The sequence below is a fragment of the Castanea sativa genome, chromosome 5 (assembly GCF_040712315.1).
Source record: "Castanea sativa cultivar Marrone di Chiusa Pesio chromosome 5, ASM4071231v1".
NCBI lineage: Eukaryota > Viridiplantae > Streptophyta > Magnoliopsida > Fagales > Fagaceae > Castanea > Castanea sativa.
The window spans coordinates 31338898-31410986 of NC_134017.1; the positions used below are offsets into that span (position 1 = coordinate 31338898).

The window sequence follows — 72089 nt, forward strand, 5'->3', positions numbered from 1 at the left end:
AAATGAATTCTAGTACCTTATACCAACCTACAGTTGAACCCTTACCCCAATACCCAATTGGACTTGTTCTGTAGTGACAATCTCTCCTTTGAATGCACAGCTCCCAGTACGTGACTAACCAATTGCGCAGATCCCAATACGCGACTTCAATCACTAACTAGAAAAGGAGGTTGACTGCAAAGTTCTTCTGTTCTTTAACACATGAAGATCACGAAGTTGCTTGGTCACAAAACCCTATGGTGTACAAACACAGCAGCTTCTCAAGAACTAGGGCAAACTTGGTTTCTGGTCACACTTGATGAATTATGCTCTTGTGCAATTGTGCTCTCTACTGTGTAACCTGTTACAGCTCTTAAAATAATCCTTTTATATATCTTTAGGGTTGTGAGGAAAGAAAACTCAAACACATACTCACGGATTGGATTAAAAACAGTCCAGAAAAACTGAGTTTCATAAACCTTAACAGATATCCTATCTGTCGAGTTGCTGTCGAGCCACGGGCTAGAACAGCTCTTCAAGGCTCAATAGATGCTAGCTGTTGAGCTAGCTATCGAGCTTTAATGAACAACACTTTTCACACTTGAATCTTGGACAGACTTGCATGGCTTTAACACTTGGTCTTGAAACAAAGTTTCTTGAAGTATTAAACACATCCTAGATTTACCCAAATACAAGTAAAGTTCGTTTTGTCAAAGGATTAGTCAATTACATAAAATAGTGACATATTTTCCTAACATGTGAAACACATATGTCCTAACAATCTCCCCCTTTGGCAATCCATGACAAAACCACAACAAACAAATGAACATATGAGAGAAGTCATAAAACACTTAACTCTTATTCACTTGTTGAATACAATAAAATCTAGCCTAACACAAACTCTTGAAAAACTTTGCAAGAAAAGAGTTCATGGCAAGTAAACTTTAATAACCTGTATTTCTAAAACACTTTAAACAAAACTCATCAAAGCATCTTAGTGTGAGATAGAAATAATAGATTGCATACAAAATATAAGAAGCATGTGCATAGAGAGAGAAAAGAAACAACATTTGTAAGGGTAGGTGAAAAACATACATCAACATATAAAAATGTAAGTACAATGTATGTCAAAAATGGTCACAAGATCCATGTACAAAAGATAATGTATCTAAAGTAGAAAGAAAAGAAGAAACTACAAGTATCCTCACTACATCTCTCAATATCAACACTCCCCCTAACAAAAATCTCATGTACTAACTCTCCCCTTAACTATGACTACTTTCATAACCAAAACTACTCCCCCTTTTTGCCACGAGTGACAAAGGGTAAGAGTGTCAAGTAGACATCTCGTCAGCACTAGAAGAGTTAGCATCATCCTTATCATCAGCAAAGGCACCAGTATCACCATCATCGTCCTTATCCTTAGAAGCCTCTGGAGAAGGTGGAGAAAAAGTAACGAAGCCACCCATGACCGCCTAGCGTTGTGCAATACGACCAACACGGGTGTTCACCTGACACAACTCATCACTAAGAGTGTCGAGGCGAGCATCCACACACTGAAACTGCGTCATGATGTCCTCGAGAGTCACACCACTCGTAGAAGAAGAGGGAGCGGATGTGGATGGAGCTGAGGGAGTGGGAGGAGCTGCAGACCCGGACCGCCTCGACTGAAACTATGCCTTGCTCCGTTTAACAGTAGCAGCATCTATAGCACCCTTATAAGAGAAGTGGCCAAACACGGGAAAGGGAACAGAAAAGTGGTGTAAGATCCTCGTGATAGCTGAAGGGTAGATGAGCTTATCACAGGTCACTAAATCCCTATACACATCTATGATAGAAAGAATGAAATGAGAGGAAAAATCTATACTAAGATGCTCAAGAAGGGAAAGCAAAAATTGAGCACAAGGCTCTGTAATAGAGTTATAATGAAAAAGAGGATGTAAAACAAAATTCATAACCATGTTAATAAAACGCGGACCTTTAGCAAAGGTCGAACAATAAGTAAACTGATGCTTACCCCAATCAGAAGGGCGCTCACAGAAAGTAGACATAAGCTCGTCTTTAGACACAGTCTTAAGACACTCACAGCTAGGGTAGTCAAGATGCGCTACCCTAGGGACATAGAGCACGTCGGCTACAAGAACTGGAGTGACCACGATGCGCATACCTCAAACGCGAGTGGAAAACTGAGGTACTGAAGTATCGAAACCATGCATGTTGGAGTAGAACTCCTAGATCAACACGGATTGACATGTGACCAGGACGTCACATAGTGACTCCCAACCCTTACTGTGAATGACAGTGGGTAGGTCAGTGTCGGAAAAGTCCAACAAAATGACTTGGCGTTCCGAATGAATTACTCGTCGAGAAAAGTTCTCAAAGAAGTCCAATTTGGCCTTTTCATCACGGAACCGGATGTAAAAAGGAGTAGGGTGAAAAGAAGAAGATGCCCCAGAATGTAGAGGGTTCCGGGACGGAACAAATTTACGTTTAGGTGCCATAGAAGTAAACTAACGTAAACAAAAGAGAGAGAGAGAGAGAGAGAGAGAGAGAGAAATAAACACTCAGAAAAGTCTCAAGCAGTTCAAATATATCAAAATATATTGAATAGAAAGAATGTATGCATGGGAATGCGGGAACATGTGACATGCAAAGATAATTGCATCATAGGCTCAACCCAATCCAATCCTACGAGCACACAATCAGATAACATATATAACACACATCTAAATGCATGAAAATATAGTTATAATGCACATGGGATGCAATGCATGAGGTTTTTAAGATCAAAACTACAAAACCCATCCCAAAAATTTGGCAAAAACCTCTTTAATTTTGAAAAACTCCAAAATTTCAAAAATCCCAAAAACTTAGGTTAAAAAGCATGAAATGCATGAATATGAGGGATTTAGACACTTACCAAGTGAAGAAAACTTGATTAAGGTTGAAGGAACCTTGAGGAAGAGGTTTAAGGTAAATGAGAGAGGTTTTGGGAGGTGAAAAGGCTTGAGAGATCGAGAGATATCGAGTAGAATGAAACAGAGATCGCGAGCACTCCTTATATAGCATCTTAGTAAATCTCGACAGATTGAGAGGTGTCAAGGATCTGTCGAGCTTTAAGGGGTTCAATAGAAGAAGCTATCAAGTAGATGTCCAAGGTAAAAGAAGCTCGATAGATCGAGGTAGCTGTCGATGAGCTATCAAGGGAACAAAGAGATTCTCGATCGATCCACCTAGCTATTGAGAGGTGTCGAGATTGCGATAAAAAGCAACTGAAGAGCTCGATAGATAAGCTAGGTGTCGAGAGGTGTCAAGGATCTGTCGAGAATGCTTAAAACAGTTTTTCAAAGAAGAGAAAAACACATACATGAATGCAATCAAGCATGCAACTCAACCAAGGATCCAAACAACATTTTGATCTCTTAAAAACTTCTCTCAACAAACATTGTGAAGCACATAGATCCAAAAACACACACACATACTAAACAAGTCTAACCAATTTTATATTTCAAAAACAAGTTAAGACAGTTCAGTGAGCATTCATTAACACATGTAAACCTTGTGATGGCCAAATCACATTATTCCTACACATGTATCAAAAGTAGCAAAGAATATTGCGTGTTGTGTGTGAAAACATCGCAAGATTGCATAAGTGTCTCTATGTTATAACAATTTGAAATATGAGTAAATCAATTTAACTCACACACGATGGGGACTATCACCTTCGAGGTACATCCTCTAACTCCCACATCTCCTAGAATACACGCTTGCAATCATGTATAAAGCATTTTGATCTTTTTGCTTTTATTTTTCTTTGCTTATTTTTCTTTTATTAAGCATCTCATCTCCTAGAATACACGCTTGCAATCATGTATAAAGCATTTTGATCTTTTTGCTTTTATTTTTCTTTGCTTATTTTTCTTTTATTAAGCATCTCATGCATGAGCATATAAGAGAAACAAATATTCAATTATGTTAAAATTTTTGACATTGCACTTTTGTTATGCTGAAGTATACAAATGTCATTTCATGATTGGCGAGCAACAATGGTGAGATGGTTATTTATGCCTTTCTCTTAGAATTTTTTAGTCCTTCCCGTCAAAAAGAGTGATATGAGTGTTAAGTACAAGACATAACTTAATCTTATTCATCACAAACACGAGCCACAAAGCTCACTTGCTTAGTTGTGCATAGAGATGCTCATCTAAGTTACAAGAGATACAAAATTTAGAAAACTTTGTTTTATTGGTCATTCAAGGTACACAAATACTAATGTACACACACACTGTTTTTGTATTTTTCTGATTTTTCAATTTTTTTTATTTTTTTTATGAATGAAAGACAAAATAAAAGCAGAATTGAAAAACAACCAAATAAAAATATGTCAAATAAAGCAATGCATAAAAAGTAGACTGACTCAAAATAAGAAAGCAAAAACACACAAGTAATGCAATAAAAAACAAAGAGAGAGAGAGAGAGAGAGAGAGAGAGAGAAAGAGAGAGAAAAGAAGTGATAAAATCACTTGGAGCCCTTTTCCTTCCACATCTTGGAAGAACCTTTCCTTTGAGCAAATCCTTGAGCCGACGGTGAGGGGGAAGATTTGAAACCGTTCAAGTTCGAAAGGAACATAAGGGCTTTGAGAAGATCTCCAAGAGGTGCAAAAGAGGATGGAAACTGATTTTAGTTTCCCAATGCAATCATGTCGTTGCTCTGTTGAGTGGTTAACCACTTATAGCAATTAGGTTGAGTATGACCAGCTGCTCCACAGTGATGACAGAGATGCTGCTTCTTTTGTTTAGGCTTTTGAGAGTTAGCCTTCTTAGCCCTAGGGTTTTTAGCTTTTTTCTTATTCTACTTAGGGAGTGCTTCTAAGATAGATTTACCCTTATCTATGTTCTCACTAGCTAAATCAGTTTTGACATTAGTGTTCTCAATTTCAACATTATTACTAGAAGGAACAAAAACAATAGTACTAGTGGAAGCAATGTTAGAAAAAAAGAGATCATACCCTAAACCGGTTCGATCTAAAGCAGATTTCTAAAGACTGAGCATCTCATCGAGCTTAGTGCTTGAAGTCCTTTCCAGCTGAGCTCTAACTTGGAATAGTTTTGCCTCAAGCTTCTTAGTCTTCTCAACCAGGAAGTTGTTCTCAAACCTCAGTACTTCTATAGTCTGATTGAATTCATCAAACTTTGTGGAGAGTTCTTCACATTCAAGCTCTTCACATTCAAGCTCCACATCATTGAGCTTTTTGGTGGCCAACCTATACAATTTCTCATGCTTTTCTGAGACCTTGTATAACTTTGCATAGGCAGTGTGGATGTCATCTTACTCATCCATCTTCTCAAACTTGGACTCCACCAATTCCTCTTCTTCATCCACATCTTCAACAATCCCTTCAGTAGGATTTACAGTAGCAGTGAAGGCATTTAGAATTTCGTTCCCAATAGACTTGAGATAAGTGGGGCACTCTTGTTTCATATAACTGAATCCTTGACAACCGAAACACTTAGGCCCTAAAGGAATAGTGTACTGACCACCATCTCTGGCATCCTTCTTCCCTTGATCTTGGCTCTTAGACTATGAAGAACTTGATTGCCTACAATCCTTGTCAAAGCCCTTTGTATTGGCATTCTTTATGAACTTCTTGAACTTTCGGGTGATGTAGGACTTCATTTTGGAATCTTCATCATCGGAAGACTCATGAGTCTCACTGCTTTTGGCCTTCAGTGTCATACTCTTACTTTTACTTGACTTCCTGAGCCTTGTCAAACCCAACTCATAGGTCTGCAGATTTTCCACGAGCTCTGTTAGAGGAATCTTGTCAATATCCTTGGATTCCTTAATGACAGTAATCTTGGCATGAAATCTCTCGGGCAGGGATCTGAGCACTTTTCTTACAATTTTGGGTTCGGGGATGGATTCCCCAAGATTGAATGCTAAGTTCACTATGTCCTTGAGTCTGGCATAGAACTCATCAAATGACTCATCTTCCTCCATCTTGATTTCTTCGAAACTAGAAATGAGCCTTTAAAGCTTCGAATCCTTGACATCCTTGGTTTCTTCATAGGTTGTCTAGAGAATGGTCAACGCCTCCTTTGTAGTTTCAGTAGAGGAAATCTTCTTGAACTCCTCATTTGTGACCGCACTAAATAAAACATTCAATGCTTTGCTGTTGAAGTTAGCCGCCTTGATCTTCGCATCAATCTGCTGGCGCTTCCTTCGGCTTGGTCCAGCCTATCTCCATAGCTTGCCACACCTTCTCTTCTAAGGACTGCAAGAAAGCTCTCATGCGTACTTTCCAGTATGCATAGTTACTTCCATCAAATAAAGGAGGTACAATAAGTGATTGTCCTCTATCCATAACAAACAGGGGTCAATGGATCTCACAATAATGATTAAACCCTAATCAGAGTGTGCCTGCTCTGATACCACTTGATAGGCCAAAAATGTATTGACCTCTTGTGATAAATTAATTGATTAATTAGGCAAGTTTATTAATTAATCAAATTAACATACAAGAATGCGTGGTAGCACAAACAAAACACCAATAAATTGAAGTGCATCTAAAAATAAATTGACACAGTGATTTATTTACGAATGGTGAAAACCAGTACGACAAAAACTCCACCGGGTGATTTTAAGGTCACCACTCCCAAGAATCTACTATTATCAAAACAAGCAGTTACAAGTAAAGAAATTTCAATACCTTATACCAACCTACAATTAAACCCTTATCCCAATACCCAATTGGACTTGTTCTGGAGTGACATTCTCTCCTTTGAATGCACGGCTCCCAGTACGTTACTAAGCAATTGCGCGGATCCTAGTACGCGACTTCAATCACCAACTAGAGAAGGAAGTTAGCTGCAAAGTTCTTCTGTTCTTCAACACATGAAGGTCACGAAATTGCTTGGTCACAAAACCCTATGGTGTACAAACACAGCAGCTTCTCAAGAACTAGGGCAAACTTGGTTTCCGATCACACTTGATAAATTATGCTCTTGTGCAATTGTGCTCTCTACTGTGTAACCTGTTACGGCTCTTAAAATAATCCTTTTATACATGTTTAGAGTTGTAAGAAAAGAAAGCCCAAACATATACTCACAGATTGGATGAAAAACAGTTCAAAAAAATTGAGTTTCATAAAGCTCGATAGATACCCTATTTATCGAGCTGCTGTCGAGCCACAGGCTAGAGCAGCTCTTCAAGGCTCGATAGATGTTAGCTGTCAAGCTAGCATTCGAGCTTTAATGAACAGCACTTTTCACACTTGAATCTTGGACAGACTTGCATGGTTTTAACACTTGGTTTTGAAACAAGGTTTCTTGAAGCATTAAACACATCCTAGATCTACCAAAATACTGTTGGGGTTTATGCCCTAAAATCCAATTGATTGACATGTCATAAATAATAAAATTGTTTAATTATATAAGACTATCTATAAATGAACTAATGAGACATTATCATAGTCCATGAGATGCATTATATGTGATTTATGTGATTTAGTCACAGAAGATGTAAATCACAAGTTCCTTGTAAACTCAAAATGTAGTTCGTAATCGGTGATGAAAATGAGCGTTTCATCTGCGAAGACTATAACATATCAACTAAGATGATTTGTCTTGATCATGAAAGTGGAGACTTCTAGTTGGTATGTTGATATGTTTTAAGAGTTAAAACATATTGAACTAGACCGCTGTGAGATTTACCATTCTCCTAACGACTGTCAAATGAATAATAAATCTCACGACTTCTATTTACATCAACTCTAAATCCTGAGAGAATAATGGACCTGATCATGGGATGTAGGTTACTTTGATATATCAGGACTGAGATCTATTAGTCACTGTCAAAATTTCAGTATGTTGGGCAACCGCATTTAGTGTTGATGGAGCATATATTTTTAAGATGAAATTCATAATCTCTTAACGGAAATATAAAATATTCCATTGAGATAAGTTTAATGGGTTTAGTTATTCAGAGTGTTGGGCCCAACCACTTTAGTAAGTAGTTACTAAAGTATATATTTATGAAATTGAATTTCATAAATATATGATAAATAACATAAAGGATTAAACTGGGTACTCAAGGATTAAGATAGTAATCTTCAAAGTGGCAGTCTATATTCATGACTTTGTATTACAACGAATATTTTAATGAAGGGGTTGCATGTATAATAAAGTCTTGGGATATAATTTATTAATAAGGCCTATAGTACAATTATATTTATATAGTGATATTAAATATAATTAATGGTAACTTTGGACTTGTCAAGAGTTGACGGAAAATCATAAGGCCCATTGGAGCTAGTGTCTTATTGGTCCCTTTTGGTCCAAATCCAAGCCACACACTAAAGCCCAATTGGAAATGCCCAATAGGCCAGCCCAATTAGATAATCAGTTAGTTATAAAGGGAGAAACATACAGAATTTTTATGAGTGAAAATAAGAAACATGTGTATATGTGAGAGTGAGACACACTTTCATTCTCCCTTTGAAAATTGATTGAGAAACCACACATCTTGGGCGTAAAGTGGAATTGGAGTGAAGATTAAAAGTGTTCCCAAGTGTTTCTAATCTTTGTTTTGAATTTCTCCACACCAAGGTACGTTATCTTGTTCTTAAATTCTAAAATTTACATAGTGCACGTTTTCAATCATGAATGAAATATATCATTGTTTGTTGCTTCCGTTATGTGTTTTGTATGAGATACAAAACTAGTTTTTTCCTATAAATACAAGTAAAGTGCGTTTTGTCAAAAGATTAGCCAATTACATAAAATAGTGACATATGTTCCTAACATGTGAAACACATATGTCCTAACAAAGATGAAGATCCTTTATGGATGAATGGCGACAAAAAACTACAAATTTAGCCACCAAAAACCATTTGAAGGTAATGAATATAGTCATACATTTATTTCATAATAATTTTAATTTTCATATGAAGTTAATCACGTGTTTTTTATTTAATATTATTTATCTTTGCAAAATTTATTTTCATTTTAAGAAAATTTGTCATAATTCTATATAGACTCCAACTCAAATGCGTAAAAAGACTGCTAATCCACAAAAAATGCCATCAAATGACAAAGGTTACTCAACTTAAATTTCATCATATATTTTTTTTAATCTCCCCTTCTTTATTTATTTATTAACTCATTTTATACTAATATTTTTTGTACACTTTTTTAGTAGGTCAACAATGTGTTAATGAAGATCCACAAATTTCTAGAAACCGTGACACTAATGACATCAATAGTTCAACAAGAAGTAAGAATCAAATACTAAAGTATATATTTTTTGTAATTAAATTTTTTCTATATTTACAAAGAACATTTCATTTTTAATAATCTAAAAAATTATAAACAAGAATGTCTCTTCAAGCATGGAACTTTAGAAAACCAACATATGAATGCCTATATTGCAGTTCACTTCTATGGTATGAAGAACAAGTCAAAAAATCTCAAAGACAAAGTTTTCCAACTTTTTCTATATGCTGTGAAGAAGGAAAGGTTAGATTGCCACCAATACAACCACCACCAGAGTTTTTGAGAGAATTACTTAGCGATGAAGGGGGGCCTAGATCATCAAAATTTCAAAAAAAACATTAGAGCTTGTAACTCCATTTTTGCATTTACATCAATGGGGGCAAATGTAGATGATAGTGTCAATGACAAGCCTGGGCCATATATCTTTCAAATAAATGGGCAAAACCGTCATAAGATTGGATCTTTAATGCCAACACCTGGACAAACTCCTAAAATTTGCTCAGCTATACATTTATGATAAAGAGAATGAAATTTCAAATAGGATGAAAGCAATTTCAAAAAAAGGAACACCTGGTAATAATCATGATCCAAAAATTATTGAAGGACTAATGAAAATGTTTGATGAGCACAACAAGCTTGCAGGGGTTTTTCGCATAGCCAAAGACAGATTTCAGGATTCAGATTTAGTTCCTATTTGTTTAAGACTAATTGGCAGGAGAGAAATGCATGCAAGGCAGTACAATGCCCTAACTTCTTTAGAAGTAGCTACACTAATTGTAGGTGACCTTACAGACACAAACGGAGAAAGAGATATTGTAGTAGAAACTCAAAGTGATGGACTACAAAGAATTACTGATCTACATTCGTCATTTATGGCTATGCAGTATCCAATACTATTTCCTTTTGGAGAAGATGGTTTCTACATTGGCATTCCTTATTTCAATAATGAAGGAAGAAGAAAAACAAAGAGAGAAACTGTAACAATGAGGGAGTATTACGCATATAGGATTCAACACCGAAGAAATGAAGGACAAACAATTCTCTGTAGTCGTTGACTCTTCCAACAATTCATAGTTGATGCATATACAGCTATTGAAGAAGAAAGACTAAGGTTTATACGCAAAAAACAGCCACAATTAAGAGCAGATTTGTACAAGAACGTGCGTGATGTTGTTGTTAGAGGTGACACAAGTCATAAATCACTTGGTAAAAGAATAGTTCTCCCTCCAACATTTATAGTTGGACCAAGATATATCATACAAAACTATCAAGATGCCATGGCAATATGTAGATGGGCATGTAATCAGGATCTATTCATCACATTCACTGCAAATCCAAAATGGCTAGAGATTCAAAGCTTCCTAGATGAAATATCCAACCAAAATCCTTAAGACAAACCTGATATTGAGACAAGAGTCTTCAAAATAAAATTGGATTAGTTGATGAAAGGCATTGTACAAGGTCAACAGTTTGGGAGAGTCATTGCACGTATGATGAAAATTAAACTATTATCAAATAAAAATCATTCAAAAAAATTGTCACAATTAATATTCTTATTTTTTTTTTAAAATGCTTTCTTTTCTATATGTAGTTTTGTCCACTATTGAATTCCAAAAAAGAGGATTGCCTCGTGCACATATTAATTTGGCTTCAATATGACAACAAATACCCTTCACCAGCTAACATTGATAGAGTCATATCAAAAGAAATTCCAGACAAAGACTCAAACCTAAATGCATATGAAGTAGTGGCTCAATTCAAGATGCACGGACCATGAGACGGAGCAAATAAAAACTCATCCTGTATGGAAAATGGCTCTTGCACTAAAACATTTCCAAACAATTTTTACAACGAGACAACAATTGATGATAATGGATATCCAATTTATAGAAGAAGAGATGATGGAAGATTTATACAAAAATGAGATGTCAAGCTAGACAATAGTTATGTTGTTCCTCACAATATCAATCTATTGGTAAAATACCAAGCTCATATAAATGTAGAGTGATGCAATCAATCTAAAGCAATTAAATATCTCTTCAAGTATATTAACAAAGGCCTTGATAGGGCTACAATGTTGGTACAAGAAAATGTAAGAAAAAATGAAATATAAGAAAGAAACAAATTAGTGATGCTGAAACCAAGAGTTACTTAGATTGTCGATATATTTCTGTGAAGCATGTTGGAGAATTTACCAATTTGACATACATTATCGAACTCCAATAGTTGAACGATTATCATTTCATCTCCTAGATGAACATACCATCACTTTGACAAACAATCAATGAGCTAGAAACGTTATAAATAGGTATGACATTGGAAGAGCTATGATTGCTTAACTTTTATATTATATATAATTTAATATAAAACAAAGCTATAAATTTTTGAGATATTTATAAAACAAAAAACTTTAGTAAAATCTATATTCATTACATTTTTGAGATCATACAAATTTATGATTCCATTTAATAATATCTTTCTTTTACACAGGGAAGGCATAGACAGAACAATGTTTACTAAGTGGATGCAAATGAATTCAGTAAATGAAGAAGCACGATCACTAACTTATGCTGAATTCCCAACAAAATTTGTATGGAGCAAGCATCAAAAACAATGGAGGCTAAGAAAATCGGGTGAAACTATAGGGCGAATTACTTATGCACCTCCAACTTCTGGAGAAAAATATTACTTGAGAATGCTGCCGAACATTGTTAGAGGACCTCAAAATTTCGAACAGATACGGACAATTGCTAACGTAATGCACCCTACATTCAAATCGGCATGCTATGCTCTTGGTCTATTAGATGGAGATAAAGAGTAAATGATGCAATAAAAGAGGCAAAAAAATGGGCAACAACAGCTCAACTTAGACAATTATTCATCACTCTTTTGCTATTTTGTGAAGTCTTAAATCCATTGCAGCTATGGACAAACAACTGCCAAGCTTTGTTAGATGATATCCTTCATCGACAAAAGCGTTTATTTCAACATCCAAATCTACAACTAACACAAGAACATATTCAAAATTATGCATTACTTGAAATTGAAAAGCTCCTAATACAAAATGGAAAATCTTTGAGAGATTTCGACACTCTACCTTTGCCAAACATGGAACTGTTAAATCAGTTAACCAATAGCTTAATTAGAGAAGAAACTAGATATAACGAAGAAGAGTTATGCAAAGAGCATGAAAAATTATTTGCAGGACTTAACTTAGATCAACAAGCTGATTACAATGTTGTGATGGATTCAGTATTAAAAAAAAAGGGGGGACTATTTTTTGTTTATGGACATGGAGGAACTAGAAAGACCAATCTCTACAAAATAATTATTGTCAGTCTACATTCAAAGAAACATATAGTTTTGGTCGTTGCATCTTCAGGAATATCCACACTTTTACTACCCGGAGGACGTACAGCTCACTCAAGATTTCGAATACCCATAAACCCTCTAGAGAATGCAACACGTGACATCAAACATGGTACACAACTTGCAGAGCTAATATCTTTGACAAGTTTAATAATATGGGACGAAGCACCTATGGATCATAGATACGCATTTGAAACGCTCGATAGATCCTTAAAAGATATTTTATTGATCAACGATTTGAGCTTAACTAATACTCCATTTGGTGGAAAGACTATACTTCTTGGAGGAGATTTCAGACAAATATTGTCTATTGTTCCAAAGGGAAAAAGACAAGATATTTTATTGGGATCCATCAATAGATCACATTTATGGGATAATTGTCAAGTTTTTCTCCTTACAAAAAACATGAGAGTAAATGAAGATTTGACTACCACTGCATCAAGTAATAAAATCTTAGAATTTAAAAAATGGGTGCTTGATATTGGAGATGGGACTGTACTAGCAATTGCCAAAGATGGAGAAATTGAGGAGACATGGATCAAAATTCCAAATGAGTTTCTAATTGAACCTAAACAAGATCCTATAGAAAAAATAGTTACTAGCACTTACCCATTATTTGAAGAAATGCAAGGAAATATTGAATATTTGAAGGAAAGGGCAATTCTGACCCCAAAAAATGAAACTATCAATGAAATAAATCAATACATGCTGCAATTTGTGCCAGGTGAGAAGAATCATTATCTCAGCTCAAACTCTATTTGCAAAGTATCACCAAATATCCCTGATCAAGATAATCTCTATCCAGTTGAATTCTTGAATACACTTGAGTTTCTAGGAATACCAAATCATAAGATAGAACTAAAAGAGGGAGTACCTATAATGCTTTTAAGAAATGTAAATCAAAAGCTTGGCATGTGCAATGGAACAAGGCTGATTGTGACACATTTAGGATCTTGGATAATAGAAGCAAAAATTATTATAGGTTAAAACATCAGAACAAAGGTTCTTATTCCTCGAATAGTTCTATCTCCTATAGAATCAAAATGGCCATTCATCCTAAAAAGAAGACAATTTCCTTTAAAGATTTGTCATGCTATGACAATCAACAAAAGTCAAGGACAAACTCTAAACAATGTTGGCCTCTACTTGCCAAGTCCAGTGTTCAGCCATGGCCAGCTGTATGTTGCTTTGTCTCAAGTAACGAGACCCAAAGGACTAAAGATTTTAATAAAGAATAATGACAAACAAGAACAAGGATACACTAAAAATATAGTGTACAAAGAGGTGTTCAACAATCTCCCAAAAATACAAAATACTCATTAGAACACAATTGGTATGTTACAAAATAATAATTTCTTTTAGTTGTTATCATTTTTTATTTGATAGTTACTATGCCAATACATTTTATTACTTTTTTATTATAATAGTTACTTATTTCGTTATTTCTTGCTATTACCAATTCTTCAAAATACCTGCTAAGAGTATCAAAATTTGTGCTTCATGGTTTGGTAAAATTCAGTTTCTAGAAAATTCTCAACCAAGCCAGATACATGTATTAATACCCAAACAAAGATAAATAAAAAAACCAACATTAAATTTTCTTTCTTTTTCCCCCTAATCATTCCAACAACATCAAACAAAGTAGTTTAGATAACATATATTTACCTCTTCAATGATTTTAACCACAACTCTATCTTTCACACTCCCTCCAGGATTCAAAAACTCACACTTCCCAAGAATCTGAACAACCCCACAAATAGAACAAAATAGAAACATCATCCAAGGAAAAAAGAAAAAACTAATCTTTGGCATGAAAGTTGAAACTTCTCTCAAAATGAAAATTAAAGAAAACCCAGATGATAAAATGAAAGAAAATTGAAAAAGTGGATTGCTTTTTGTTAACCTCGTAGCTAGTGGCATCAGAGAGGCCGTTGATGCGAATCAAGGGAGTGTTTCCAATGGCATCAATAAGCCCATTTCTGGGACTCTTCTTTTTCTTCTTTAAGAAGGCCAAGTTGGGTTCTTTGGAGCTGAACAAGTAGGAAAGCACCACCATGGATATAACAGTAGCACCAGCGACAATAACGCTTGTGGTTCTCACAAGCGCCATTGCAGCAGTTCAAACCCAAGGCCTTGGACCAAAAACCTTTAAGATTACTGCATCGATTGAAGTGTCCTAAAAAGACTAAAAATTTATTAAGATGGGTGATGTTAACACGTGCGTAGGTCAATCATCTTATAAAAGCTTTGACACTTGAAAATATAGTGTAGAGAGGTATTCAACAATCTCTGAAATGTAAAACAACTTCTAACATTTTTTTCTTATTAATATTATTGTAGCTAATAATATCATAGATTCACTACATACAAAATTCAGATAAAAACAATTTGATACATGTAACTACAAGTCTCATTAGAGCACAATTTATAAGTTATAAGCTAATAATTTATGTTAACATTTACCATTGGTTAACTTTTAATATATATATTTACTATTGGTTAACTTTGAATATATATAAATATTAATTGATATAAATGGTAAAATATATATTATTTATTTATATTTCTTTTGTTATTATAATAATTATTTATTTGGTTATTTTTTATCAAATAAAATATATACAGTATTATATAAGTTTATAATAAAACGATGCAACGCACTAACTAGTTGAACAGTAAATTTAAACTTTTGACTATGAAGGGGAGGTCATCATGGAGATTTTCCAAACATATGTAAAGGCTGCAAGTCAAAGTATAAATTTGGAAAAGTCGTCTGTTTACTTTAGCACAAACATAACAGGAGTTCAGAGATAACAGATGTTGCAGATTTTGGGTGTCAAGGAAGAGATGAAATTTGAATCTTACCTAGGCCTGCCAACCTTGATTGGTACGGCTAAGTACCACACATTCTTGTATTTAAAGGACAGAGTGTGGAAGAAGCTGCATGGATGGAAAGGAATGTTGTTATCTAAAGCTGGAAAAGAAATTCTTATCAAGGCCTTTGCTCAATCCATACCGACATATACCATGAGTGCTTTCCAACTTCCTATGAAATTATGTGATGATCTGGATAATTTATGTGCCAAATTTGTGGTGGGGTCAAGTAGGCAATGAAAGGAAAATTCATTGGCAGAATTGGGAAAAGCTTTCAACTTCAAAGTGGAAGGGTGGTATGGGTTTTCGAGACTTGAGGGACTTTAATTTAGCTATGTTGGCTAAACAAGGCTGGAGAATGATCCAAGGCCATGATTCCTTACTATCAAAGTGCTTCAAAGCAAGGTATTTTCTTTGATCCTCTTTTTTTTAGGCAAAAGAGTCTCCTGAATGTTCTTATGTGTGGAGAAGTTTGGTGGCGGTACTTCCTATTCTTAAATCAGGCTATTGTTGGAGGGTTGGTAATGGGGTTTTAATAAGTGTGTTGGGAGATAAATGGATCCCTAATTACCCTACCAACAAGGTTCTTCATCCTATTCATGAGATGGTTGATGAGATGGCTGTTTCAGAATTAATTGATCCGGAGTTGCATGTTTGGAGAGGTGATATGATCATGACTTTGTTCCATAGAGAAGATGCTGTTGCAATTACAAAGATTCCTCTTAGTAGAAGGGCTCTTTCGGACTCAATCATTTGGATGCATAATAAACATGGGAAGTTTTTGTCAAGTCTGCCTACAAGGTTGCACGAAGAATGTGAGGTGAAGGGCCTCGGGCTGAATCTTCAGGGGGTTGTGTTGGGAAGCTCATCTGGTCGGTTTTGTGGAAGCTTTATATTCCAAACAAAATTAAAATATTCGGGTAGGGGCATGTAATGACATTTTACCAACAAAGTGTAACTTGGTGAAGAGGAAAATTATCACTAACGACAAATGCCTCATCTGTACTAGGGAGGTGGAGTAAGCAATCTACGTTTTTATAGGGTTGTGCAGTGGTGCAAGATGTGTGGTCAGGGAGCATTTTGAAACTGCAAAAGGGTGTCTTTGGCTTCAGTGATGTCATGCAGCTGATGGAGCACTTGGTGGACTGACTTTCAACTGAAGAGATGGAGCTATTTTGGGGTTCAATGTTGGCTGATATGGACTCAGCGTAACTGTGTTTTGTATGGAGGGCAGCTGAAGCATCTGACCAGACTTAACAAGAGGGCAGAGGAGTTTCTGGAGGAATTTAAACAAGCATAAGCGTCTGTGGATAGCAGTCCGAGGGAGCAACTAATTGGTGATGTCTGGCAGCTGCCTTCGTCTATGGAATACAAGTAAAACTTTGATGCAGCAATTTTTTCAGGGCTAGAGAAATCTGGTATAGGTGCTATAATCAAGAACGATAAGGGCGAGGTCATAGCTGGTATGTCTGCTATTGGGCCGAAGTTGGATACAAGTGAAGAAGCTGAACTTCTTGCATGTCGATGATCCACTGAATTCGCTGTGGATGCTGGTTTTACTTGACTAGTGATATAGGGAGATAATTCCAATGTTATGAAGGCAATTTCTTCATATGTGGCTAACTATTCTTTTTTTGGCAATGTGGTGGATAATATTTGCCATTTGATGTTCGGTTTACAGTGGGCTACAACTAGTAAGATTAGGAGAGGAGTTAATAAGGTAGCACATGCTTTAGCTCAACATGTTAGAAACTTATATTATGATTTGTATTGGTTGGAGGACTCCCTCCCATTAGTTTTGGAAGCGTGTATCAGGATTTGATTTTCTTAGGATTGAATGAATGACGATCCTTTTTCAAAAAAAAAAAAAAAAAACTTTTGACTGAGGAATAAATTGACTGTAATTATTAGCCTCAAATCTAAGGAACCACCCAACCACGTCATCCATGATCTACCCCTCTCTCTCTCTCTCTCTCTCTCTCTCTCTCAAACAGACTCTCATCAATTTCCCAACTCTCTAGAAAGGAAAAGATTAGAAAGAAAACCCAATAACCAAACCCTTTTTTTTTCTCTCTCTCTGTAAAAGGATTTGGGCATAATATCGAGCGACGAAGCTTTAATTCTTCGATCGCTCCCTCTCTCTCTCTCTCTCTCTCTCTCTCTCTCACTGGAATTCCTGAAGATGCGTCGCTCTGCATCGAGGAAAACGGGTCAACCAAATTCAACTCCCTCCCTCAATTCTTCCCCCGCCGATCTCTTCCGCTCTGGTATGTTTCTCTTTTTTCTTTTGGGTTTACTTTTCTTCTATTTTTTGAAAACTCCTTTTTCAGTTTATGAGCTATTGCCTATTGTGATGGGAATTTATTTGTTGTATAATTGTATGTGTGTTGGTGATCAATATTAATTTTCTCTGGGAAAAAAAAAAATTTCCAATTGATGAACTATTGTGATTGGAATTGGAAAATTAAGCTCTTATGGTTTTGCTCTGTTGTTGATTGACACGCACTATGCATATGTATTGTGGAAATTAAAAAAAAGAAAAAGAAAAAAGAAAAGCTTCTTCTAGCATCGTCATTTATTGGTTTTTCAATAATATTAATTACTTAGCTCACGATGCTTATTATAATGGCATGAATCTCAATTATTCAGCGTCGAGTAAAGCCACTACGAAAGAGCTGGAACGAATCGACGCCTTATACTATTCGTATGCAAATGGGTCTTCTGCTATGATTGAGTAAGTCTACTATGTCAAAATGCTTATGCTAATCTTTACGTTTTCTATTTGACTATTGTGCCTTAAATTGTGTGTGTGAAATATAAGTTAGCTTTGAAGTCAATTGTGTACTTCTTTGGTTGAGGATTGTAATCCTATTCTACATTAAATCATATATAACTACGTTGGGAAGGTAGGGCAGTCGTGGGCAACTCCGGTGTATGGGTTCTCTGGCTGAGGCTACCTCAGTTGCCACCAAGGGACACAATGACCACTATTGCCTTCGGTGAGGATGTGTTGTCTCAGCATAGTACAGACAAGCAGGGCAAGGCGATACAGGATTGGGGTGGCCAAACATCGTGAGATTGGTGTGACATGTCTGATATGGGTGAGGATCTAATGTTTTGACTTTGGAATCTTGGTCTGAGGTGGAGTTTATGGGAATAGGAGTGGAAATTATGTATGGAGGGGATGGCGATGACTCATTGTATGTGGAGCTTATGGCCATGTCAAACATGTTGGATGAAAAGGTGAGTTTAGGGGGAAAGGAACTGGGCAGTGCTCCAATGGGGAAGTCAAACACCTTGGAGTAGGTAAGGAGGAAACCAAAAAGGATTTGGGAAATTTTTGGGTACTTCTTAAGAGAGTTTTGAAAGAATGTTACAGAATTATGGTGATTGATTCGAAAAGGAAATAGAGGACATGTCAAGACAGTGAACATAAGAACATGATGAAGGCAGGAACGACGGTTAGCAGGCCGTTGAATAGTTTATTTAGCAATTAGCACCATTAATTATGAATCCAGACCTACAAAACATAACTACAGTGAGAGGGAGTTGATCTTGCTTCCATAAACCTCAAGATCACAGCCAGAAATTTGAGAGGATTGAACAATAGGTGCAGAGTTTGGGGCCATGTTTCCTGGTTGTATTTAGGCTCTTTTGGGGGCGTCAAGATAATTTTCTGTTATGGGATGAGAGGATAGTGGAGAAAGTGGACGAGGCGCTGGGGCGGTTTTCTATTTTGTACAAATTCAAAAATGTGAATGATCAATTTTTTTTTTTTTTTTGGGTTTTCACAGGTGTATATGGTCCAAATTTAGACTTGGAGAGACGATTTCTGTTGGAGGAGCAGTATGTTCAAGTCAGTTGGTAGGATAGACCCACCTATCCAAAAAAAAATTGGTACGATAGACCTTGGTGTGTGGGTAGTGATTTTGATGTGGTCGGTGGTTCCTTTTCCTACAGATTGAATGGGAGATGAGAATATTTCTCAAGCAATGCATGGATTTTTTGATTTCATCTCAACACATGGTCGAACAACCCTAGAATGATTGCTTTTTATTTTTGGCAAGTGGTGGGGGATCACTTCCCATCTATGACTTAGAGAGGAGGTTGTATAGGCTACTTAGAATTCATTGCTTCTTATTTTCAGCAAGCTTAGTTACTGATTTGCATTGTATGTGCAAAAGGAGTGGGGAGACTGTTGATCATCTACTGCTCCATTATCCTATAGCTAGAGAATTGTGAGAGGTGGTTTTTGGCTTGTTTGGAGTTCAATGGGTTATGCTGAAAAGTGTCCTAAATATGTTGATATGTTGATTTGCTGACAAGGTGGATTTGGTCGACATCAGAACATAGAAGTTTGGAAGACTGTCCCTCATTGCTTAATCTGGAATCTCTTGTAGTAACGGAATGCTCGAAGTTTATTATAGACTTGAAATTAGTGTACTTTTAATCTTTGTAAGTGGATACTAGCATTATGCTTTTTTTAATTTTTTATTTTTTCATTCCTTTTATATTTGATTGGTCATTGTATTTTGAGGCTTTGGTTTTGATGTACCCATATTATACTCCCCGAGTACTTGGTTATGCATTTTTCATCTTAATAAAATTTGTTATTTATAAAATTAAAAAAAAAAAAAAACTATTCAGTCAGCATTATTATTTTATATTTCAATGCATGATGTGCTCATGTATGCAATTATTTTAGTATGTAATGCAAGCTCTCCTTTTTGATCCCTCTTCAGATCAATTAGTTTTCTTTCAATCTTTGTATGAGTGGATGCACAGTAGGCTTTGTTTTTTTCTCCCCACCCCGTTTAGATTTGATTAATCCTTGTACTTTGAGGCTCTGGTTTTTATGTACCCATAGTATACTCCCTATTCTCTAGAAAGGATCAATTTAAACCCTCTAACGGTTTTTGATAGACCAACATACTTTCCTGGGACCCCGTAAATTCTTCTACTACGAAAAAAGTTTGTGCAGTGCACTTGGTTATGCATTTTTCTTCACAATAAAATTTGTTATTTATCACCCAAAAAAAAAAAAAAAAGCCTATTCAGTTAGTAGCATATTTTATACATAAAACCTAGTGGGGTTGGCCGAGTGGTTGGGCACTCGGTCTCAAAGTGGTTGTCTTGGGTTTGACTAGGAGCTCCCCAATTCAAGTTCGGACACTAGCACTTTGAAAAAACTTCTTGGACCAGCGATTTACCCCACTATAGGCCCATCTGTCGTGAACAATGATTAGTCTTTGGTTGAAAGTTTTGAGGAAACACTGTGGGAAACCAAAAAAAAAAAAAATTTATACATCAATGCATGATACTCTCATGTGGCAGCGGAGCTAGAGGGGGCCATTGCCCCCCTAGCTTTTTAAATTTTCCCCTAGAGTAGGTAAAAATATTTATAACTTAGATAAAAATTTGCCTCCGGCCCCCCCCCCCCCCCCCCCTGAAATTTTCTAATTTTGCCTCTCAAAATGTAAAATTTATATCATAAGAGGCAGCAGCTCAAATTTTTAAGCAGTCCAGCAAACCAAAAGAACTAAATTGTTCACAAAAAAAAAAAAAAATGCTAAAGTCCACAACATTTTCTCAGCATTTTCCCAACAAATCATAAGTGGTAAGGTGTTAATGGTTCTAATTTAAACCTATCATCTAATGGTCCATTCACTCTGGCCATCCAAATACTAACAAAACCTAAATTCCCCTTTAATATATCCCAAATCACCATAGTTCAAAAAAAAAAAACCCAAAACAAAATCTGTGCACCTGCTACTTTGCACTGTCAGTCAACTGACTGCGGTGAGTCTGTGGTCTTCCAGGCTCTGGCAACCATCATAACTGGTACAGATCTCTCACTCTCTCTATCTCTTGCTCTGTCACACTTGCCCTGTTTAGCGTTTACTGCTACAGACTATCACTAAACTAGTTACGACTCTCTCTTTTTCTTTTGTGATAGTATGTGTTGTACAATTGTATTGCACTAACCTTAACTTTTTGTGTGGCTGTTAATTTCTATCTATTTTTTTATTATTTTTATTTGGATGGAGTATGTTTGGCTGTCAAATTTTAGTTTATTACTTTGTAATATACATACTATTACCGTGTGAGTGAATAATTGTTGGATGCTAACATTGATATTGAATTAAAGGTACAGACATTTCTAGGAATTAGTGTAGTTTAAAATGAATGTTATATTATATACTCTCAAAAACAAATAATGTTATATAATATATAGCAGCTACATTTCATGTTCATACAATTTTTTTTATTAACTAAGCTATATAGCCGTAACTATTTTATAAAATTTAATGATTAGATTTTAAAGTGTAAGTAATTTATAGACAAACCATCCATATTTGATGATTGTTTTTTGAGAAAGAAATGTCATAATCTAGAAGTTATTGGTTCAACTTTATAGGTTAAATCCCCTAGAAACACTTGAAGATGATATCCTAGACAAATAGATATTGCTTCTTTAGAATGTGTTCTAGATTGCAAAGATCAATATTGGAATTTGCTTAATCCATGGTATGAAATCCATCAAACGTCTCTCAAAATGAAGTTTTGTAATAAGATGAGTTTTTGAGTGATTCTTTAATTGTATATTAAGAAAAAATGATTGTTAAACAAATTAGTTTGGAATCAATTAAAAATGACTTTAGTATGCACTACTTTGTTGACTTAAATTAATTTATGAAATAATTTATTTTTTTTAGTTATGATAGTTTGGCCCTCCCTTAGAAAAAATTCCTGGCTCCGCCACTGCACTCATGTATGCCATTCTTTTAGTATGTAATGTAAGCTCTCTTTTTTGATCCCTCTTTAAATCAATTTCTTTGTTACATCTAACTTGTATTGTAATGTAGGAGCATAACCAAAATTTATTTCAATATTTCATTTTAGATTTTCAGTGGATAATTTCAGATTGTAACGTGGTTATTTGTTTAGTTTGGATTGGTATTTGAGTTTGGTTAGGATTAGTTGTTATCATCATCATTTGTTTAGGATTATCGGATTAGTATTTGAGATTTTTTAGGATTCTCAGATTAGTATTTGAAATCGTTTAGGATTTGTTTAGGAGAGTTTATCCTTATCATAGTGATTCCTAGAAGTTGCATATAAAGCTCTAGATGATTTCTTTTGTATTTATAGACTATGATTATTATTATTCAGATTATTTGCAAAAGTTGCATTGTGTTTGTTTGGTGGTGAATCCAAACACCTTAGTTGGGAAGCCTAAGGTCTATGGTAGGAGTAATCTAGGTGGGAAGCCTAGGTTGTCCTACATCAACTTGGTATTAGAGCTCAATTCGATCTATCAAAATTTCAGCAACCCAAAATTTGTCATTCTTTCACACACTGTCAATCCAGCATCACTATGAACCCAGCCTTTCAAGCCAAATAGGAAAAACATCTAGCCACTTTGATCAACTCCACAGCCCAACCACCGGTACAACCCACTATGGGCAACACTCCAAGTATGCCTCACGAGATCTTTGCAATTACCACCAATCAAGTTGTTTCTGCTCGAAAATAGAGAGCATAAATTCCACCCCAAAAAAAAAAAAAAAAAAAAAATCAAATCCACAACTTCAACCCACCAGATTGGGAACAAGAGAGTTGAAAGGCAACACCAAGCCCCCGATCCCACCAACAGAATGACACCATCGCACAACTTGCCGCCAAAATCATCACCAACAACTGTTGTTGACATCGCCATGCCACTTCACGAAACGCTGAGATCTAACTGACCAGCTCCGATCTCCACCTTCGAGTGCTGCTGACAGTCATCATCGGCGAGCCCATGCCGCCTCTTCACTGTCAACTCTAGTGAAGCCATCATGACTGCTCCTTGAAATTCCTTCTCTTTAGGTTACTCTGAACCTTTTAGTTTCTTTAGTTTCGGTCTTTATTGTTGTAAGTGTTTATTTTTTTTTAACTTTTTTGTGTTTAGAAGTTTAACGTGTAGTCATTTCAATTATTCTTTTAAAGAAAAAAAAAGTCACGTAAAGTCCAAAAGTAGGCAGAAGTCCCAAGAATTTTCCAATTCTGTGTTTTGTGCCCCTAAGTTTGAGCTAAAATATGACTTCCTTTGATAGAAAACTTGAGAAGTAGCTTAAGGAGGCTGTGAATAGACTCCTTAACCCTCCTTCCTCCATTGATGACCTCTTCACTCTTCTTGATGAAGTTGGAAATTTGTTAGCATATGTGGAGCAAACACCATCCAAATCAATGCGAGATGCACTTTTACCCTCAGTGAGGGCACTGATTAATAATAAGCGTTTGAGACATGCTAAAATGGATGTGAAGGTTTTAGTTATATCTTGCATTATTGAGATTACAAAGATAACAGCACCAGATGCCCCATATAAGGATGAGCAAATGAAGGAAATATTTCAGTTGATTGTGGCAGCATTTGAAAATATGTCTCATGAGTCTACTCGCTCTTATAAGAAAGTGGTTTCAATTCGTGACCATTGCAAAGGTCAAGTTATGCTTGGTGATGCTAGATCTTGAGTGTGATGCATTGGTTGTTGAGATGTTTTAAAGTTTCTTGAAGATAATTAGGTCCAACCATCCGCTTGCTGTACTCTCAGCCATGGAAACAATTATGAATTTGGTTATAGATGAAAGTGAAGACATTTCCTTGGATCTTCTCAATTCACCTTTTGCTAGTGTAAGAAAGGAAAGTCAGAATGTTTCACCTACTTTGTGGAAATTTGGGGAGCAAATAATTATTAGGATTAATGCCCAGTTAGAAAAGATAATGGCACCCACTCAAAAAATACTCAGCAAGCTTGAGGACGCACATGATGTGAAAGTTGAAGTTGTTGAATGTGCTTCTGATCAACCCTCTATAGTGCTTGAAGATCTACATCTCAGTGAAGTCGAAGAAGATAAAATTGTGCCTATCCAACACATTGATTTTGTTTTTCCAGAGGAGTTCTATGGTGTTGTGAAATTGAAGGTTATTCTACTCTCAGTGCTTCCTAGGGTGACTTCTGATCTGAAGAAAGTATTAAGCACCAAAGTCTTAATTCTTCATCATTACTAAACTCGAGGTCGAGTTTTCTTAAACCAAGGGAGTATAATGCAGGAGCATAACCAAAAGTTATTTCAATATTTCATTTTAGATTTTCAGTGGATAATTTTAGATTGTAACGTAGTTATTTGTTTAGTTTGGATTAGTATTTGAGTTTGGTTAGGATTAGTTGTTATCATTATTATTTGTTTAGGACTATCGGATTAGTATTTGAGATTGTTTAGGATTATCAGATTAGTATTTGAAATCGTTTAGGATTAGTTTAGGAGAGTTTATACTTATCATTGTGATTCCTGGAAGCTGTATATAAAGCTCCAGATGATTTCTTTTGTATTTACAGACTATGATTATTATTATTCAGATTATTTGCAAAAGTTGCATTGTGTTTGTTTGGGGGTGAATCCAAACACCTTAGGTGGGAAGCCTAAGGTCTACGATAGGACTAATCTAGGTGGGAAGCCCAGGTTGTCCTACATCATATTGCCTCTGCTTATATATCAATTATGGATATAGAAATCTTCTTTGGATGGCTAAGTGTATGAGGTTGTGTGATATACAAGGCATGATAGCTCAATTTTGACATCTATAATGAAAAATTTTATAACTCTGGGTACACGTGTTCTCTTTACTTATCCTGAAAAATGGTGAGGTGTCAATACTTTTATACTATAAATTCTTGGGAGTGATTTGGACCATAAAAGAGTGTAGGAAAGTATTGTGTGGAAATAATGAACTGAATCCTAATCACTTAAGCTAGTTATTGCTTTATTTGAGGCTTTTAAATGGTCTTTAATGATTGAATTTCCATGGAAGAATATTTTGTTTGCAAAGGTACCATGGAAAAAATAGTAGCAGCTTTGGGCAAGGTTTTTACAATTGACAACTTGAGAAAACAAGGGGAAAAATGGTTGTGGACAGATGTGGAATGTGTATGGATTGCTGTGAGATGAAAGATCATCTCTTGTTATATTGTGCTGTGCTGTGTTGTGGCAGGAGAATTGTGGTCGTTAGCCTGTTCCTTATTTAGGATGCATTAGGTAATGTTTCATACTGTGATGAAAGTATTTGCTAGCTGGAGAAGGAGTTTTAGTTGTCATGAGAATGATGTTATTTGGGGTTTAATTCCTTTTACTATCATGTGACATCTTGCTGGGAGAGGAATACCATACTTCCTTTGTTGTGTAGTTCATGTGTTCATTATTTGACTAGCCACACACTATGGGAAGTACACATAATTAGTCTTTCTTGGATTCATTGCTCTTCGCATTTTTGGTAATATTCTTGAGAGGATGGAGTATATTCATCCTATTTACTTAATCTTTTGTCTTCTAATATATTTACATTTTTACTAAATTTTTTCCTCTTCTTTTAGATCCTTTAGATCCAACCAGATTCTTATGACAAGAAATGGTAAATATGTTTTTCCAAAGAGAAAGAAGTGATGCTCCTTGATATTCTTTTTATTATGATTAACACTGATTTGGTAATAAATTTGATTCATATCCTTTCTAGTTTAATGATAAGTTGATAACTAACTTTTGTATCAAACTCCACCTTGTTTATTTGCTTTATGTAAAAAGCTATCTTTCATGTATGAAAATGCAAGTACAGCTTCAGTATACTAATTGTTTTTTCAACAGCCCAGAGGGAATTGAAGCTCTTTGTTCAGACATGGAAGTAGATCATACTGATGTGAGGATCTTGATGCTTGCTTGGTAAGTTATATCTCCGTTTGTTTCAACGTAAATTTTTTTTTCTAGAAATGTGTTTTGAATTTTCCTGCTCTTGGTGCAATCAAAATTGTCATCAAAGGAAAAACTTTTATGGCCAACAGAAAATTATAACCAAAGAAGTGGGAAACAGTTATGCTTTTTTTGCAAGTGTGAGCCATTTCTTGGACCAAGCCTATGCCTCCTCTCCTCCCACTGGCCCTGCTACCAATACCTCCTCCACCCCCTTCTCAGCTTTCCCCCTCTCCTCCCATTTGACCGCCTGGCCACCACAACCTTTTACCTAACCCTTCTTCATTCCACCACCACCTTCTCCCATATCAGTGCTTCCACCATCACCTTTCTCCCCAACTCCCCTGGTGCTGCTGCAACACCACCCTTCCAACTCCTGTGCCCCCTCTCCACTAGCCGCCCCCCCCCCCCCTCTTTTCCAGTTGACACCTCTCTCCACCTCAACTATTACTATCTACTGATATTTTTTGGGGGTTTCTGTTAGTTTTAACATAGAGACTTTCAGCGCAACTAAACACTCAATTTTCAGGATTTGAACTAAACAATCCATTTTCCCTAAAATTATTTTTTCATTAAAACACATTTTCTAAGAAATTTTTTTACGTTAAACAAGCGGAGCCTAGAATCATTGGACATCTTACTTTTTAGGTTTCACCCTTTTGTTAAAACTGATGACTACACGTACCAGGAAAATGAAAGCCGAAAAGCAAGGATATTTTAGCCTGGTAAGGAAATTTTATTCACAGCATTTCGTTCTGTTTCTGTTGTCTTTTTTTTTTTTTTTTTTAAATTTTTTTTTAGTGACTGTTTTAGCCAGTTCTTTTATCCTTTTATCACCCACTTGTGCTACCATATGATTTTTATATATTAAATTTCACAATCCATTGTAAAGTCTACTAGTATTTAACACCAGATTTTAAAGGTTGATTTTGTGATGAAGGATTCTTATTTTTTTGTTAAGAATTGTGTTCTTTGCATTATCATGTTTCATTTATTATCTTGTTTGCTTGAAGATACGATATATGCATGCTAGCATTTAGGCAACATTTGCAGATATTTGCTTGTCATTGTCGTCACCACAACTGTACAACAACAAAAAATTGTGGTCGGTGAGCCAATGGTGTATTTCAAGCATATATGTTAATAAAAAATTACTGACACTAACACTGACGCCCCCGTACAGGTAGGCATTCCACTGAAACCCTTATAGGTTTAAGACCCATTGGGCATATGTGTAACTTACCAATCAAAAAGGAATAAAAAATAGAAGGTAGGCATGCTTAGCAAAATCCAATGCTGGATTTGCAAGCTATTATGCTATTTAGAATAATGATTAAGTGATTAAATTCCTCATTTTTGATCAACCTAAGCTATTTTGATAAGTGGTAGTTATTACGGTATTAGAGCTAGTTGTTTTAAGTTTTTTTTCTTGATAAGTAAGAAAAATTTAATTAAAAAAAAGACTATTTCATGCGAAAAGATCACAAAGCAACCAAGAAGTACAAAGAAGAGGGAAACAACTAAAAAACCTATGTATAAGGAAGAAGCAAATCTATAACATCGGAAGGGAATCACCAAATGTGAGTCCCAAGCCTAAGACCAATCAAAAAAAGAGAAAATAAGGGCCTTACACATTTTTTGGTGAGTGAGTTCAAACTCACATTTTTTTACATTTTAAACAACTTTACACACATTTTCACGCACTTTTTCACCCACACAAATTTCAAAAAATTACAAAAATTTCATTTCAAACTACTCTACCAAACACCCCCTAAATGAGGCAAGAAGCTGATTCCCCGAACTCTCCTCATCCTCAAATGTGCAATTATAATGCTCCCTCCAAATGCTCCATATCAATCACAACGGTGCCAAATTCCAAATGCCAAACAAGTGCTCCCCAACCAGTTCCTCCACCCAAATAGTAGATCTATCACCCTCCTTGGTAAAACTTAAGAAACTCCAAATGATCTAAAGAAAAAACACCATAATTGATCCACTCTCCGCACAACATCAGCCCATACAACACCAATCCACATTGTAAAACCTCTTATCCTCAAACTATCACTAGTGAGTATCTTTCCCCACACTGTAGTCTAAACAAAGAAGGAAACTCTTCTAGATACCTTAACCCCCCAAATGTCTTACAAAGGGAAGATGACACGAGTAAACTCTTAGCATATTATAATAAGAATGGATATCGAAGTCTCCATTCTTTTTCCACTTCCACCTCACATGGTCCCCACTCCTAGTTGGAGGAGTTATAACCTTATCTCCGCTGTACATTCCATTTAAAATTTTGAAATTACACTTGTTTAGCCGCACTTATTAAGGGCGTGTCTAGGCCAATACATAAGATGAAGTGTTAGAATAATGGTTAAGTGATTAATTTCAACATTTTTACCTACTCAAATATTTTGGGATAAGTGATAGTTTATGTTGAAGACGAGAATAAAATAATATTGAGAAGCGGAAGCAAGAAAGGAGAAGAACACCAGAGATTATGTGGTTCAGCCAACGGCCTACATCCACATAATAAAGCCCTAGTGGCTATATCTTTATTGTATAGTCACAATTACAGTGAACCCTAACAGGGTATATATAGAGACTAGAAGTTAGGGTTAGCCTAATATGGGCTTACAACATAATTGGGCCTCTTGGGCCATTACATCAACATAAACCCAATACTTTAAACTCCCCCTCAAGCTGAAGCATATAGTCATGTAGATCTAGCTTGTAACACACAACTGCCAACTTGCTTGAAGAGGCTGAAAACAAAGTGAACTGGCCAAAATTGAAGCTGAATTGACCAAAAAACGAGATGAACCGGCTGAAGTTCTGCAATATCAAACAAAACCAAACAGAAGTTTTATAGGGGTTAGGTTATCCTTATCATGGATAAGGAACAGCTAAAACCTGTACCCAAACAACAAAAATCCACCAAACAGGCAAGGGATTTCCTTGTCTACTCTGACCAACAACCAACACCGGTGGCTCCTAAACAAGCTGAAAACAACCAAATAATAGAATGGCCACCAAGAAGTGCCGAGAACAACAACCAACAACAACTACAATTTCCAACAACCACCATAACCACACCAATAACAACCAACAAATTTATCTGAAGGTTGCACAAGCAAACAACCACCGACAACCATCGGTTCTAATACCATGTTAAAGATGAGAATAAAATAATAAGAAGCAGAAGCAAGAAAGAGAGAAGAACACAAGGGATTACGTGGTTCGGCCAATGGCCTACATTGACAGAATAAAGCCGTAGTGGCTACATCTTTATTGTATGCTCAAAGCCATCAATTACAGTAAACCCTAACATGGTATATATAGAGACTACAAGCTAGGGTTAGCCCAATTTGGGCTTACAACATAACTGGGCCTCCTGGGCCATTACATCAACACAATCCCAATACTTTAACAGTTTATAACATTTGTTAACATAATGGTGCAAACACAAAATACAGGCCTCCAATTACGAAGATCTATGGACTCAAAAAGATGGCTCAATTGATGGTTTATGCACTCATGGAAGATTGATTTGTGATTACTATACATATTTGCCTATTCAAGAGTAATTTTATGGACTAAAGTACACTTTTTGGCCCTTAAAGCTTGGGGCTGTGTTTATTTTGGCTCTTTTCTTTTCAAATTTTTATTTTTACCCGTTGTGTCTGATTTCATTTTCATATTGGTCCTATTGTCCATCTCCATTAGTGATTTGACCACTAAATGCCCTTCATATTTAACCATTTCAAGAAATACCGGGCCCATTTGGTACATGATTCTAAACACATGTTTTTAGTTTTTAAATAACATTATACGTATTTCCATACATTTTTTCATCCACACGTATTTCCAAAAAAACGAAAAACTGTTGTTTAAACACACGTACCAAATGAGCCCATCATCTCTAAAAATGCTATGGAATGTAGGAATTTCATTGTTGTAGTTATAAAAATAAATTGTTAAATTACCGATTGTCCCAAAAGTTTAAGTTATTGAGATATAATAAATTTAATAATTTAACCACACAATTCTAACACTCCTCACGTTTGGGCCCAAATTCCTCTTAATAGGTGAGGCCTAACATGTGGGAATTTAAATGGAAGGTAAAGTGGAGAAGACAAGGATGGAACTTAGAACATGTTGCTTATATACCATGTTAAATTACCGATTGTCTCAAAAGTTTAAACTATTGGGATATAGTAAATTTAATCATTTAACCACACAATTTTAGCACATTATATACGGTCAGATTACATACGAAAATGGATGTTAAGGCCAATATGAAAACAAAATCATATATAGAAGGCCAAAATGAAATTTTGAAATGTAAATGGAAAAATGAAAACCCCAAACTTTAAGGGCCAAAAATATACGTTAGTCTTTTTTATGGGTTCCACATGTGGATTCTAATTGACGTTAAAGTTGTGTAGTTTTCAATGTCTACATATAGTTTTATTATTTGGGTTTTTATTTTATATTATCGTCAATTTTTTGTAGTTAGGAAAATCTATAATTTCTACAACTTTTGCGAATTAAGGGTATTTTGGTACTTTAGTTGACTCTACAATTTTCTAAGACGTCCTAACTATCTTAGGTTTTATTTTCTTTCCAAGTTAGTCTTTTATTAAGTTTTTAATTTACTACTAGATAAATTAGGAGTCCTAATACTACTAGTGTGTGTGCATATATGTGTATATATATATATATATATACTTTCTTGATGTATTCAAAGGAGATAAAGGAGATGGAGTTGTTTAATAAAAATATTGAGTGTTTTGAGTATTAAGGCATGTTGACCTTATTCATTTTTCCTCCCTTTCCCTTTTCACTCTTCTTCCTTTTCTCCTCTCTGTTATACTTCCCTCTCTTGTGGTACTGTTCAATGATACTGTTTATGCCCGAAACACCACGATTTCCTCTCTTTTCCTCCCTCCATACAACCCCAAATCACATCCTTTAATATTCTATCAAATAGCCATAAAATAACTCATCAAACCATCTTTCAATTCCTAACACAACCCCATAATTTTTTTCAACAATTCTACTGTAGATAAAGGTCCAATCTATTAATGTTTAGTATATATTTTGTTTGTCATTATTTATTTTCTTTTCCTATTTAGGATCTGTTTGAGATCCGTTTATTTTGCTGAAATTGAAAACTTTTTGCTGAAAGTACTGTAGATAAAGGTAAAACTTAGATAAAATAGTACAGTTGGACCCATGAATAGTACCAAAAAATGCAGTGGGGTTTATGAATAGTTGCAAAAATAAGCTGAATAGTAAGTAAGCTGGCTTTTTAATTTTTGCCAAACAAACACTTGGGGTCTGTTTGGGATTTGCTTATTTTGCTGAAATTAAAAAAATTTTGTTGAAAGTATTGTAAGTAAAAGTAAAAATTAGCTGAAATAGTACAGTGAAACCCATAAATAGTAGCAAAAATAAGCTGAATAGTAAAACGAACTGGCTTTTTAATTTTTTCCAAACACACTTAGTATAGGAAATTAATTCTTTTTCTTACTAGGTTAGTAGAATTATTTTCTATTCCTACTAGGATAGTATCCAGGTGGAAGTTTTAAATTCCTTCAACACAATCCCTAAGTCTGGGAGAACATGTATGGGCAATTTCAAAATTATTGAAGGAGTTTGAAATATGAACTTGGATGACCAAATCCGTCCTTTGAATGTGTGGCTATCCAGATTCTAGAAATGTAGGGGTGTCCAAACCAACCCGGACCTGACCAAAATTGACCGGACCAACTCGACCCAATCAGATATGGGTCAGCTGAGAATAAGTTTCAGTCGGCAACAGATGTAAACATTTAAATCCGACAATTTTTTGGTTCTGATGTCGGTTGCTATAATGGCTAACCGTTATAACCGAACCGACCGATTATTGTGAGATAAATAACCTCTTTTTACCTGTGTAATGTGTCTCTACTTGATTGGCTTTTAAAATTCTTGCCTCTGCATGGCTGACACATATTAAGCCTTATCTCTCTTGTTCCCTTTTTCTATGCAAACTTATCTGTCCTATCCCTATCAAATATTACCTCTGAGACTCTGACTCTTGGGTGTTCTCTTTGAAATCAAAAGCTAAAAACCAAATTCATCTCGCATGTGAGTGTGAGTTCCTTTGGGTATGGTGAGGTGGCTATGGTGTGATTTGATGTTGTGTTGTACGGTGTTTGGGGTTTTTCATTTTTGTGTGTGGTTGTAGATTTAAAGCCAACTGCCAGTCCGACTGAACCTGTCCATAAACCTGAAGGCGTCGGCGACCCAAGGATTGTCAGTCAACTGCAGGTGACATACTCCAATGCCCGATGAGATCGGGTCGAGTCACGGGTTGACCCTCAACCCAAGTCCGACTGACCCGTTTACAGTCCTACAAAAATTTGTATTTTTGGAGTAATTCATAGGAACTGGAATGTCCAAATAAATCCTTTAAATTTGTGATTATCTAGAGTGTTGGACCACTTGCCACAACTGCCAGTAAGAGTGTGCATACAACCCAACCAATCCCAATCCAATAAGAAGGCAATGGATTGTTCTTTTTGGGGTTGGTGGGTTGGTCCATATATACACAACCTCACCTGATAATTTTCTCACCTACAACCAACATTCTCACCAAAACCTTTTCAATTGAAAAAAAAAAAAAAAAAAAAAATTTTCTTATGGCTTTTGTTGATTGCTTAGGAAGTTACTCTCGAAATATACATATTGAAATAAAAATGTGGGCCTTTGGTAGTTTTGAGACCCTTATTGGAGATAAATGCCCAATGGACCTGACAAAGTAAGCCCATATTGACCAACCCAAATCAATCTATACTGGTCAGTTGTGGGTTGGATTGGATCAGTTAATTTAGGAACTGTGGAGTGTGGATTGATTTGTTTTGGTAGTTTATCAACCCAATGAGGTTGGTTTGGGTTGAAAAATCATTCTAAACTAACCCAAACCGACCTGTACACACCCCCCTCTCTAGCAGTGTCTACAATGTCATCATTGCCATTGCCATTGGCACAGCTACCAGCCCACTACTGTGGTCACCACCATCATGACCACAACCACCGCTGTGGCACCCAACACTATCATCACCACCATTATGACGTTGTTGTTTCCTTCACCTAGTTGTTGGATTTTGCAATTCTGCTAGGTCCTATCTTGCTTCTGGCAGCAGCCCTATTTCTTGAAGCAAAGAAATTACAGGCACCCATAGGTCATCTGCTAGTTTGGTGGGGAAAAAAAAGATTTTCCCCTAAAAAGCTTTAAACCGTCAAAAGAAATTACACATTAGAAGTTTCCATGTTACGAGTAATCAAATCTTAAGTTCTTTAGCCTGTCTTGTTAATTCTGATCCTCATAAGGAATTGTATTTCACTATTCCTCTTACTCCTCTTCCTTACATTCTTCATGTTTGTTGTACTTTTAAAGTCTAGATACCATATTGCATAATTAGAACAACAACCAAGCCTTAGTCCCAACATTTTGGGTTCGGTTACTAGCATGGCATACTTGATATTTTTGTTTTAATGTTATTTTAGGTCTTTCTCTATTTTTTTTTTTTCCTATTCCCTTGACTTGAATCAACTCACTATTCCTCCCTAGTGTTTTAATTGCTCTTCTCTGCACATGAGAAATCTTCTCAAGCAACTCATCTTTACATTAATGAGGGTAAACTTTATCTTTCAGCAATTTTTTTTCATTTCAAATTTGAATCCTTTTTTAAAATTTTTTTTTTAATAGGTAATCAAAGATTTATTTCATAAAAAGGACATCATGTTCACGATGGTGAACACTTTGTACTTAAAAGGAATGCAAGTGCCTCAAGAAGAGACACGAAATGAACAAAAGGAAGAAATTTAGAAATGGAAATACGATGTGTAAAACCCCAAATTCTATCCCACTTCAATCCCAACTAGTATAGGCTTCAAAAGATCTACTAATCTCACGATATCTTTAAAAGTACGATTATTACTCTCCCGCCAAATTAACCACTTCAAACAAGCTGGAACCATATTCCAAATATTAGAGGAATGCTTCCCCGGCCAATTCCACCAGTCAAAAAGAAGGGAAGCTACTATCTTCTGCATCACCCACTGGATCCCAAATATATATAAAAAATTAAATTAAATTAAAAAAAAAAAAAAAACTTCACTCCACAAGACATAAGCAAACTTACAATGTAGTAGAAGATGGTCTAGCCAAAAAGAAGGGAGGCTATTGTCTTCAGCACCACCCACTGGATCCCAACCAGTGGTAAACGTCTAAGAACCAGATTATCAGTGGTAAGAATTCTACTCCTAGCTGCTGTCCATAAAAAGAAAGCACCCTTTTAGGTACCTTTATACTCCAAATACCCTTCCGGGGGAAAGAGATAGAAGGAGAGCCATCTGGAACAACTAACAAATTATAATAAGAGCGAATATCAAAGACACCAAAATGATTCAACTTCCAAGTCAAATATCATCTTCGTCGCCCCTTGGCATATTGGAGTAAAGATGCTTAAACACAGAACATGCTCTTTCTACCTCCCTTTCGTGAAAAGCTCGACGGAAATGTAAATTCCAGCTTCTATTACCCCATCTAAATTAGAAACAACAAAATCAAAAATCCAAGCTTCTTTGGAAACAGCACAAGCAAAAAAATCTTGATCGAGATCCTTTAGAGGGATAGGCTCACTCCAAGGGTCGTACCAAAAATGAATACAATGGCCTTCACCCACAGCATACTCCATTTGTCTAAATAAACTCTCAGCTCTTGCTCTGATATTCTTCCACGTTACATGGCCATGAGTCCCAAGAACTTCCCTAGAACACCAGCCCCCACTATCCACTCCATATTTGTTTGCAATAACCTGACGCCATAATCTGTGAACTTCTTTCCCAAAGCGCCATAGCCACTTACCAAGCAAGCTTGATTAAACAACCCCAGCCTCCTTATCCCCAAACCACCTTTCTCCATCGGTAAACAAACTTTATCCCTCATGACTAAAGAATATTTAAATACTTCATTAATAGTCTTCCAAAGGAAATTCCTTTGTATCTTTTCCAATATGGCTGCTAAAGCTTGAGGAATAGTGAACAATGATAAAAAATAAGTAGGAAGGCTCGAAAGAGTACTCTTTAACAAAGTAAGTCTGCCACCCTTAGACAAATATAAATATTTCCACCTAGAAAGTCTCTCCACTTTTTCGAGAATTGAATTCTATATCGAGGGATCCTTGTAATGTACCCCAAGAGGCATACCCAAGTAATTCATAGGTAGACTTCCCACCTTACAACATAACACACGAGCTAGTGCATGTAAATTACCTACCTCACCTATTGGCACAATCTCACTCTTACCAATGATAGCTTCAAAGAAAATCAACACCATTCTTACATATAATGATTGTTCCCTTGAAGCATCACAAAATAAGGTAGTGTTATCAGCAAATGATGATGGGAGATTTTCAATCCCCCTTGCACATGGGAGCCCGCTTGGAATCTGCTCAAGAAACCGCCCACTTCCATCTTCTTCAGCAACTTGCTAAGAACCTCCATCACCAAGAGGAATAAGAGTGGAGATAAAGGATCCCCTTGACGGAGACTTCGGGAATTGCTAAAAAAACCTGCTGGAGAACCATTAACAAGAACTGAGAACCTAACTTTTGAAATGCAAGCCTTCATCCATCTTCACCACCTCTCCCCCAAACCCATCCTCTCCATAAGGTAGACCAAAGCATTCTAATTGACATGATCATAAGCCTTCTCAATATCTAGCTTGACAATCGCACCAGGAATTTCACTCATAATTTTACTATTCAAACACTCATTTGCAATAAGGACTGAGTCAAGGATCTGTCTCCCTCAACAAAAGAATTTTGAGAGTAAAAACGAGCTTATTCAAAACACCTTGTAGCCTATGTGCTAAAACCTTTGCCAGGTTTATACAAGCTGCCCACAGTACTAATAGGGCGAAAGTCTTTTATATAGACAACATTGATCTTTTTAGGGATCAAATAATGAAATTTGGCATTAAGAGATTTCTCAAAGATGCCATGTCTATGAAAATTTGCAAAGAAAGCCATAACATCCCTTTCCACTACACCAGCATTTTTGGAAGAAAGCCGTAGTAAACCCATCAGGCCCAGGCACCTTATCTCCCTCAGCCTCCTTTAGTGCCTCAAGAATCTCCTTTACTATCCAATTTTGTCTCCTAGAGACAAACTACATCTAAATTCCACTCTGGAAGCAAATTCTTCACAATTACCCTCTTCTGGTGATTGTTCAATCCCCGCACATTCCAAGATAAAAGTTTCAAATTCATGGACAATGATCCGTTCCAATGGATTTTAAACATCCTCGAGTATTTCTTCTTGATTAACCATCATAATTAATTGTGGAAATCAAATATCTTAATTCTCTCATACCTTTTTGGCTAGAATTGCTCACCTGACATTTGTTTGCAACATCAACCTGTTCTTCCCAGGTTCTCTCAAGCTTTTGAAAAAAAGAAATACACAGATTCTCACAAAGATGAAATAAGGAAAGCCCACATACTTGCCAAATCTTTTGATCATCATTCTCACCCACTTTGAAGGCTCCATATCGTCCCCCCGAATTAACCTCAACAAAATCACCCTCCTCCATAGCTAGAACTAGAACTCCATTGGGATCCCACTAAGCCAAAGGTTTGCAAACCAAAGACTTTTGCTCCTCGTCACCCTTAATTGTCAACAAAGACTCATCCCACTCTAACATTAAAACCTTGTCATCGGAAACCATTCTAGAAAGAGGAGAAAATCGATTTAGGCTCACCAAGTTGTTGCAGAAGTGAATCGGCAAATTCATCAGCTGAAAACGAGGTCGGAAGCTCACCACCGATGGAGCGAGTAGGTACCCGATGTGTCCTTTGGGGTATGAACCCACTTTCGAAACAAGACCCACCTTGGGACTGGAGCTCAGAAGCTATGCTGATATCTTCGATTTAGAACCATGGTTGCGTGACCCTTCACCCACGTCGATGTGTCCATTGGGATACTAACCCATGTTGGAGACAAGACCCACCTTGGCGCCGGAGCTCAGAGGCTGTACTAGTTTCTTTGATTCTGACCCAAGGTTGCCTGATACTTCACCCACCTCCCAGGAGCTTTGACACACTTTTGGAACAACATCCCCAACACGTGAGGTGCCCAAGGCTGTATTAGAAATAATGGGCTGGGCTTGGTGGGCAGCAGGAGGCCCAAACTCATGGTTTGTTTCCAAGGAGATAGACCCATCACTAATGGGCTGGGTTTTATCAGCCCAACAAACAGACCTTCTACCTGCTCCTTCTAAATCCACTGTTATTTTTAAAAGCAAAATTGGCTTGGGTCCAACTCCATTTAGTTTCATGTACAGGCCAACCAACTCTTAACTGAGTAGAAATATTTGACTTTTTATTAAAATCAAATCCCCCTAATCTCTTCTTCTGTTTAAAATTACTAGTAAGATTAGGAAACTGCTTCCCTGAGAGTAAATCACTCCCTGATTTCATGCAGTCATTCAATTTTTTCCAAACTTGTGATCTTTGATTGCCGGTGGATTTTTCAAATCCACCACCACCACCTCTTTCCCCGGCATAGACTCAGTTTTTCCCAAAAAAAATTCACACAATTTCTTTTCAAAAGAGCTCAACTGTCTTTATTATCACCTTCTGGAACACGCACACAGCCTCGTTTTGCTCCATTGTGATACTAAAAACTCTCCGCAAAATTACCACCCTTATTCGATCTACTAGCAATCTCCAAAATCTTGTAATTCTTGCGGAACTGTTAGAAAAGATGTTTGCTTACTGAAGTCCCACCTGCATAATTCTGCCAAGCATGCAATGATCCAATCCAACCCCGACCTTCCCACTCGGATAGATTCATGGAACTTACCCCAGCTCATAAATGAAATAAGAATCCATTTGACCCCCATCAAAAGCCAAGGAAAAGGCCTTCGAATCAATACGAAAAGAAGCTGAATTTCCATTTGTCAACCCTGGGTTAGGAAGAGGTCTATGTTGTGGAAAAGAGGGTGGGAGGATATTTTTTGTTGGTGGCTGTGTAACAGGGGGTTTTAGGTTCTTATTGGCCAAAGGTTTAGTGGGGTTGACCGGCGAAGGGTGTGGTACATACTGTCCAAATTGATATGGCCAGTAATAAGATTGTGGAAAAAGAATAGTACATGGAGAGAAAAAAGGTTGCTGTTATGGAGGAGGGAAAAAATGTGAAGGAGCAAAAGGTGGGCAGGCTGGTGGGTATGAAGGTGGTGGCTGTGAAAATTGACAAGGGTAGGATAATATAGGTGGTGGGGGCACTCACGTTTGAATCCTATCTTTTCTTTTATTTTCACTTATCCATCTTAACATTATACTGTTTTATGAACATGTTTCTTAATGGCCCAACACTCATATTATTTAATTACTAATAGTTATATTTCTCTCTCTCTCTCTCTCTCTCTCTATGCTTAGTTCATACATATGTTCTGATACATTACTTTTTTGTAGGAAGAGTGGCGAAGAGGCCTTAAAGCACTCAGGGCTGACACTGTAAACAAATTAAAGAAGGCACTCCCGGAGCTAGAGAAAGAGGTAAAATAATTGAATTGGCCACCTTTCTAAACACTTGTTGGCAATTAAATATGTTTGTAACTTGCATATGGTTCTTACTGGAAATCGAATGAAGAGTGTGTGCTGCTAATATCTCTAATTTCAAATATATCTTGAGAAGGTCAAGAGGCCAACGAACTTTGTGGATTTCTATTCCTATGCATTCCGGTATTGTTTGACAGGTATAATTGGTTTGCATTCTTGAATTTTAATGCTTGTTCATTTTTTCCGCTGATTTTAAGTTCATATTTGTTCTACTTTGCAACTCTCTCTTATTTATTCTGTCAGAGGAGAAACAAAAAAGCATAGATATAGAGAGCATATGCGAATTGTTGGATCTCGTTTTAGGTTCCCAATTCCGGGAGCAGGTTGACTTTTTTGTTGAGTATTTAAAGGTAAGTGGATTACTCTATCTTCTTTTTTTCTTAACTTTCTTTTTTTAAAACATTTTTCAAGTATGCCGTTTTTAACTACAGTTGATAGAGCTGCACATTCATATATACCTGTGAGGGAAGGTTTCACATCAACTTGAGCTGATGTATGGTTTACAAGACCACTTAAGTTTGTCATCTTACTGATAACACTGCTTGGCATTGTTGTACTAATGAACTCTTGCCATATTCTGTGAGAAAATAGAATGGATTTGATCACTTCCTATTTTTCTTTTATGTGGGGACTGTAGGGCCTGTTTGGATTGAGGGGAGAGGGAGAGGGAATGGAGGGGAGTAGAGTAGAGTTGGATGAAAATATGCTAATTTTGGGCCTACTCTACTTTACTCTACTCCCCCTCAATCCAAACAGACTAGTAGAGATCTCGTAGCTAGTATGATGTGGTTCACAAACTGATTGGACTGATAGGGTTAGACTAGAAAGCAAACTACCTATTTATTATGATGCTTATCTTTTGTAATTCTTGATCCCTCATGACCTCTTCCACCCCCCCCCCCCCAAAATAAAATCCAAATAAAAAAAAAGTAAAATAATAATCAAATAAATAATTCCTTATATGCTTGTTTCCAAATTCAGACTCAGAATGATTACAAGGTCATAAACAATGATCAGTGGATGGGCTTCTACCGGTTTTGCAATGAGGTACTCTTATAGTTTGGTTGCTGGTTTGTGTTTCTCTGTTTATTTCTTTTCTATATACTTCTAGCATGTCAAACATGATATCTGTGTCATCGTAAAAGTATTCATCTATCTTGTTTATACTGCATTTGCATGTGCACTCACACGCACACTTTACTACTGAGTTACTAAAAGGGGAAAAAAATAGCCATGCTTGTTTTCTAATCCCTAGTTTGAAGTTCTACTTTATAATTACCTCTCAGTTTCATGGTGAAAGTAAAATATGAATCTTATGCACTAGTCAATTGAATTATTTGCGCTGAAGTTGCTGCCAGCAAATTCCCTCTTTAAATGGATTTGAAATAAATAATTCACAGCCTCATACTATTATGGCAAACCTTTTTTTTTTTTTTTTTTGATAAGAAAGATTATGACAAACATATTATATGTATTCAAGATCCACTAGATGCATATGCTTTTTTTTTTTCTTCACTTTTTCTTAGCAGTAGTGCAGCTGACAGGTTCAAGTGCCTTAAGCGGTCAAAAGTACTTGCAAAGCTTATATAAGCCTTAGTTGTAGTCAGTTTAAATGTATTAGAGATTTCTTCTCTTCATTTGGCTACTTCTGGTTTTAATTTTAATTGTGTTTTAGATGTGCTCAAAGCTCATTCAGATTGAGCCTATTTAGGATAATTGTATTTAGAGTAATTCTAGAGACACACAAAATGGCACGACTTGTGCCACAACTCGCCCACGTGGTGAGTTGTGAGTGATAGAGTGTCCCCACATGGATCCACCATCACACCTCTACCACTCCCAACTCGCCACGTGGGCGAGTTGTGGCACAAGGCGAGTTGTGGCACAAGTTGTGCCATTTTTTATGCCTTTAGCATTACTCTTGTATTTAAGTCTTGCCATTCATGTGCCTGTGTGGCCTAAGGTTTAATAGAGATGTTGCTTTTGGCTGTGGCTAACCATAAGTTCTCACAAAATTTGTGCAATTTCTTAAGTGAAGTGATCAATTTGTGTTATTAGAAATCATGAATATTTTGGTAAGACAAGAAAAGGAGAACAATAAATTAAATGAGTTGAAAAAGTATCTATTTTGTAGGTCTCCCTTGTCATGTCTTAAGCTACTAATTTCCTTGCTCAGATTTGTGTATTCACTGACGCCTTGTTTTTGAATTTATATTATAAATTCTGAGGTAGCATTGACACAATTCAATGCAGATAAGTTTTCCGGACTTTAGTAATTATGATCCTGAACTTGCTTGGCCCTTGATCCTGGACAATTTCGTTGAATGGATGCTAGCAAAGCAGAGCTAGTCGATATCATTTGGTCAGCTTGATTTTATGCTGGAAACCACAGTCATGAAAGTAGGTGAACTTGAAATATGTCTACCTAATTGCTTATTCATTACGACTTGAAAGTATTTCACTCTTTTTGATTAAGTTCGTTATTAGTTCTCTGTTTGCAGGACCATTCAGACTGCACACCTGAAATGCACCCCCGCCCCCCTCCCCCCCTTTTTTTTTTCCTATCTTTTAACATGTTATTTCTCCATTTTCTTTTAAACATGAAAGTCATGCTCAAGGTCCTCATCCTCAAAAGCTACCTGTTTGTGTTATGGATAATGCTTGAGAATGTAATGTTCATTTTCGTGCAATCATTAATAATATTATACTATTGATACTATCCAATTATTTGATGCAAGTTATTTCTGCTTATCTTTAAAACCTGTATTATTACTCTTTTATTCTGAAGAGATCAAAATCTGAATGTATTTCATATTATATACAAAAAAAAAGAAAAAAACAGAAAAAAAGAAAAAAGAAGAGGCATTTTATGGACAGCATTTTATAAGCACTTTCTGCAGGGGTATGTGTGTGTGTATATATATATATATTTATTTATATTCTTTAATTTATTTATTTATCGGAATTCTATTGTAATCTTTGACCATTTTATTATAAAAAGTACACAAAGATACTATTGCGGTTCAATAATCTGCTTTCTATAGAATGATGGCCCAATCTGGCTTCTTCTGCCTGGACAAATGGATTTGGTGCTTCTTAATTATCGCCAACCTATATTTTCTCCTGTCTTAATCAAATGGTGCTAGGTGCCATGTCCCCATGTATCTTGCCAATAATCACAAATCAAAGTATTCTTAGCCATTTATTAAGAATTTTCTCTTCCACAAGCCATTTTTAAAAAACCTCTTTTCACCAAATTGGAGAAGATGAATTTATAAACATTGAGCATGTGTGCACACACCTACTTTTATATATATATAAGTGCAGATGTCAGAAATTTTAATCCCCAAGTATACTCACCATCAGGGTGGAGATGTCAATAGGTCGAAGGGCCTTGCATTGGCACCATTGAGTGCGGATGTGCATATGTCTTTGTTGGATTTTATTTGAAAATATACTACAATATTTGTTTTTGATTGGTGTAAAGGCATGATGCATAGTGTTTAACAATTTTTCTTCACCTAAAAATGTGAGTGAAAAAATAATTTAATTCAAATTGAAGCCTAAGAATTTAAGAAATAATTTTATTTTAAATTAGAGTAAAAAATAGAATTGAAGGAGACATTTAACATGCTTGAAAGAGTGTAGAGGGGCAGGAGGAGATTGATGTTTTATAATTTTGGTCGAAGTACAAGAAATTTTGTGATAATAGAAAGGTTTTGAGAGTGCTGACCGTGGATAAAATAGAAAGTGAAAAAAATAAATAAACAATCGATCCAATTTAGTTAAGTTCGGGATATTTATCTGTACACGTCTATTAAGAATCTCTTAAATTCCCTTTCTTAAAACAAAAACTTATAAATTCCCAAAAATAGATTATACTACTTTTAGATTCAGATTCTCTAGATTTCTTTGAATACTTTACTAAATAGATTTTCTTAAATTTTAACCATTCTTTAATGATTTAATAGTTAGGACTTTGCCATGTCATCATTCAACTAAAAATAATCTTAATTATTTTATTTGCAACATTATTTTATTATTTTAAGAGTAATATTAATGGAATGATAATATGACAATTTAAAATTTAAAATTATAAAAGAGTGGGTAGGATTTAAGGAAATTTATTGATAAAATACCCTAGGTAATCTAGAGGATTTGAATTGTTTGGTTTATTTTTAAGAATTTTTTCCCCAAAATATCCTTAGGTTTATATTCAAAATTTCAAGAATCTTTTAAATTCCCTTTCTTCTAAAAAAAATCTTATAAATTCCTAAATAGAGGTTATACTACTGTTTGGTTTATTTTTAAGAATTTTTTTTTCCCAAAATATCCTTATACTACACAATTTTTAAGAAATGACAACTCACCCCCCAAATGATCAAAATTCAAAATAATTGACTACCTCTCTCCTTGTTCCACCTCTAAATAATCAAAATATTTGATTCTCAACCTCCTAAATAATTTGGAAAAGGGGGTAGAGTTTCAATTATTTTGATAATTTTAGGTAAAGTGTCATTTCTTAAAAATCAATAATAGCAAGTTTAATTTTGTTAGGTGTAAATGTTAATTAACAGTAAGGTTTTCTACATGGAAAATATGTAAGAATTAGAATTTGAAATAGTTAACATTTTAACTGAATATGTTGAATAAGGAATTGAAGAGAATGGTTATATAGTATCTACTAAAATATGTATATATAATTTTATACTAAATTTAAGGTCCTTATTCGTTCCCAAAGGTCAAAGCAGTGGTTCCTAATTTGTTGACAACCAAACAGTATCAAGCGAAAAAAAAAATCCAATTAGGATCACAAACGTGACAGCCTTCGATTGAAAAAGACTGGTACACCTTAAATCGTGGCACCATGGCCTTGATTTCACTGGATTTTACATAAAATACAAAATGATCCTACCCCACATTACCATTCCCATTAAAAAAGAAAAAACAGAAAGGCACTGGCACTGGCACTGGCACAGGCACAGGCACTGGTACATACATTATTCTGTACATTCATAATTTCTTTCCAAACACTAACATGACATGACAACTTTATCATTCCGATGCATTATTTTCCTGTAACTTGTACAATTAAAGTTCCAGTTATTTTCTTTATTCAATTTAAGACCACATTTTCTCTATGCTTTCTGAAGCCTATGGGGAGGCATTTCGTTTGAACCTATTAATAGTCTTTTTCTTTTACAAAGCATTACTACTAGGTCTGGGACCGCAAGAATCGCCTAAAAGAAAAAATATGCTTAAATTAAAAATTCCAAGAATAATTTCACCAAGGCAGCTATAAGAAAACAACACAAACTGAGGTCTGGTCAACTATACATGTGATAATGTTGCAATAGACTTTTCATTACTTGCCCCAAAATTTAAATTAAAAAAAAAAAAAAAAAACCGTGCATGTGTTGCTACATGCCTCCAAGTTTTTTCAAGAAGATGTTAGCATTATAAGACCCCTTGAAAAGAATGAACAAAAAATTTAAACTTTAGATTTTGCCTCTTTTTTTTTATTTTAATTTTTATATAAATTTTTTTTTAAAAAAATTTATAATCTTTCCAATTCCATCAAGATGAAGAGTTGACAATCAAAGGCGAAGATGGAGGAAGTGCACGTCTGCTTCTGCTTCTACCCCTGCGCATTCCAGTGTTAGAAGGAGACGATGATGACGACGAAGAAGAATTAGAAGAAGTGAATCTGTTTGAGTCACTTGTGATTTTCTTCTTTTCTTCTTCACTTGGCTTCTCTTCGATTCTATGATGCCGAACTTTAGTTGAATTTAAAGTCACTGGTACAACACAATTGCAAAGAAATCCTACAAAACATTCTACTAATGAGAACAATGTATGTATGACTAAAACCAAATCAACTCAATGCAATGCATGCTTGATTGTTACAGCATCGTGTTTTATGAAACATTGTACGCAATAAATTTTGAAGGCTTCAAGTTTTTTTTTTTTTATCGATTAAGCTTTTTTTAGAATTTTACTAAAGTCAAAATTGACAATTATTATTATTTTTATAACTATTTAAGTGGCAAAATCTAATCCATTTATTTCAAAATAAATGTATAATATTTTAGCAAAAATTCTAAAGATCCTAATCCCTTTTCTGATAATTAGGAAAGCTATCTTTTTTTTCTTTTGAGAGATAAGGAAAGCTATCAAGATAACACAAATTCAGATTCAAGTACATATATTGCAGTGGTTATAAATAAAATGCATGTTCAAGAAGAAAATTACATCCAAGAGAGAGAGACAGAAGAAATTATTTACTTATTGAGACGGGCACTTCTGTTACCTTATTCAAAATTGTTCCTAGCTTTTAACAGAAGCAAAGGTGACACTTAAGGTTGCATCTAGACAAAATTAATGACCTAAAATGCTAACAAAGTAACAATGATTCAATTCAGAAAAAGAGAAAGAAAAGGGCGTTCAAACTGTCTCTTACCGATTCTAGCAAGCCGATTAATCCAATTTGGGATTGGATTTCCAGTGAGTCTAATACAAGCATCATTGCAAAAATGGTTGCAGTTTTTGGTAATCAAATTATATGCATTCCCTCTATACTCCCCTGCCAGCTCCTCCATTACAGCCCTCACCTCCCCTGCTCCCAGATCCGTTTTTCCAATGAAAATTGTCTTCCTAAATGTAAATCCATCACATTGTTTTGGTTCTCCCTCAAATATCCCAGTTGTTGGATATTCATGAGCTCCAAATGCATACTCAATGCCATGAACTGAATATATCCCAAATGAAATTAAACCTTAATTAACAGACACAGCGTACGAAATTACAAGCCAGCAAAAACCCAGAAAGGAAACACACAGAAGAATCTTCAAATACAATTGAAAAAAGATATTTCTTTTGTTTGATTACTGAGAAAGTTACAGAGAAAAATAAAGGGAGGATTTTTTTTTTTCCTGTGTTTGTTTCCATGGATCCCACTTCACAAAATATCTATAAAACTCAATATATGTAATCTCTTCTTGCACCTTCTCATTATCCAAACAGAACATTAACAGTAAACTAAAATGACCAAATCCAGAACTGCACAAAAACTATTTAAAAACAAACAAACACCCCTTTTAGATTTAGTGTTAAGTGATTTGAATTCTGAACATAGTAAGCTAACTGAAACATAGATCTAACCAGAAATGTACCACACCAACTACAAGCAGAACTGAAATTCATGAAAAAAAAAAAAAAAAAAAAAAACAGGACACCACTAACCTTGTACGCCTGAGTGGTAAACTCCAAGTCCAAACCAATAAGCATAGCCATTAATTGGTGTCAGATCGTACACATTCAGGTACACTGGAACCGTTCCTGCGTCAATATTCCTCGATCCTTTTCTACACAACATGTTTCTTCCAATCTATCTACTATACTACAATAACAGTTTAGATATACACAGCATTTTTTTTTTTTTTTCTGTCCTAAGTTACATCAACTTCATATCTATAATGAGTTCTAAAATCAAATACAAGATTCCCACCCAATTAAAAAAAAAAAAAAAAACTTTTCTGATTTGAAGAAAGATATGAGAATTTGGGTTTGTGATTTAAACAAATCCAATAGAACTTTCTGCTAATGGGTACTAGTGCTGTGGCGCAGTGTAACTTTAATTTTTTTAAGAATATGGTATGAAAATGATATATAAATCTTGGTTTTGTAAATAAATGGGCTTGATGTTGGGTTAAAATTACGGGAATGGCTGGGGGGTTTGTTAAAAACTAAAATATGAGCTGGGTGTGATCTTATTTAAAAATTTGAAATTCTGGGAGAAAGTAACGTTTAGTGGGTTTAGACTGTTTAGTCATAATGGTAGCTAGTGGGAGTGGGAGTGGGGTAACTTATTTTATATTGTGATCTGTGCTGATTAGTAAATAAAGGAGAAATGTGGGGTAGCCTATTACATTGTGATCTGTGAAGTGATGAGTGGGTTTTTTCTTTTTTGGTTTTATTACTTTTATTATTATTTTTAAAGCAATGGAATTTCCTGATTTTGGTGGACACTGCAAAAGGAAAGAGGGTGAGGGGCCCAACAAGATGCGATTGAGTTCTTATATATTTTTTTTTAATAAACTTAAATTATATATTTATAAAACATTATAATAATGGTCTTCTAAATTCTAATTCTACAAATCCTTTGTTCAATTTAAATATCTGATGGTTCAGATTTCATGCCCGTTTAGTACGTGTATTTATATAATAATTTTCAAGTTTTAAATTTTTTTTAAAAAATATATGAGGGTGAAAAAATGTGAAAATACATTTAATGTTATTTAAAAACAGAAAATTGTTATTTGAAATCATGTACTAAACACCCCTTTAAAAACTGTTTTTTTTTTTTTTTAGGATAAACAGCAGACTTAAAGAGTGAAATTTTGACCTAAGAATGATGTAGTAAGGTTAAGTTGGTCAACGCAAACTGCCCAGTTTTAGTTCATAGGTGGTAATAATACCATTATACCATCATGGCTATTCGCTATCTCTAAATAAATAATTATTTCCTGAGAATTTGGACGATAATCAAAGTGGTAATAACATCTTTTACAGTATCATGTATGTTTCAAACTCTACCTCCTCTTCCAATATCTACATATTAAAAAAAAATATTTGTTACAACTTTGCAACCGTACATGTCTACACTAATAACATATGCAATTTAATTAGCTCTTGATGTCAATAGATATGAATATTGCCAAATGGCTCATAGCTCAACAAGTACTTTCTGATATTTTTAGCTAAGATGTTCAAGGCTCAAATCTCTCTCTCTACTATTTAAGGGTCATCAATGGGCTGGATCGAGGCTGCCCATTTTTACTTAGCCCATGAACACAATAGGCTGGACATAATGGGTTATTAACTAGTTAATAGGCTGGGTCAGAATGGGCTGAAAGAGTCCCAACCCATGACCCTGTCTATGGGAAATGTCCATTTTGTCTTTAACGAGCTGGGTTACCGGGTTGGGCCTAATGGGCTACCCATGAGTTTGCGTTAGCATATTACTTTTATAAGGAAAGAATCAATTTTTTATAAGGGAATAATTAATCAATTTTTTTAAAGGAAAGAATCAAAGAATTTAATACTTAATTACAAAATTTTTTTAAGTCAAATCTATTTAATTTTTTGTTTTGTTGATGGAAACCTATTTAACTTTTTTTATTTAGACTTTGAAATTTTTTTTTATTTTTATCTTTAATTAAAAAAAAGTCAAATGGTTAATTCAAAATTGCTAGACTACTAGAGAAATATATATTTAGTAAACTAAGTTTAGCACAATTACTTTAAGTATCTTAATGGTTGGAGGAGTTCTCTTAAGAAATGTACATGTCCTATATATTTTTGTTATGAATTATAAGTTATTGGGCTGGGCAACGGGTTGGGCTTATTGGCTCGGTCATTGGGCTAGTGGGCTACCCATGGGCCTCAATAATAACGGGCCGAGCTGCCCATTAGCCCGATGGGCCGTTGGGTTTCTAGGTCAGGCTGTGGGCCATGGGTTATTTGATGACTCTTACTACTATTGTAACTATTTAGTTGTTAAAAAAAATAAAAGAATAATATCATTCCAACTAGGAAAAAAATTATTACGATAAGTACTCTCAAAAAACAGTTCTTAGAAGCAACATGTAGAAGAAACCAAAAAAAAAAAAATATAAATTAGTTATAAAGTTAGTGATTGATGAAAAATAAAAAGTCAAAATGATATTATACTCCTAGGCTGTTAAATAACAAAATTTATACCCAACACTTTTGCCTTGTGATGGTACTAAGTGTGCAGTTGGCTCCAAATTAAAAATCCAGCTTATTTTACTATTCAGCTTATTTTTGCTATTATTCATGAGCTCTACTACACTTTTTGGTACTATTTATGGGTCTCACTATACTATTTCAGATAATTTTTACCTTTGTTTATAGTACTTTTAACAAAAAGTTTTTAGTTTTAGCAAAATAAATGGATCTTAAACAAACCCTAAGTTGTTCACATTGCCACAATCGACACCAACAGTGCACGCACACACGCACACAAGGAGAATACTTAGGTATTGTTTGGGTAGTGCGTCTGCGGCCATTTTTTTTTTTCTTTCAGCTGAGCGCCTCTTGTACTGTTCATTGTCCATGAACAGTGAATTTAGGCATGTGAACAGTGCAATGCGCGTGAATGGTAACTTTTTTAAATTATTTTTATTGTTTTCAGTTTTCAGCAAAATAAGTTGTATTCAAACGAACCCTTAATAATAGTTTCAATGAATCAACCATGTCAATGCCACACCAAGTTTACAAGAGAAATCTCACAACATTTATTACTTTCTCCAAAATCCAAAGGAAATTAAGGCCCCTTAACACAAAACTCCCACTCAGGGATCACTTGGCGAATTGCTCACACATAATCTAGAGAATACACTAATTACACTTACACATGACACTCTCTTTGCTTTTGTTTATCTTGCTATAAAGGGTGCATTTGGATACCGCTTATTTTGCTGAAAACTGAAAACACTATAATAAAATAATTTTTAAATGTGTGAATAGTACCGTAAGACCCATCTTTAATGAAAGTTTGGTTGAAAAAAAAGGTTTGTAGGTCCCGTGAACAGTGCACGAGACCTACATGCCTAAGCTGAAATGCGCTTTTCCACAAAAAAAAGAAGAAGAAGGAAACGCAGACGCTGAAACGCGCCTGTTTCAGCTGTACCCAAACGGGTACTAACACCCTTATGGGATATACCGCAGGACATGTTGCCCAAACATGGGAATTGCGTTAGAATGTGTTGGAAAATTTAGACCTCGGTTGATAGAATTAACAAGTTTTAAATCAAAGTTGTTAATTAAATTTATTATGCATAAAACTTGTTAAAACAAACAAACATCAATATCATGTCAAATATAAGTGCAGCAAAAAAATAAATAAGACAAGATATAATAACCCGGGAAAACCAATGAAACCAACTAGTTTCACAGTAAAAAATTTGGGGGGAAACCTTCCCAAAAAGCAATTCACTATAGTAAAGAGAAGTTTCAGATCTAGTACAAAACCTTTGTCCCTAGACTCTACAATCCTCGTAAATGAACTCACAGCAGAAACCTTCTACCGCTTCAGAACCTCTGAACTCTTCAATATATGAATGCCACCATTTGATGCACGGATCCCAGTACATGACTAACCAATTGCGCGGATCCCAGTACGCGACTTCAATCACCAACTTGAGAAAAATGTTGGCTGCAAAGTTCTTCACTTCATCAATAATGAAGATCAAGAAGCACTTGGTTACAAAACCCTAAGGTGCAAAAACGCAGTAGCTTCTTTCAGAGAGAATAATGCTTCGATCACCTTTTGCATATGTTCTCCTTGTATTCTCTTATGTGACGACCTCTAAAATAAGCTTTATATATGTCTAGGGTTGTTAGTAAAGAAACCCTACACAAATACATAAACATGAGCCGAAAATCAGATCTGGAAATCTGAATTCCCGTAACCTAGATAGATACCTCGATCGATCGAGAAGCTATCGAGCTTCATTCGTTAAATCTCGATAGATAGTTATCTGTCGAGCACCTGTCGAGCTCCCTGTCCGCAGGTGTCCAGCTATCTGTCCAGTTTTAGTGAGCACCTTTTCTTCACTTGTTTCTTGGTCCAATCTTCATGGCTTTAATACTAGACTTGAACAATGTGTTCTCTGAAGTATTAAACACGTCCTAGATCTACCAAAATACAAGTAAAGTGCGTTTTGTCAAAGGATTTGCCAATTACATAAAATAATGACATATATTCCTAACAAGTGAAACACATATGTCCTAAACAGGATGTCAACGTGCTTGTTGTCTTGGACCATCTATTGCACTATTAGCACACCAACAAGACCTTTACTACATGGTAATTTTTGCCAATTGCTTTAACATATATGTTGTTCCCACATGTTGTACACATGCTCTAGCTTATCACAAGCCTTGTTCCTCATTCTGGCAACCCAAGGATGCTACCCAACATCTAGCCTTGGTACATGCCACACCATATGGAGGGCTTGACTCATGTCAATTCCACCTTCTAACTACCCACAACTTGATCATTGCTCATATACATCCAACCATGTTTGCCAAGCATCTTATAGACCAAGCTACATTATCTTCAAAGCCTCATATGCCTTACACTCTAGGCAGACAAGCACATTCACAATTAACAAACTATTCCCTAATAAGGAGAAGCATGACATCTAAGACATAGAAGCTACATTCAAGAGGAAGAAACGACTTAAAATTCTCAATATGATCAGAGTAATTCCCCCAACCATATAAATTTGGAACCTCTTCTCCAAATGGAGGTATGAAATAATTGAATATACTACATGCTCTCAAAAATAATCTTTTGAAAGATTACTATATATGCGTGTGTGTGTTTTCTCAAATAAAAAAGAACTCAATGTTGTCAAGTTATCTTACATCTGTAAGGTGTAATATTGAGAAGGGGTTTATCACTTGCTCCGCGACACTAGCTGCCACATGCAGTTTTGGTGTTTGTGTGTGAATGTATTCCCTTATCTCATCTCCCTTCCCCTATATATATATATGTGTGTGTGTGTGTGTGTGTGTGTGTGTGTTTTCTCAAATAAAAAAAAAATCGTAGACCAATGACATCTCAGTCACTTTCTTTATTTCAAGTGTCCAATGGTCTTCTTTAGGGTTCATCATCGCTAGGCCTACCGTATAATCATTGATTTATGATCAATTTACATGAAGGATTAAAGGTGACAAGAATATATGAGAGACAAATAAATTAAAGTGATTAACAATGAAATAGTAGCATTATAAAATATGTTAAATCAAATATACAAATGTAATAATTCAAGATGGGAAGCTGTAGATACCCCATTTTGAGACCTTTGTTTAAACTCACATCAGTGGCAAATCGTCATTTTACGGCAAAAGGGCTAAATCATATTTTTGGTAGTTGATTTTCACATACTTAATTTAATACAAATCTATAAGTCCTAAATACCAAAACGAAATATTGTGTGCTTAATTCGGACCATTTCACTAAAAGTTATAACTTGTTAGGACATATGTGATTCATGTTAGGAACATATGTCAACATTTTACGTAATTGGCTAATCCTTTGACAAAATACACTTTACTTGTAATTAGATAGATCTAGGATGTGTTTAATACTTTAAGGAACAAGATTTCAAGTTCAAGTATTAAAACCATGTAAGTCTGTCCAAGAATCAAGTAAGAAAGTGCTGGATTTTAAATCTCGACAGTTAGTATCTATCGAAGTTTAAAAGCTACTGAAGTCCGTGGCTCGACAGCTATCTCGATAGATGGCTATCTATCAAGGTTTATGAAACTTAGTTTTTCAGAGCTGTTTTCATCCAATCCGTGAATGTATGTTTGAGTTTTCTTTTCTCACAACGCTAAACATATATAAGGATTATTTTAAGGGCCGTCAAAGTGGACACAAGTTGCATGAGTGTAGAGCAAAGTTTTGTTTATGCAAATTATGACCGGAGACAGAGTTTGCCCTAGTTCATCTTTCTCTTGAAGAAGCTGTTGTATTTTTACACCGTAGGGTTTTGTGACTAAGCAATTTCATGATCTTCATCGTGTGATGAACAGAAGAACTTTGCAGCCAACATCCTTCTCAAGTTGGTGATTAAGTCGCGTACTGGGATCCGCGTATCTTTTGGTTAGTCATGTACTGGGAGCCGTGCAATACAAGGAGAGATTGTCACTATTGAACAAGTTCAATTGGGTATTGGGACAAGGGTTCAACTGTAGGTTGGTATAAGGTACTGAGATTCCTTTACTTGTAACCACTTATTGTGATAATAGTAAATTCTCGGGAGTGGTGACCTTAAAATCACTTCGTGGGGTTTTTGCCTTGGAGGTTTTCTCCATTCGTAAACAAATCACCGTGTCAACTTTATTTTCCGCTGCTTTATATTTTAGTTGGTGATTTGTTTGTGCTACCACGTACTTTACATGTTAATTTGATTAATTAATAAACTTGGGTAATTAATCAATTAATTCATCACAATGAGTCAATACATTTTTGGCCTATCATAACCTAATCAAAATTCAATAGATAATATGCGTCCTTGCAATTAGAGTTGATCATGTGCGATTATGACTAGTTAATTGTGATTTGTTCATAAAAAAAAATCAATTATAATTTATTACATGCCATGAGTTTATTGGGTTGTGTAAAAAATAATGGTAAAAATGCATGTATCTAATTGGTTCTAACAGTCCAATTTGTTAGGAAGTTTAATGATAATCATACAATTGCTTTATTATTTATTAGTGTTTGAAGTTAATAATAAATTCTTAGAGCCTAAAAAATAGGAGCCAAAATAATATGTATTTCTAAAAACTACTAAAAAATATTAAAATTGCAAAAAGATTGAAACAATTTTTAGGCTGTGAAAATGCATTTTTTGGTCCCTACATTTTCACCTTATTTCTATTTTGGTTTGTACTTTTTCATTTTTTTGCTTTTAGTCCCCAATATAAAAAATACGTTCTCTTTTTGATTCCTACCGTCATCTCATTAACAGAATAATCTATGTAGCAAACAAGAGGCAATTTTCCAACTAGCGTAGAGAGAGGAAACTATATAATAAGTTAGCATGCGGCGGAAACGAAATTGAAAAATAGCATCTCGAGTTTTTGAAGCTCGAGTTCGATGCCAAATTCGAGCTTCGAACACTGGAGTTCTGGTGTAGGATGACCATCTGATCTGTGGAATAGTTTGATCAGAAAGAAAATGGTGTAACTCGAGTATGAAAAACTCGAATTCCACGGAAAGTGATACTCACCTCTGAAAGAAAATGATGGAACTCGAGTCTTAAAAACTCGAGTTTTATTTTGGAACTCGAGTTTTAGACACTCGAGATGCTAGTTTTCTGCATTGTTTTGAAGCCTGACAACTAACTAATTTTTTTTATATTTAAAGTTATTTGGAAAGAAAATTCCAGCAAACAAAATACATTGTTGTCACACTAAATGCTGACGTGGCCATACAAAATTTTATATGGTATTTAAAAAATGCTATGTCAGCATTTAAATAAATAAAAAGCCAAGTCATAAATTTTCTATTAAAAAAATTAATTTAAAAAATCTACAATCTAATTAAATAAATTTTTTTTCTTCTCATTATTTTTTTGGAAGAACACTTATGTTCTTCCCCAAAACCCAAAACGTGAACAATCATTTTATCCCCCCATAGAACATGTTTTGAATTAGAATTTTTTCTTGCATTTTCTTATGCAAACACAAAACTCAAAACCCATATTTTCTTATGCTTTCTGAGAAATCAAACACAATAGTCAAAATTAAATCCCAAGTCCTAAATCAATGAACAAAACCAACCCCAGTGCCGCCTCACAAACAACAACCATCTGACCCAAACCACTGCAACACATCTACAAAACTACCACAAACAACCATGCACGCCCACCCTGGACCACCATCTTGATTCCCCAATCTGATCTACCACCACACAATGGCAGCGGCAATGGACTCCAACAACCCACACCACCTCCAACCCCAAATCCAAAACCATCAAACCAAAACGACATCAACCTTAGATCTAAAACCACCAAACCCATCACTAGTCCATAGTGGCCTTTCCTCCTCTCTTAGCTACCATTGCTTTCTTCTTGCTTGCGTCCACCTAGGGTATGGGTTTGAGAGGGAGAGGTAGAAAAGGTGAGATCGGGTTCAGTGAGAGAGGAAAAGAAAGAGAGTTTGAGCCGAAAGAGAGCTTGAGTTTGAGGTGAGAGAATGAGTTTAAGAATTTACACGAGAGTGGGAGTGTTGTGTGTGGGTTTAATTTTTTGGGTTTGTGTGGATTTATTTTTTTGTGTTTGTTTTCTAAGAAAAACAAATTGAAAATGTCAAATAAAGGAAAATGTTTATAGTGTTTTTGTTTAAATTTGAGTTTGTGTTCTTGTTGCAGATGGACACATGTTTGAATTCATGTATTTTTTTTAATTTTTAATTTTGTTAAAATTGATAAATTAATTTTTTAAATTATTTACTGATGTGAAATTTTTAATATTATTTTAATGATCATGTCAACATTTAGTGTGCCAATAATATACTTTATTTGCTACATAGGCTATTTTCGTTAGTAAAATAACAATAGGGACCAAATCGAGAATGTTGTTTCGATTTTGGAGACTAAAAGAAGAAAAATAAAAAAGTAGGGACGAAATTAAAAATAAGGTGAAAATGTAGAGACAAAAAAGACATTTTTGCCTTTTTAGGCTCATATTACAAGGTGAATTTTGCATAATAAATGTGCAAATTAGTAAAAACCTAGTTTGGAGAGAGTTGTTTCATTTTGAATTATGTTTTGACTAGCACTAGTTTTCATCTCAATCTAATGCGTGAAACAAAACTTAAGGACAAAACATTGACACGTTCTTAAAACCTGATTTTCAACAAATTTCTTAAATATTTTTTGATTTTATCACTTATACAATCCTAATGGGAGATAAACTTATGGATATTCTTAGTTTTAGAGAGTTCTAAACTCAGTTAAACTGTCAACCCAAGGCTTCCCCTCTCTATAATTATTGGAGGCCTTCTCATTTGTCGGACACCGAAATTCTTGGAGAGAGAGCTTTTGGTAAAGAGCTATTTGATGATTTTTGATCATTTCCGTTAATATTTAGCTCCTCAAAAGTCTCAAGTTTATGACTTCATAGAGCATAAACTAGACTCAAAGCTAGCCTTTGATTCATTTGCATACCCAAATCATAAAAAATTCACTGTGACTTCACCTAAAGTTTTGAAGAACATAAAGAACACTTTGAAGGATGGAGGTACTACCTAAACTTCACCAATTTTGAACCAAAAAGGTGTTGTGCAAAACCCATCGAGTCAAACCGAGAGAGCACTACCTAAATTTCTAAGCTTGAAGGAAGAATGTACTCCACAAGATCCTAATCAATTTAAAGAGGGAGGTTCTACACACAAATCTAGAGCTTGACCCTCAATCCCATTTTGCCAAACTAACCTTGCAATTTCTAAGCTTGAAGGAAGAACGTACTTCACAAGATCCTTATCAATTTAACGAGGGAGGTTCTACACACAAATCTAGAGTTTGATCCTCAACTCATTTTTGCCACACTAACCTTGCATGCAGGTATAAACCTCTAATCAAGAATGTACATCCAAAATTCTAGATTTGTGTTGATTATTAATATGCTTGCTTTTGCTGTTATAGAATGAACAAGATGATTACATTAGTTTCAATCATAGATTATAAAATAAACACAAGTTTAAAATTCTATTTCAAAACCCTAATCTTTTGATCTGTTTATCAAATTTAACATGCTATTCTCTTAATTGTGACATGACCATGACTAACATATTTTAGATGACCGGTTCACCAAGCAAGGTAGGTGTCTAATTGTGACTGACCATGACCTCAGGCTGCTGATCAGTTGTGATCGAGCTAAACCCATGCAAATGGATGAAATTGTGATGATGTTTATCAAAATGGAAAGCCCACTTGAAGTATCGTTCCTCTTAAATCTAGGGTTTTACAATAAATTCACATCTATTTAATTAAAGGAAAAATAAGTAAACCTTATGAATAATACTTGCTTCATTGAATAATTAAATATGAATTTACATTTGAATAGAAAATTACAATCCCTTGATCCTAAGTACAATCTATGAAAGTACCTGGCTTTTGGTCCTATTATATTCTATCAAATGTAAGAATTATATGGATAAAACATTATTATATTCTATCAAATGTAAGAATTATATGGATAAAACATTATCAGGAAGCTAAGCCAAAAAGTGAAAAGGTGGTACCTACTTTGCCTAGTAAACCAATCTTCAAGAGTATGGTGATTATTTTACATGTCCCATGAAATAAACACATCATATAACACAATCATATTGCATCAATTGAAATTGGAATTGGAAATTAACACATGAACATTTGAACGTATGAAAGCACACATTGAAGTTTGAGATTTGAACTACCATGCATACTTATTTGAATTTGTTGATATTAGAGTTTATTTGAAATTGAATCTAAATTTGGGAAATTGAATTTGAACTCGAAAATTAAATTTAAAATCAAAATTGAATTTGATTTGAAAATTGTATTTGACTTTATTTGAACTTAAAAAATTGAATTTGAATTTTGAATTTAAAAAAAAAAAAATTAGATGTGAATATCACTGAAAAAAGAAATAGATTTTATTAAAATCTTCAACATGATGGAAAATCAAGAATACACTAAGATCATTGTGAATAGTGTAGGGATGATAAATCCAATATTACATGTGTATGTGCTTATTGGGCTAGAGGCCCAATCTGAGGACATTAAATGGTCCGAGGATGAAGAAATATCGACCCAAAAGGCTGTGTTGGTGAGTAAAGAGTTAAAGTCTAATCAAGGTCATCCTGGAAGGTGGTTCAAGGAGGAATCCTTCCTCGGCTAAATAAAGCCGAGGTGGGAAAGTGTTGCCCAACATCCAAAAACAATGTTCTAGGAGATCCTGTAAGTAAGGGTATGCATGGTGGATGTACAGGATAGGAAGAAGGGCTATGAAATATCCAAAATAAAGCTGCTACCACTGCATTAAATGTTCTGTAGCTAAAAATCTGGCCTCATTAATGGGGAACTGATGCCTGAGCATCAGAGTTCAACCTTACAGCTATTTCCAAAGACTTCAGGGAAGGGCTGATGGGACAAGTATCCAAACCAGTAATCTGATCCATACGTGGAGGATGTAGAAAGGAAGAAGGATGATATAAAAGGAAGGGGAAGACATTCAGAAAAGGAGATCGGGGAGAAAAGGAGAAAACACTATAGATTGGATTTTGTAATCTTCCTTTAAGAAGAAAGAAATATAAGAACTAGCTCCTCAGCTTGAGTCCGAGGACAGTTTTTCATCATATAAACTTGTCCATCAATATTGTTTTGTGATCTTGAGCCATTACCGTTGTTAATGAAGCCCATAAGTAACTAGATTTAGAACCCATTCTCTACAAATTTATTGTATTGGGCTCTTTGAGCCTATACCCTTTCTACTATTGGGCTTAGGTACGAACTGTGACCTTAAAATTGGCGTCGTCTGTGGGAATCTTGTTGTTTTATTGAGCCTAACGTTCGACTATGGTAGGTTCAAGTCCTCACAAAGCTGAGTCTATAGGGTCCCAACGTTAGGAGCGTTCCCTCAATTTTGAGCGAGGCAGAGATCGGGATGGGAGTGTGCATACTGCCCATACTAGTAGGAGTCAATCATTGAGTGGGAACCATGCCTCTCATACAGAGCGTGCTAGAGCCATGCAACTAGAGATTGATCACTTGAAGAGGAAGCTACGTCATGAGCAATGAAAACAAACCCCCTCCACTTCTGACCCCTTAGTGAGTCATATTCGTGTGAAGGGGATAGCTTACGTGACTGCAGAAAGAAAAGCTTGTCTTGCAAAGGCCTGGGAACGACACTATGAACAAGGCGTTGAATCAAATTGCTAAATCACCTTTCACGCGCAATATTGAGGAAGGCAAACTCCCTCGGTAGTTCACTCAACTAACGTTCATCAGGTACAATGAACGAACAGACCCTGTGGAGCATGTGAGCCATTTCAACTAAAGGATGCCCGTACATTCCAAGAATGAGGCTTTGATGTGCAAGATGTTCCCATTCAGTTTGGGACCTGTGGCAATGAGATGGTTTAATGGCCTGGGGGTAGGTTCTATTGACTCTTTTAAAGGACTCACCCGGGCATTTGGATCCCGCTTTATTACGTGTAGTAGGGTTCCTCGGCCCTTAGACTCCTTATTGTTTATGACTATGCGAGAAGGAGAAACTTTGAAAACATATTCAGACAGATATTGGGAGATGTTCAATGAGATAGATGGAGATTTTGATAATGTGGCAATAAGAACTTTCAAGGTTGGCCTGCCTGCCGAGCATGGTCTGAGGAAATCACTAACAGGAAAGCCAGTTAATAGTGTACGCCAGCTTATGGATCACATTGACAAGTATAAACAGGTTGAGGAAGATCAACAATTGGGTAAAGGCAAGGGGAAAGTGGTCTCTTAGGATAAAAGGGACTTCAGGTCGGACCGGTTCAACAATAATCGTTCTTGGCGAGATGTTTTTGGGCAGTCTGGGGTTGCTGCGACACCACAAGCAGTTAACTTGTTGTTTTGAGAACCAGTGCATCAAATCCTGGAGAAAATCAAGAATGAACCTTTTTTCCAGTGGCCAAACAAAATGGGAGGGGATCCCATGAGGTGTAACCAGAGCCTTCATTGTCAATACCATCAAGAGTGAGGGCATACTACAGAGGATTGTAGAACTCTGTGGGGTCACTTGGAGCAACTGGTACGAGGAGGTAAGCTAAAGCAATTCATATATCATCTCGTTGGGCAGGGAGGCCATGCAGGGTCAGGATCTCAGAGGGATACTTCTTTGAAACCACCTCTGGGCACAATCAATGTCGTTCTCGCCACGTCAGGAAGGGTTGGTTCTCACCATTCCGGGGTAATATCTGTAGCCCAACCTCTTGTAGGGGAATACTACCCAGAACCCAAAAGGAGCTAAACAAAGGGCCGACCAGCGCTGAGTTTCTCTAACGATGACAAGGCAGGTACTCTGCAACCACACGATGATGCATTAGTGGTTACCCTCAGGATAGGCGGGTACGACGTGAAACGAGTGATGGTTGATCAAGGTAATGGAGTGGAAATTATGTACCTATATCTCTATAAGGGTTTGGGGCTGAAACTGGGGGATTTAACCAGTTATGATTCACCCTTAATAGGGGTCGAAGGGAAGGTTGTTATACCAATGGATCAGATCAAGCTACTAGTGCAGATTGGGGCGGAGATAGTAGATGTCAATTTCATGGTGGTGGATGCTTTCTCCCCCTACACAACTATTGTGGCGAGACCCTGGCTTCATGCCATGGGAGCTGTCTTCTCCACCCTGCATTTGAAGGTAAAATATCCGTCTGGTGGCTGGGTGGAAGAGCTGAGGGGTAGCCAGCCTACGGCAAGGCAGTGCATGGTGGCCACTGTCAAGCATCAAATCGAGGCGGAGTCTTCGGCATCAACCAAGCAAAGTTTGTAGCAATCAAAAAAGCCAACATCAGTTGGCATTATGGCAGAGGAGACAGAGTGTGAGGAATTGGAAAGAATTGTAACAGATAATGATAAAGAGAAGTATTTTCAGGTCGGATCTCAACTGCCTCCTTAGGAGAAGGAAGAGTTGATGTTGTTCTTGAAAGAAAATATTGATGTGTTTGCATGGAACTCTTATGAGGCTCCTAGAATGGATTCGAGCTTCATTTTCCATCATCTGAATGTCAATCCAGCTATAGTATTGAGGAAACAACCACCTCGACATTCATATAAAGAGCATTCTGAGGCTGTCAAAGAAGATGTGATCAAGCTTAAACAGGCCAGAGCTATCAAATGAGTTTTTTACCCTGAGTGGTTGGCTAATACAGTAGTAGTAAAAAAGAAGAATGGGAAGTGGAGAGTATGTGTGGATTTCATAGATTTGAACAAGGCTTGTCCCAAAGATCCTTTCTCAATGCCTCGTATAGATCAGTTGATGGATGCCACTGTTGGGCATCCTCGGATGAATTTTTTGGATGCTTTTCAAGGTTATCACCAAATACTTTTGGCTTTGGATGATCAGGAGAAAGCAGCCTTTGTCACTCTAACAGGGAATTATCATTACAAGGTAATGCCCTTTGGTTTGAAGAACGTAGGGGCTACTTATCAGAGGATGATGACTAGGATGTTTGAGTCACAACTGGGAAAAACTATTAAGGTTTATGTGGATGACATGGTAGTGAAAAGTAAAGTGGTGTCCACACATGTGGAAGACCTAAATGACACCTTTTAGGCACTGAGAAAATATAAGCTGCGCCTTAATACTTCTAAATGTTCCTTTGGTGTAGGATTAGGTAAATTCCTAGGTTATATGATCACTCATCATGGAATTGAGCTTAACCCTGCGCAGTTTAGAGCAATTAACAGCTTGCAGCCACCTTAGAATCCCAAAGAAGTTCAGAAGTTGACAGGGATGACTGCTACCCTAAACCGGTTTATTTCTCGGTCCGTAAATAGATGTAAGCCTTTCTTCCAGCTGTTGAATAAGTGGAAGGGATTTGAATGGAACGAGGAGTGTGTTTTAGCCTTCCAGCAGCTTAAAGAATATCTTTCTTGACCACCTATTATGTCTCGGCCCGAGGTGGATGAAGTTCTATTCACCTACATTGCTGTGGCTCATCATGTCATTAGTTTGGTGCTGATACGGGTTGATGGTGCTGTACAAAGGCCAGTTTATTATGTGAGCAAGTCCTTACTCGAGCTCGAGGTGCATTATTTACCGTTGGAGAAAACTATTCTAGCAGTGGTGCATGCTACGCGTAAGCTTCCCCATTACTTCCAACCCCATACAGTTGTTGTTTTGACTCAACTTACTCTTAGGTCAATACTTCGAAGTGTCGACTACATGGGAAGGATTGCCAAATGGGGTACCATCTTGGGAGCTTTTGACATCAAGTATATGCCTTGTACCTCTGTAAAGGGCCAAGTCCTTGCCGATTTGGTGGTTGAATTCGTTGAGCCCTCGTTAGAAGAAAATGTCAAAATGTTGGGCATGGATGAAAAATCAATTGGCACAATCTCCTTAAAGGAACCTCTGCTGTGGAAGGTGTACATGGACGGCGCTGTAAATCAAAGAGGGTTAGGAGTGGGGCTGGTTGTGATCTCTCTGGACAGAATCGTTATTGAGAAATCTTTGAGGTTGAACTTCTCAGCCACGAATAATGAGGCCAAGTATGAGGTCCTCTTAGTAGGAATGACCATGGTTCAAAGGATGGGAGGAAAGATGGTGAAATGTTCTCGGATTCGAGGCTGGTTGTAGGCTAGGTCACAGGGGAACTGGAGGCCAGGGATCCGAGGATGCAGGAGTATTTAAACTAGGTTAGACATTTACAATTAAAGTTTGAGTCTTTCATCTTAGTGCAAGTCCCCAGAAGTAGAAATACCCATGCAGGCTCTCTTGCTACATTAGCAATGTCCTCGGCACAAAGCTTACCTCAGGTTATTCTGGTGGAAGATCTGTGTAGGCCTAATGAGATGAACATGAATGCAGTTCGTGTTCATCAAACTCGAGTAGGGCCAAGATGGATGGATCCCATTGTGCTGTTCCTTAAAGAAGATGTCTTACCTAAAGAGAGGTTTGAAGCTGACAAAGTGCGAAGAAAGGCTCCTCGATTTTGGTTATCCGAGGACCAAAAGTTGTACAAACACTCTTTTTCTGGACCATACCTGTTGTGTATACACCCTAAGGCAACCGAGTTACTATTGGAAGAGTTACACGAAGGAATTTGTGGAAGCCATACTAGGGGTAGATCTTTATCTCATAGGGCACTAACCTAAGGATAGTGGTGGCCAAATATGCAGTGAGAAGCATAAGAGTATGTGAAGAAGTGCGATCAATGTCAGAGGTTTGCCCCAAACATTCATCAACCAGGAGGCGTCCTCAATCCTCTGTCCAGCCCTTGGCTTTTCGCTCAATGGGGCTTGGATATTGTGGGACCTTTCCCGAAAGCAGTAGGAAGTAGGAGATGGCTACTAGTTGGCACAGATTATTTCACTAAGTGAGTTGAAGCTGCTGTTAGGATTAGTGCCCTTAAACCCTATTGTATGATGCTATGTATGATATTATGTATGACATTGTGTATGACTTAATATTGTGATTAATAAAGTTGTTTTTATTATTGTCTAAAATAATGGTAACATAAATATTTGGACATTATCATATAGTCTATGAGATGCATAGTATGTGATTTAGTCACAGAAGATATAAATCACAAGTTCTTTGTAAACTCAGAATTTATAGTTCGTAGTCGGTGATGAAATTGGGCATTTCATTTGCGAAGACTATAACGTATCAACTAAGATGATTTGTCTTGATCATGGAAGTGGAAACTTCTGGTTGATATGTTGATATGTTTTAAGAGTTAAGACATATTGAACTGGACCGCTATGAGATTTATTATTCTCTTAATGACTATCAAATGAATAATAAATCTCACAACTTCTATTTGCATGAACTCTTAATCTTGAGAGAATAATGGACCTAATCATGACATGTAGATTGCTTTGATATATCAGGAGTGAGATCTAAAGTAACGGTCAAAACCTCAGTATGTAGGGCAACCACATTTAGTGTTAATGGAACATATATTCTCAAGATGGAATTCATAGTCTCTTGATGGAGATATAAAATATTCCATTGAGATAAGTTTAATGGGTTCAGTTATTCAGAGAGTTAGGCCTAACCACTTTGGTAAGAAATTACTAAAGTATATATTTATGAAATTGGATTTCATAAATATATAATGAATAACTTTAAACAATTAAACCGGGTACTCAAGGATTAAGATGTAGTAATTTTCAAAGTGGCAGTCTATATTCATGACTTTGTATTACTACGAATATTTTATGAAGGGGTTGCGTGTATAATAAAATCTTAGAATATAATTTATTAATAAGGCCTAGAGTGCAATTATATTTATATAGTGGTATTAAATATAATTAATGGTAACTTTGGACTTGTCAAGAGTTGACAGAAAAGCTCAAGGCCCATTGGAGCTAGTGTCTTATTGGTCCCACTCCAAGCCACACACTAAAGTCCAATTGGAAAGGCTCAATAGGCCAGCCCAATTAGATAATCAGTTAGTTATAAAGGGAGAAACATACAAAATTTTTATTAGTGATATAAGAAATGGTGTGTATGTGAGAGTGAGACATAGTTTCATTCTCCCTTTGAAAATTGATTGAGAGACCACACATCTTGGGCGTAAAGTGGAATTGGAGTGAAGATTAAAAGTATTCCCGAGTACTTCAATCTTTGGTTTTGAATTTCACTATACCAAGGTACGCTATCTTGTTCTTAAATTCTGAAATTTACATAGTGCATGTTATCAATCATGAATGAAATAGATCATTGTTTGTTGTTTCTGCTATGTGTTTTGTATGAGATACAAAACTAGTTTTTTCCTTCAGCTGAACCATTATCAAATATCGGGGATTTAGATGCAAAAAAGTTCGTCTGGAGAAATATTGTCACCAGATTTGGAGTTTCTCGTACCCTCATCTCAGACAATGGCCTTCAGTTTAATAGCAAGGCTTTTAGGAGGTACTGCAGTGATTTTGGCATTACAAACAGATATTCCACCCCGGCTTATCCACAGGGGAATGGACAGGTCAAGGCTGTCAACAAGGTAATAGTGAACGGGCTCAAGAAGAGGTTTGATGATGCTACGGGAAAATAGGTGGAAGAGTTACCACACGTTTTATGGATGTATCGTACTACACCTCGAAGATCCACAGGGAAGACCCCCTTTTCAATAACTTATGGGGCCAAGGTTGTAATTCCTCTTGAAACTGGATCCTAACATTGAGGACGAACTCTTTCACTCCAAATAATAATGATGAGTTATTGGGAAAAAGTTTTGATTTGGTCGAAGAATAAAGAGAAAATGCCATGATTCAACTGGCGTATTATCAACATAATCTCAAACAAGGCTATGATTCACATGTGAAGTTGAGGCCACTGGTGCTAGGAGATTTGGTATTAAGGAAAGTGTTAGGTATTATAAAAAATTCGGCATGGGAAAAATTAGGGCCCAACTGGGAGGGGCCATATCGTATCACCTTGGTAGCAGGGATAGGGGCATATCATCTAAAAGATTTAGATGAAAAAGTTGCACCATGCCCATGGAATGTAAATAACCTGCGAAGGTATTATTATTAATAAAAATTCTTCTTATCATATGTCGTTTATAATATTTCATACTTTCTTTAAATATCAAACAGAACCTTGGTTATGCTTGGCTCCTCGGATCACATACCTTGGGTAAATTGATATTTCACAACATTTTTCTAAGTGTTAAACAGAATCTTAGTTATGTCTAGTTCCTCAGACCATCTACTTTGGGTAAATTAACACTGTAAGTTACTTTATTTAAGTATCAAATAGAACCTTGGCTATACCTGGCTTCTCGGACCACATACCTTGGATAAATTGATATTTCACAACATTTTTCTAAGTGTTAAACAGAACCTTAGTTATGTCTGGTTCCTCGGATCATCTACTTTGGGTAAATTAACACTATAAGTTACTTTCTTTAAGTATCAAATAAAATCTTGGCTATGCCTGGCTCTTCGGACCACATACCTTGGGTAAATTGATATTTCACAATATTTTTCTAAGTGTTAAACAAAACCTTAGTTATGTCTGGTTCCTCGGACCATTTACTTTGGGTAAATTAACAATATAAGTTACTTTATTTAAGTATCAAACAAAACATTGGCTATGCCTGGCTCCTCGGACCACGTACCTTGAGTAAATTGAAATTTCACAATATTTTTCTAAGTGTTAAACAAAACTCTTTGGTTCCCTGAACCATCCACTTTGGGTCAACTAGCATCCAAGGTTGATCTTGATTGTGTTTAGCTATTTTGATCGCATATCTTGGGGACTCCCAAAATAGTGATCTAAACAGATGGGAGTTCATGAGCATTACTTAAAGCATTGGTAAGTATATCAAACCTATCAGTTGTCTGATCAATACCTGATTATTTCCTCAAGATCATTAGGTCTATAGTGAATGATGTGAGTGATTATTCTATTAAGATGTATGGATCTTGAAGTTACAAAGGTGTTTTGCTAACTTGATTGACTAACTAACTTTTGATTCCGTTGATTAATTAGAAAGGGATTATCATTTATGCAGATGAAAAAGTTGATGGAAATATGCATGTACGCAGCGGAAAATTAACGGATCTACTTCATTCGCAATTGATAATATGTGCTATGTAAATTTCAGAATTCTAGAACAAGAGAGCATACCTTGGCGCGGTGAAATTCAAAACCAAAGATTGAAGTACTTGGGAAAACTTTTAATCTTCATTTCAATTCCACTTTACGCCCAAGATATGTGGTCTCTCAATCAGTTTTTAAGGGAGAATGATAGAGTGTCTCTTTCTCATATACACACCATTTCACAGTGATGTCTCTCTTTTTCATACATCAAAATTTTGTATGTTTCTCTCCTTATAATTGATTATCTAATTGGGCTAGCCTTTTGGGCCTTTCCAATTGGGTTTTAGTATGTGGCTTAAAGTGGGACCAAAAGGGACCAATAAGACACTAGCTCCAATGGGACTTGGGCTTTTCTGTCAACTCTTGACAAGTCCAAAGTTACCATTAACTATATTTAATACCACTATATAAATATAGTTGCACTCTAGGCCTTATTTATAAATTATATCCCAAGACTTTATTGTACATGCAACCCCTTCATAAAATATTCGTAGTAATACAAAATCATAAAGGTAGACTGCCACTTTGTAAATTACTACATCTTAATTGCTTGAGTACCCAGTTTAATCCTTTAAAGTTATTCATTATATATTTATGAAATTCAATTTCATAAATATATACTTTGGTAACTTCTTACCAAAGTGGTTAGGCCTAACTCTCTGAATAACTGAACCCATTAAACTTATCTCAAGGAAATATTTTATATCTCCGTTAAGAGACTATGAATTCCATCTTGAAAATATATGTTCCATCAACACTAAATGTGGCTGCCCAATATACTGAGATTTTGACCGTTACCTTAGATCTCACTCTTGATATATCAAAGCAACCTATACTTTATGATCAGGTCTATTATCCTCTTAGGATTAAGAGTTCATATAAATAGAAGTTGTGAGATTTATTATTCAATTGACAGTCGTTAGGAGAATAATAAATCTCACAGCAGTCCAGTTCAATATGCCTTAACTCTTAAAACATATAAACTAGAAATCTCCATTTCCATGATCAAGACAAATCATCTTAGTTGATATGTTATAGTCTTTGCAGATGAAATGCCCAATTTCATCATCGACTACGAACTAAAATTCTGAGTTTACAAAGAATTTGTGACTTATATCTTCTGTGACTAAATCACACAAATCACATACTATGTATCTCATAGACTATATGATAATGTTCCATATTCATATTACCATTATTTTAGATCATAATAATAAAACAAATTTATCAATCACAATATCAAGTCATACATCATGTCATACATAATGTCATACATAATATCATACATAGTATTATACAATAGGATTTTAGGTCACTAATCCTAACAAAAGTTAGGCATATGTCATTGTCCTAATAATTAGGTACTAAGCAAAATAGAAGTCATACAAAGAAAAAATACAAGCATCATACACATAAAAGAAAAAAACTTGGCATTTTCATTAATTTAAAGCCTTTTGAAAAGGCAATTTACTTACAGGATATCCAATTACATTAATAAAAAAAAACTATTAAAGCTAAAAGAAAGAGCAAACAAGGACAAGTCATGGCTTTGTCTTTATCACAAGATAAGTCTTTGAAGGCTGGTTATGAGCTGTGGTGTCGGAAGCAACCCTTTGCCCTTTGCCCTTTGGATCCTCCTTGAAGGTGATGGGAAGGGTCACTAAGACAATTTCCATTGACTGGGTAGTTCCCTTCTCCTTAGCAGGCTCTTTAGGGGCAATGGGGGGCTGAGCAGCATCATGGGCCACCTCTTTAGTTGTTTCAGTTGGTTGCCCAATGGCCTCAAGCTGTTTGACCTCCTCGGACTGATGTCCAGTGGAAGGAATGGCTTCAACTGAGCCGCCCTTTCCAGCATCTACTCCCTAGGAGGTAGCATTAGCCTTGGGGACTGATAGGGTAGAAGCCCAGATGGTTAAGGGATAATAGACATTTTTGTCCTTTAGTGGGCAGAAGAGGCATCAATCCCAGCTTGAGTAAGTGCCTCATTCCACATTTGGAGGCAGTAATACCTACATACCTCCAAGACCTTCAACCTGAGGTTTTCCTTAGTCTCAGCCACACCGGCCTCATATTCATCCTGCTCGGCCTTATCCTTTTCCTTCTCGGCTTCTTCCTTAGCCTTTATTGCTTCTTCTTTGGCTTTATTGGCTTCCTCTTTGGCCTTTTTAGACTCCTTCAGACTCTTATTGAGGGCCTCTATCTGCTTCTTTGCTGCAACATAATCCTTGTTGGCCTGGCGAAGTTGTAGCCATTGAGTCTCGGCCTGTCTCTCAGCTACATTCAGAGCTGCATCGGCGCTCTTTTTCTCACTTTTTGCCTGTTTCAGTTGGGCAGTGACCTCTTGCAGCTTCTTCTCCACCACCTCAAAGGTCTTCTGGGCATTAATGCGCCTGGCCTCCTCATCCTTCATTGCCCTGTGTGAGCTAATAATTATCTCCTCAGCCCTATGAGCAGATTGGACAGCCTATTCACAAAATTAAGAAGGAACAAAGGGGCATAGTTAGATTAGAAAAACTAAATATAAAAAATGATGTTTGAAAGGTCAAAGAGTTAGATAGCAATCTTACTATGGCAAGCTCCTTCTTTAACGTCATGGAGACCTCGTACTTCCTTATCTGCCTCAGCTCAGCCATATCCTCAGGTAGCAAAAGAGCTTGCTCTAATGCGTCAGCTATGCAGGCAGTTGTTCCTGAGTTGGAGCTTCTAATGGAGGCATCAGCAATGACCGCATGATCATCTAGGATCATGGTCGGAGCCCAAACAGAACGGGTGCAGGGATTTGGACCTCGAACCTCTTCTTCAAGGCCGTTTGAGATGTGCGAGGCTGCTTGGCCCATTTTTGTGGCTCCACTTCCCTAGGAGGAATACTGTTTCCCCCCTCTATCACATCTTTACCCTTATGCTGATCCCTTTTCCTTTAAAGATCAGCCTGGCTAATACGTTGGGGCTGAATGGGTGCAAGAGAGGGAAGCTTGGATTGTTTAGACTTCCCTTGTTCTTGTCCCTTAGGGGAAGGAGATTTGGTCTGGGCCGTCTTACTTGTTTCTTGACCCTTCGCCTGAGGTTCCTCCATCAGGTCTCGGAGGCTCTTACGGGGCTTACTTTCAATTGGCATTGTAATCGAAATAGTGATTCCTTTTTGCAAAAGATTTGCTAGCTCTCTAAATGAGGTGCCGAGATCACCAGCTAGACTTTCAAGGGAGGTAGGTTGGTTGAAAATTTCGAATTCATCCTTGAAATCTGAGACTTCAACAATTTCTTCCTCTTCCTTGATGGTGGATTAGGAGGAGGTCACTTCACCAGTTGTACGTTGGGGTGGAAAAGGTATGGTAGGGATGCCTTCTGGTATGGGCTATGTGATTAGAGTACCTCCAAGGGTAGGAGTGCCCTCGAGAAGAAGGAAACCCTCGACAGCAACACTTACACGGTGCAGGCGGGGGTCGCTGGCCTTTATGACACACTTCGGTGCTTGAAAGGTTTTGGATATAGGGGTATATCCAAGGATTAGATGCGCTGCTCTGAATTAACCGTTGCTATGAACATATATCTCGACTTTCAAGATCTTGTCCAAACTTGCTTCGTTGACAAGATTGAAATTCGGAATGGCGGCGTGCTTATCTACAAATCATTAACGACAAACAATGTTAATCAAAGGGATGCTATATATACAAACATAAGAAGGAAATAAAGAGTAAGGGGTGATTATGGAATGACTAACTTAAACCTAGAACCCCACCTGGTATCCCTTCTCTCGTCGAATAGGGTAGGCCATCGTGCCTTTCCCCAGACACGATCAGAAAATCCTTGTTTAGGCCTTTGTCAGAATCAAGGAGGCATTGGATAAGCTTGTCCTCGGGATACCTAGACTTTAGGTAGTACCCCTGCCCCTTTTGGTGATAAAGGTTGTAGATCCAATTAACATCGTGATGAGTAAGTTCAAAACCCATCCTTTTGTTAAGTGCATCTACACAACCTAATATTCTAAACACATTTGGGACACACTGGGTAGGAGCTAACCGGTGAGCCCTAAGGTAATCCCTAGTAATTGTGCCCATTGGGATTCTCATTCCCCCTCTATAAAGGCAATCATTGGGATTACTACTTCTCCCTCCTGCCTTTGCTCATGCCACTCTCCTTCCTCATAGTACCTAATGGACACCCCCGGTGGAATCCTATACCGAGCTTTAAACATCTTTATTTTTTCCTCGGAGTCTACTAAAGAAGCGAATCTACACATTTTCTAAAGAAGTTTGAAGGTATTGAAAATTGAAGAAAGAGAAAACAGAGTCGAGAAGAAAGACACAGGAAAAAAGGGAAGTAGATGATAAGAAAATAAAGGAAGAGATTTATGTAGACTTACACAGGACAGGACAGACCACCCTTCTCAGACTAGTTCTTGGGAGTTGTGAAGGTACGAGTGAGATAGGTAGACTTGCAGGTTCAGCATATGAGTGCAAAAGTGAGATAAGAAATTGATTTAGACAATTTTTATATCAATGAGGAGCTGCAAGTGGGAAAATTCTCGCTCGGGTTTTGATAAGACCCACAACCATTGGATTCATCTCACGTCATACAATGTGGGAAACATACAGCCCTAAGAATTTAATTGTGGACATGTCTCATGTGTTGAGGCATCAGGAACGTGCCTTGGGCAATTGAAAAGGCGTTTGTGTAGTTAGATATGATGTATGATGGGTATGGAACAAATATGGTGAGAGATATCGAGATCCTCTTTTCTTCCCGAGGAGTTAGAAATAAGAATCTTGAAGGGCTATTGTAGGGACAATAAATCTAATATTACATGTGTATGTGCTTATTGGGCTAGAGGCCCAATCTGAGGACATTAAATGGTTTGAGGATGGGGAAATATCGACCCAAAAGGCCGTGTTGGTGAGTAAAGAGGTAAAGTTTAATCAAGGTCATCTCGGAAGGTGGTCCGAGGAGGAATCCTTCCTCGACTAAATAAAGCTGAGGTGGGAAAGTGTTGCCCGACATTCAAAAGCAATGTTCTAGGAGATCCTGTAAGTAAGGGTACGCATGGTGGACGTACAAGATAGGAAGAAGGGCTATAAAATATCCAAGATAAAGCTACTACCACTGCATTAAATGCTCTACAGCTAAACTTCTGGCCGCATTAATGGGGAACTAATGTCTAAGCATTAGAGTTCAGCCTTACAGCTATTTCCAAAGACTTCAGGGAAGGGCTGATGGGACAAGTATCCAAACCAGTTGATAGGCCAAAAACGTATTGACCCCTTGTGATGATTTAAGTCGATTAATTAGTCAAGTTATTAATTAATCAAATTAACATGCAAACGCGTGGTAGCACAAAAAAATTACCAATAAACTAAAGTATGTAGCGGAAAATAAGATACACGGTGATTTGTTTACGAATGGGGAAAACCTACATGGCAAAAACTCCACCGGGTGATTTTAAGGTCACCACTCCCGAAACTTAACTATTATCACAACAAGCGGTTACAAGTAAAGGAATCTCAAGTACCTTACCCACCTACAGTTGAACCCTTACCCCAATACCCAATTGGACTTGTATAGTAGTGACAGTTTCTCCTTTCGATGCACGGCTCCCAAGTACGTGACTAACCAATTTGCGTGGATCCCAGTATGCGACTTCAATCACCAACTAGAGAAGATTGTTGGCTGCAAAATTCTTCAATTCATCCACATGATGAAGATCAAGAAGATGCTTGGTTACAGAACCTTATGGTGCAAAGACACAGCAACTTCTTCACAAGAAAGATGAACCAGGGCAAGAACTTTGTCTCAAGTTACAATTTGCATGAACAAGAATTTCTCAATGCTTGTGCAACTTGCCACACTTTGACAGCCCTTAAAATAATCCTTTTATATGTCTAGGGTTGAAAAAAAGAAGGCCCAAAGACACATCCACGGATTGTAATCAAAACAAAACTCAGAATCTATTTTTCTTAAATCTCGACAGCTAAAGGTGTCGAGGTGCTGTCGAGCAGCTGTCGAACCTCGGGGCTAGAACAGCTTCTTAAAGCTCGATAGATGCAGCTGTCGAGCCAGCTATCGAGCTTTAATGAAGAGCACTTCTAAGCTTGTTTCTTGAACAGACTTGCATGACTTTAACACTTGATCTTGAAACCTTGTTTCTTGAAGCATTAACCTCATCCTAAATCTACCCAATTACAAATAAAGTGCGTTTTGACAAAGGATTAGCCAATTACATAAATAATGAA

General features: G+C 36.3%; 3 protein-coding genes and 1 pseudogene across 4 annotated transcripts; 3 read left to right on the forward strand and 1 right to left on the reverse strand.

Moving 5' to 3' along the window:
- The first annotated feature begins 9391 nt into the window (after window positions 1–9391).
- Window positions 9392–13944, forward strand: LOC142635065 (ATP-dependent DNA helicase PIF1-like; annotated as a pseudogene).
- A 3480-nt stretch (window positions 13945–17424) lies between these two features.
- On the forward strand, window positions 17425–41675 carry LOC142634393 (uncharacterized). Of its 2 annotated transcripts, none has more exons than XM_075808684.1 (10): window positions 17425–17762; window positions 18145–18229; window positions 26179–26253; window positions 26969–27005; window positions 38810–38893; window positions 39033–39093; window positions 39200–39306; window positions 39938–40003; window positions 41210–41356; window positions 41433–41675. In XM_075808684.1, the coding sequence occupies exons 1-9, from the start codon at window positions 17678–17680 to the stop codon at window positions 41303–41305; spliced, it is 696 nt and encodes a 231-aa protein (XP_075664799.1). In that variant the 5' UTR covers window positions 17425–17677; the 3' UTR covers window positions 41306–41356; window positions 41433–41675. The 2 variants fall into 2 exon arrangements, with proteins under 2 accessions (XP_075664799.1, XP_075664798.1); XM_075808683.1 differs by having other exon boundaries at window positions 41444–41675.
- A 2585-nt stretch (window positions 41676–44260) lies between these two features.
- LOC142634085 (deSI-like protein At4g17486) lies at window positions 44261–46735 on the reverse strand. The gene is made up of 3 exons (XM_075808359.1): window positions 46199–46735; window positions 45417–45704; window positions 44261–44781 (listed from the first exon to the last, which is right to left on the reverse strand). Exons 1-3 carry the CDS (start codon window positions 46329–46331, stop codon window positions 44534–44536), a joined length of 669 nt encoding a protein of 222 aa, XP_075664474.1. The 5' UTR covers window positions 46332–46735; the 3' UTR covers window positions 44261–44533.
- Window positions 46736–59673: 12938 nt separating this feature from the next.
- Window positions 59674–60084, forward strand: LOC142635066 (uncharacterized). Its single transcript, XM_075809280.1, has one exon. It carries the CDS (start codon window positions 59674–59676, stop codon window positions 60082–60084), a length of 411 nt encoding a protein of 136 aa, XP_075665395.1.
- Window positions 60085–72089: the final 12005 nt, after the last annotated feature.

Coding starts and splice junctions, on each gene's coding strand:
- LOC142634393 (XM_075808684.1), top strand. CDS start 17,678: ATGCGTCGCTCTGCATCGAGGAAAACGGGTCAACCAAATTCAACTCCC. Junction 26,254..26,968: donor AGGATCTTGATGCTTGCTTG/GTAAGTTATATC, acceptor TACACGTACCAG/GAAAATGAAAGCCGAAAAGC. Junction 39,094..39,199: donor ATTCCGGTATTGTTTGACAG/GTATAATTGGTT, acceptor TTATTCTGTCAG/AGGAGAAACAAAAAAGCATA.
- LOC142634085 (XM_075808359.1), bottom strand. CDS start 46,331: ATGTTGTGTAGAAAAGGATCGAGGAATATTGACGCAGGAACGGTTCCA. Junction 45,705..46,198: donor TTACCACTCAGGCGTACAAG/GTTAGTGGTGTC, acceptor GGATATATTCAG/TTCATGGCATTGAGTATGCA. Junction 44,782..45,416: donor TAATCGGCTTGCTAGAATCG/GTAAGAGACAGT, acceptor AATGTTTTGTAG/GATTTCTTTGCAATTGTGTT.
- LOC142635066 (XM_075809280.1), top strand. CDS start 59,674: ATGGTTGATCAAGGTAATGGAGTGGAAATTATGTACCTATATCTCTAT.